The 71,716-nt window shown below is 46.3% G+C and overlaps 1 protein-coding gene across 1 annotated transcript; it reads right to left on the bottom strand.

Moving 5' to 3' along the window:
* Positions 1 to 21,712: 21,712 nt before the first annotated feature.
* LOC125084320 (zinc finger protein 709-like) lies at positions 21,713 to 43,983 on the bottom strand. The gene is made up of 4 exons (XM_047701500.1): positions 43,837 to 43,983; positions 25,083 to 26,731; positions 24,818 to 24,878; positions 21,713 to 23,888 (listed from the first exon to the last, which is right to left on the bottom strand). The coding sequence occupies exons 2-4, from the start codon at positions 25,216 to 25,218 to the stop codon at positions 22,151 to 22,153; spliced, it is 1,935 nt and encodes a 644-aa protein (XP_047557456.1). The 5' UTR covers positions 25,219 to 26,731; positions 43,837 to 43,983; the 3' UTR covers positions 21,713 to 22,150.
* Between the last annotated feature and the right edge of the window lie 27,733 nt (positions 43,984 to 71,716).

The raw sequence follows: 71,716 nt of genomic DNA, 5'->3' as shown, positions 1-71,716 counted from the left end.
TCCCATTGGTAGGTACTGTCCCCCAGTAATCCGGAGGCTCAGGATCTTTGCTGCAAGAGAGACAACAGTCACAGAGGGACTTAGGATCCTGGTGAGCCCTCCAGTATTAGGACTATGGACTCAGCCCACCACTTACTGGCTGCCTTTCCCTATCTCTTCTTTCTCTTTCTTTAAAATACCTACTCTTGGGGCATCTGGTTGGTTCAGTTGGTTAAGCATGTGACTCTGGCTCAGGTCAGGGTCTCAGGTCAGGGTCCTGGGATGGAGCCCTGTGTCAGGCTCTGTACTCAGTGTGGAGTCTGCTTGAGAGTCTCTCTTCTGCCACTCTAGCGTCTGCTCTCACACTCTCAAATGAATAAACAAATACATCTTAAAAAAAAAAAAAAAACAGGGATGCCTGGGTGGCTCAGTTGGTTAAGCAGCTGCCTTCGGCTCAGGTCATGATCCCAGCGTCCTAGGATCGAGTCCCACATCGGGCTCCCTGCTAAGCAGGGAGCCTGCTTCTCCCTCTGCCTCTGCCTGCCACTCTGTCTGCCTGTGCTCACTCTCTCTGACAAATAAATAAATAAAATTAAAAAAAAAAACAAACCCAAAACCCTGCTCTTTAGGAAGACACTGTCCAATGCAGTCACCTCATTCACAAAGTATAATTATCCTCTTGTACCTCAACAGCCCATCTAATGTTGGGGCAACCCAGCCTCATTCATAACTTCACTCTGAATACAGGTAGGTTTCTGCCAAGACACCAACCCAGGAACCCATGGAGAAGGCCCGATTCCCATACTCCTGCTCCAACAGGTCAAGGAATTATTGAAAATGCCAACCCAGCTGGAAACCTACTCATGGTTTCCACTCAGGTCTTGAGCTCAGGGTCCTGGGATCCAGCTGAGGGTTGGGCTACCTGCTCAGCAGGGAGTCTGCTTGAGATTCTCTCTCTCTCAATCTCTCTCTCCCCCTCCCCCTGATCTCTCTCTCTCTAAATAAATAAAATCTTTAAAAAAAACAAACAAACAAAAAAAAGGAGGGGCACCTGGGTGGCTCAGTGGGTTGGGTCTCTGCCTTTGGCTCAGATCATGATCTCAGAGTCCCAGGATCGAGCCCCGCGTCGGGCTCTTTGCTCGGTGCCTGCCTCTCTGCCTACTTGTGATCTCTGTCTGTCAAATAAATAAATAATCTTTTTTAAAAAGCCATTCTAATATTTAATTCCTTATAACACTAACAGATACAAATGTGTAAGCCATACAAAATGAAAATTTTCAAGTCTCTTTCTTTTTTTCTTCCCCCTTCAAGTTTCTTTCTAACACAACATGGGGCATTGTTGTTTGGCCTTCCCCTCTATCACCACTTGGGATATTTTCTATTTTCAGGAATAAGTAGCATATTCTAATGTTTCAGGGGTTTGAGCTTAGCTCCTTAAATGCATTGGATTTTCAAAGACTTACATAAGCTTTGGTAATTTTCCTCACATCAATAAATACAGGAATTCCGGGGCACCTGAGGGGCTCAGTCAGTTGAGCATCAAACTTTGTCTCAGGTCATGATCTCAGGATCCTGGGATCAAGCCCCTGGAGGGGCTCCTTATTCAGCGGGGAGTCTGCTTTACCTTCTCCGTCTGTCCCTGCCCCTGCTTGTGTGTGTGTGTGTGTGTGTGTGTGTGTGTGCGCGTGCGAGCGCGTGCACGCACATACTTTCTCAAGCAAAATTAAAAAAAAAAAGGGGGGGGAACTGAATTGCTGTAGCCTGTTGAATGTCAGTGTTCTCCAGGGACACCTACAAACAAAAACTGATCCAAAAATGAAAAATGACCTGAGAACTTAAACGAATGCATCTCTTATCTCACACAAATTTTTCTTGGTTTCCCTAATGTTCTAGCTTTCTACCCTGTGTCTCAGTTAACTTACAGCCAAGGAGCCCAAGTGCTGAGGGAAACCAGAGCCAGTGGGCTGCACTGTTGGATCAGGAAAGGAATCCAGGAAACAAACATGGGACTCAGCACAGCGGGGCAGCCCGCTTCCCCCGGACAGAAGGGAAGGCACGTTCAGAAGGTTCCACGTTCTAGACTCATCTGGAGGGGACAGAAGCCCCAGAGTGGGTCAGTCCCTGGTGAGGGAGGGCAGGGGCACCTGAGCTGCCACAGGCATGAACCCTGGGAGCCCTGCACACCCTCCCCTCCCCTCCCCAGGGTGAAATGGAACTGCTCCCTCCCTCCCTGTGGCTTCCATTCTCCCAAATGAGGAAACTCTCACCAGGATTCAGTTCAAGGTGCTCTGGCAAACAACTTCCCCATTCACTGAACCCAATCCAGAACACAGAACTTGAATTTCACAATGGAAACAATTTACCCTCTGAGGTGCACCGACATTATGGATGCAAAACTCCAATTTATGTCTAGAAAAGGCCCAAGGGAACAACAGCCACCGCCTCATGAAGGTTCCCTTTGCCCCTTCACAAGAACACACCCGCCTCCCACATGTGTCTCTGTAACTTCTCAAAGCATAAAGCGCTCCTTCCATGCTGGGTGTGAGCAGGAAGGACTCCGGCAGGGGGAGGCTCCCCAAGACCAGGTAGGCCTCCAACTACTTCCCTTTTCATGCTCAAGGCAGGGCCTTATCTTAGAAATACCTCAGGCCTCTGCTTCCCCCTGGGGGTGCTTTGGACCACCATGGATATTTTAAGTGACACAAACTCATTGAAGAATCCAGCAAAATTACTCAACCCTGATATTTATAAGGAGAGAAGAAAATTGCAAGGTACTCTGACAGCTCAATATGAAATCCCACAAGTAATCTGGGGGATTCAAAGGTCAATTAAGGGCCCTGGTGGCTCAGTCTGTTAAGTGTCTGACTTAGGCTCAGGTCAGGATCTCAGGGTCCTGGGACTGAGTCCCATGTAGGGCTCCCCACTCACCAGGAAGTCCATTTGTCCCTCCTCCTCGGCTCCTTCCCCTGCTTCTGCTCTGTCTCCCTCTCAAATAAATTAATAAAATATTTTTTAAAAAACAAACAAAAAATTACATGAAAAAATGTTAATTCTTATTTCCAGGCCAAGAAACAGTTTTATAAATTCTTTTTTTATATAGAAATTTATTTGAAAAAAAAAAAATGGGGCGCCTGGGTGGCTCAGTGGGTTGAGCAGCTGCCTTCGGCTCAGGTCATGATCCCAGGTCCTGGGTTCGAGCCCCACATCAGGCTTTCTGCTCGGCGGGGAGCCTGCTTCCTCCTCTCTCTCTGCCTGCCTCTCTGCTTACTTGTGATTTCTCTCTGTCAAATAAATAAATAAAATCTTTAAAAAAAAAAAAAAGAAATTTATTTGACAGAGAGAGAGAGAGCACCAGTAGGCAGAGCGGGAGATAGCAGGAGGGGGAGAAGCAGGCTCCCTGTGGAGCACAGAGCCCTATGCGGGGCTCCAACTCAGGACCCCGGTATCACAACCTGAGACGAAGATAGACACATAATGAACTGACCCACTCAGGGGCCTCCAGTTTTATAAATTCTTAAATTATACTTGAATACTTCCGGTCTACATGCTTAATCCCTGGAAATCCTTTTGAACAAACTAAAATAAAAGAACAGATTTAAGAATGTTACTACCCATGCTGTGAGGTAAAAAGGAGAACAAGAATTTTTAATACGAGGGGCGCCTGGGTGGCTAATTGTTGGGCATCTGCCTTCAGCTCAGGTCATAATCCCAGGGTCCTGGGATGGAGCCCCACATCCGGCTCCCTTCTCTACCGGAAGCCTGTTTCTCCCTCTCCCACTTGCCCTGCTTGTGTTCCCTCTCTTGCTGTCTCTCTGTCAAATAGATAAAATCTTTAAAAAAAAAAAAAGAATTATTTTTAAAAGATTTTATTTATTTATTTGACAGACAGAGATCACAAGTAGGCAGAGAGGCAGACAGAGAGAGAGGAGGAAGCAGGCTCCCTGCTGAGCAGAGAGCCCGATGTGGGGCTCGATCCCAAGACCCTGGGATCATGACCTGAGCCGAAGGCAGAGGCTTTAACCCACTGAGCCACCCAGGTGCCCCAGAAGAAGAATTTTTGATAGGAACATGGGCACCTGGCTGACTCAGACTGGAGAGCATACAACTCTTCATCTTAGGGTTCTGAGTTCAAGCCCCACATTGGGTGTAGAACTTACAAAAAATAAATAAATGAGGCCTATTTTTTAAAAAGACTTTATTTATTTATTTGACAGATAGTAAGAGAGAGCTCAAGCAGGGGGAGCAGCAGGCAAAGGGAGAGGGAGAAACAGGCTCTGACCAGGAACGAGCCCAATGCAGGGCTCCATCGTAGGACCCTGGGATCGTGACCTGAGCCCAAGCAGCCACTTAACCCACTGAGCCACCCAGGCGCCCCAAAAAGGTCTATTTTAAATAAATAAATAAATAAATAAATATTAAAAATTATATTTAGGGGAATTTACTTTTATTTTGTTAAAATTTTTATTTTGGAGGATGCCTGTAAGCATCGGCCTTCGGTTAACGTCATGACCCAGCCTCGCACTGGGCTCCTTGGTTAGCGGGGAGCCTGCTTCTCCCTCAGCCTGCTGCTCCCCTTGCTCGTGCTCGCTCCCTCTCTCTCCCTCTGACAAGGAAATAATAAATCTTTAGCTATTCTTTGCTTTCTTCGGATGTAAATATCCACAAACAAAAAAATAAGCCATTTAAAATGAGCTATGCATTCACTGTGGGAAAATGGTGAACAATTACGCCGGGACTGTTAGAACCGCACCTTGGAGAACAAATAGTTGGTAGCGAGGCTGTGAATGGAAGATGGGAATCTGGAAAATTCGGCAGGCTAAGATAATAAGTTCAGGCACTTAACTCCCAGTGGTAAGGAGGGCTCGGCCAGCAAAACAGCGTTGTGGATTTCAGACCCTGCTTCGCAAACATCTGGAACACTCAGGGGGAAACGGGCCCCGGGCGGGGACAAAGGCAGGCCTGGGGACCCCACAGACCACAGCGCCTCCCACGCACAGATGAAAACGAGTGACGACAGTTCCCTGACGACCCTCCCCGCGGTCACCGCACAAACCGAGGAGACGCAGCTGCGGACACAGAGCGGCCCTGACGATCCGGGGCTGAAGTCGGGGTGCGCAGGAACGGGGTCCCCGCTGCCGGCCCAGCAGGCACGCCGCGCGACGGAGCGGATCCAGGTCCGAGCGGCGCCACCGAGGACCCCGCAGACTCCGGAGATGGCCGCGGGGAGATCACTCCGGCCAGCGCGGGACCGCTCCAGCGGCTAGTGACACGCTCTACCCCGTTCCCCAGACAAGGGCGCACTCTCCCTTTGTACGTTTCCTGCCTTACCCAATGATCTCCCTCCGAGGCCCGAGGCCCGCGGACGTACGAATCACTGCCAACAGAAACAAGGCCAAGGCAATGTGACCCCCTTGGAGCAGGTGACCGGGGATACCGAGAGAGGCTGAGAAGAGCAGCAACGCCCCACCCCCGCCGACCAGCCCACGCCCCTGATTGGACAGTTCACAAGGCCTCGCCCCCACACGCCTGAGTGACAGCCGGGCCGGGGGTTCCGTGTCTGAGCGTAAAGCCGGCAGAAGACGTACTTTCTAGAAACACGTGCGTAGTAACAGACGGTTGCCACTCCACTCCTAGAAGTCTGACCCTTCTTTGCAAACACGGACACTTAAAGTCACTTCTCTAGGCGCAATAATTGGGCTACCTCTGAAACCCTGCACCATAGCGTTCATGGGGTTGAAATTAGCAGGAAATTTAAAGCTTGTCTTTGGGAGACTTTTAGACCTTATCAGCCACTGTCTCTTCAGACCTCGGGAAAATCCACCAGCTATCTCTGCAGAAGCCTGGGCTCAAGGTAAACCAACACAGTTCCAGCCTATGAATAGGCCAAGCCCTACATTCCTTGCCCACTAACTATGCACAAGACCCCATCCAGTTTATACCGGCTCTCAGATCGTGGCCAAACCGCCGCCTCCTCGTCCTAAGAGCTAGACCTCAGGAGCGGAATTTGGCCTCTTCCGGGTGTTGTCTCCACCTTTACGTCAGTGCGCATGCTCCGTCTTTCCTCATGCATAATCTTGTATTTCTTCTCCCTTTTCATTGAAATGTATGTTATCACACCTCTTCAGGGAGGTGAATTAGAGGTTTTTCTTCATGTCTCTCCGTTTGGCTGTGAATCAATTAATTTTTCCTTGCCGAAAACCTGTTGTCTCAGCAATTAGCTTTGGTGTGCACCTTGCAGACACACTTGGGTTTGGTTACAGCTCCATTTGATCTTTGATTCTTGACAACTGGACTCTGTCATGATTTTCCCCAAAAAGCACACATCCGTACCAGGGATGCAAGAGGCGGACATCCTTCCAGAACTTCAGAGTCAGAAAAACAACGCTGGAACCAAAAGCAACCAGCATTTCAGAAGAAAAGTCACTTCTGGGCATTTAGAAAGTGTTTCTGACATGAAAATGCAGATACCATGTGGGGACTCTATCTCACCGGTGATCCAATTACTCCCCATGGTCGGGATTCCTCCCTTTCTTGTGACTACATGAGTTAATCCCATCTATAAGGAAACCTACCAGAAAACTGCATTTCATCAAAGTAACAATCCCGCTGATGGGTGAGTCTAGGATACTAGAGAGTAGCCTTCATTCTGACAATGATGGAATCACTCTGGGACAGATCGCTGCCTCTCAATTCTCCGAGGACATGGTCACTTTTTTGTTTGTTTGTTTGTTTAAAGATTTTATTTATTTGTCAGAGACAGAGGGAGAGAGAGCGAGCGAGCACAGGCAGACAGAGAGGCAGGCAGAGGCAGAGGGAGAAGCAGGCTCCCTGCTGAGCAAGGAGACCGATGTGGGACTCGATCCCAGGACCCTGGGATCATGACCTGAGCCAAAGGCAGCCGCTCAACCAACTGAGCCACCCAGGCATCCCAACATGGTCACTGTTAAGGTCATCTGAGTCAAACCAGGCCACCTACATCCCCCTAGACTGCGGCAGTGTCCCCGCCCTGCACAGGGACTGAGAAGCCTCCCTGGACCCACCTAGCAGGTGGCAACTGTGGGGCAGAGCTAAGGAACCGTAACTGATCTCAGTGAAAAGGGGCAAGAAAGGCCGGTTTTCAACCAGAGATTCTCACATAAAGGGGACCCTGCAGGCAGTCACATCCTCAGTCACCCACACAACAGAAGAGCTCTGTGGAAATGCAGCTTCAAGAATCAGGAGGCGGGGGGTGGGATGGGAAGGGGTCAAGGGTGCCTGGGTGGCTCAGCCATTAAGCATCTGTTTTTTGCTCAGGTCATGATCCCAGAGACTTGGGATTGAGCCCCACTTTGGGCTCCCCCTTGCTTGTGTTCCCTCTCTGAGTCTGTCAACTAAATAAATCTTTAAAAAAAAAAAAATCAGGAGATGGAGAAGATACTTCCATTTCAGTATCTGTTTTTCATCGTCCCTTTCAGAATTATCTGGAAAACAATAGTTTGGGAGCAGGTTCCCCAGAAATCACTGATTTCCTAAAGTGAGAAACACCTCGGGTTTATTTCCTAACTCCTCATCTCCAGCTCATATAAAACATACAAAGAATGTGCATCCACCAGAGAAGATAAGTAAGTCTGACTCCCCTCTCTCACACCATTGAGCTTCAGGAAGATGGTGCTGAAAAAGCTGCATTTCATTTCTGCATTTCCCTGTCCTACTTTCATTTGTACCCGTGGGAACTGTGCAGTTCCAGTAGCGGCCCCATCTGGACAGAAAATGCTTATGTGCTTCCTGCACAAATAGTCATGAGTTATTGTTCTTGGAGTGCCTGTGTGGCTCAGTTGGTTAAGCATCCGACTCTTGAATTCGGCTCAGCCCCGTGCTGGGCTCCTTGCTTGGTGTGGAGCCTACTTAAAAACAAAAAATATATATAATGAATTATTCTACTCAGGTAACGAGAGAGGCAGTCCGGTCCTGTCCTGAGGTCACACCACGGTGCTCTCAAAGGCTCTTTTATCTAGTATGATTGGCATACTAGGCACGTTATTATCTTGAGGTTGTGTTTGGTAAGAGCACATGGTGGTGGTTGACCTCTAATCATGGCAACATAAGGGCCAGAATGTACTCAAGAGTGTTGGCACATCCATCTGCACATCCATCCATCTGAGGAAAGCCTGTGAAAACTCGAGACCCATTCTAGTTCTTTATACACATGGTCTTTTTCCCATGACGTTGAACTATGCCCCTAATGGAATGAGTTACCCACGGTTCAAGAAGTTGCTCTCAGGTCTGAACGAAAGACAAGGTAGCAAATGATCCTCTTGTCGTGGAAAGGCTGAACTATCTTTAAATGGAAGATCAAGATACAGGTTTGTGTTTTGGGGTGTGTGGCTCAGTTGGTTGCTTAGCTGAAATGTAGCCCACTTGATTTCACGTCAGGTCATGATCTCAGGGTCCTGGGATCAAGCCCTGGGTGGAGGCTCTGAGCTCAAAGGGGAGTTGGCTTGAGGATTCTCTCTCCCTCCCACCTGCCCCTCCACCTCCCACCTTTCTCTTTTTTAAAAAAATATTTTATTTTTTGGTCAGAGAGACAAACAGAGAGAAAGAAAACATAAGCAGGGGTGAATAGCAGAGGGAGAGGGAGGAAACAGACTCCCCACTGAGCAGGAAGCAGGGACCCTGATGCAGGGCTCCATCCAGGACCCTGGGATCATGACCTGAGCCAAAGTCAGCCACTTAACCAGCAGGCGCCCCTCTCTAAAATAAATAAATAAATCCTTAAAAAAAAAATAGGCATTTGAATTTTTTAAAAAGATTTTATTTATTTAACAGAGAGAGACACAGCAAGAGAGGGAACACAAGCAGCGGGGAGTGGGAGAGGGAGAAGAAGCAGGCTTCCAGTTGAGCAGGCAGCCCAATGCGGGGCTCGATCCCTGGATCCTGGGATCATGACTTGAGCCAAAGGCAGACGCTTAACAAGTGAGCCACCCAGGTGCGCCTGAATTTTTTTTTAGTAAGTAGGCTCCCTACCCAACATGGGACTTGAGCTCACGACTTCGGGATCCAGAGTTGCATGCTCTAGTCAACCAGATGCCCCTAGGTTTGCATTTTTAAAAAACGTTTCTTCATGGTCTGATTGAAATACTGACATGGTGTTTGAGGTGGTAGTAGGAGGAAGAACCAACCAAATTATTCTATCTTACAGGGAAGGCACAAATTACCAAAAGTGAGCAATCACAGCAGGTACGTGTGAATGTTTCAAAGTATGGGAAGGTACCGCCCAAACAGGAAATCAAAATAGTCATCGCAGAATGTCATTAAAGGCATCACCTCCCAGGAGTTTCACAGGCCAAGTGCATGCTTACCTGTCCAGGGACACTGACTCATCCGCAGTGTAAAATGTCCCAGACACCACTGAGAGACGTTTTGCTTCCTAATCTTAAGTCTATAGAGACAACGAGGACAATGATAATGAGAGTGGTAACAGGAACGCTCACACTAGTGACAGATACACTAGGGAGGCTTACTAAGTGTAAGACACGCCACTCACAGGTGGATCGGCTCATTACTCTTCATCTTCCCAGATTTCTTAGCAAGGAAGTACTACTAAGATCCCATTTGATGAGGGAAGAAAGGGAGACATAGAAGGGCAAGTGGCCAGTCTCACATCACAAAGGCCCTCAGTAGGGCTGCCCAGATTCAGCCCCAGACCAAGCTTTGCCACTGAACACACTTCACTCTGATGGGGAAATTGGGACAAATGCATTTAAAATTGTTCTTATTCTCTTGAAAAATGAGTTTCATCTTCAAGGAGGTTCATAAAAAGGACTTTAGGGGTGCCTGGGTGGCTCAGCAGATTAAAGCCTCTGCCTTTGGCTCAGGTCACGATCCCAGGGCCCTGGGATTGAGCCCTGAATCGGGCTCTCTGCTCAGCAGGGAGACTGCTTTCCCCCCTCTCTCTGCCTGCCTCTCTGCCTACTTGTGATCTCTGTCAAATAAATAAATAAAATCTTAAAAAAAAAAAAAAAAGGACTTTAGGACAAATACTGGTTTTGAGATCCTTAAGATCAAAACTGAAATGGCTAAGAATTTCCAGAACGAGGGGTGCCTGGGTGGCTCAGTGGGTTAAGCTGCTGCCTTCGGCTCGGGTCATGATCTCAGGGTCCTGGGATCAAGCCCCGCATCGGGCTCTCTGCTCAGCGGGGAGCCTGCTTCCTCCTCTCTCTGCCTGCTTGTGATCTCTCTCTGTCAGATAAATAAATAAAATCTTTAAAAAAAATTTAAAAAATTAAAAAATAATAAAAAAATAAAAAATAAAATAAATAAATAAATAAAAAAGAATTTCCAGAACGAACTAAAAGGCCGCATTCAAATTAAACAAGAATTAACAACATGGGACTAAATAAACTAAAAAGATGATTATAGTTTTGTGACTCCTGTTGAAAACATTGCTGATTCTCTAATGTTTCCTCTCCCCGTTAAGGAAACTTAATCTCTTAAGATATGACATACAGAAATGTGATAAGATATTCATTTGTAAACATATGGCAGCATTTTACTTTTCTCTCTACCTGAACCCCCTGAAATTCAAAAGATGTCAGTTAAGTATTCTTTCTTCCATGGCAATCATAGTCATTTGCATAAGTTCGATAAGAATCTGTTCTCCTTGTAACAGGACCCCATTGAAAACATCGTTATGTTACCAAGGCTTTGACTGGAATGTCATATTTGAGAGAGACATGCATAGACTCAGATATGACCAAACGGCTTTAAGGAACCAAGACTGACTTTATGAAATGTGAAGCCATTAAGGCCCTTGGAAATGTTGGCCTGATCCCTTGCTTACAGAGTGCTCAGCAGCCCCACCACGTGAGTAAAGAACGTCACCTTCTGGCAGGTGCAGGAAACTCAGGATAAATTGGGGACCTCAGAAAAGGAATTCGCCCAAATCTACAGGCATTGCAGGCCTGTCTGATGGCCAGGGCATGGCTTGGCTTCTGGCTTAGAGAGGCCACTAAAAGTTCAACCTAGAGATTCCTTATAATAAAAGTTCCAGCAAAGCAGAAGCTAAAAGATCTGTATGATCACTCATTATTCTCGCCGAGCTTATGTAAATCATTACACTGTTAAAACAGGACTTGTTTTTCTTTTTTTTTTTTAAGATTTTATTTATTTATTTGACAGAGAGAAATCACAAGTAGGCAGAGAGGCAGGCAGAGAGAGAGGAGGAAGCAGGCTCCCCGCTGAGCAGAAAGCCCGATGTGGGGCTTGAACCCAGGACCTGGGATCATGACCTGAGCCGAAGGCAGAGGCTCAACCCACTGAGCCACCCAGGCGCCTCAGGACTTGTTTTTCAAACTAATTAGTCTTATTTGGCTATATCTGGAAATGAGGGTCATTAGAAATTATGTTCCTTTTTTTAAAGATTTTATTTATTTATTTGACAGACAGAGATCACAAGTAGGCAGAGAGGCAGGCAGAGAGAGGGAGGGAAGCAAGCTTCCTGCTAAGCAGAGAGCCCGATGCAGGGCTTGATCCCAGGACTCTGAGATCATGACCTGAGCTGAAGGCAGAGGCTTAACCCACTGAGCCACCTAGGTGCCCTGAGAAATTATGTTTCAATAACACCTTTGTGGATGCTAAATTTTAGTTCCGATTGTGAGTATTTCCCCAAGTTAGACAACTTGAGGTAAACTTCAGAGAAATTACCACACTAGATCATGGATAGATGATCTCCTTGCTTGTCATTCTGTGGGAGTAACAGGACCCTATGGGCATATGATTACTTTTTTTTTTTTTTACTTAAGACTTTGTCAGAAACAGAGAGAGCACAAGCAGGGGGAGCGGCAGGCAGAGGTAGAATCAGGTTCCCCACAAGGAGAGCAGGCAAGGAACCTGACGCAGGACTTGATCCCAGGATCCTGGGTTTTGAGCATCTGAGCCAAAGGCAGACACTGAACTGACTGAGCCACCTAGATGTCCCAGGCATATGATTGATTACCTGAACAACTGGGAAATGGGGTAGATTCCCCAAAACTGTATAACTCAGCCTAACCTTGACCAATTCTATGTGGCTGGGATGACTAAATTGCTCTTTGAAAGCTGGAGTGTACCGCATGGAGATAACAGATAGCCCCACTTTCCTTATGATTAGATTGGATGATGCACTTGGGCATGCCCCTATCTCCTGAGATAAGTTTTCTCCCATTTCCCAATGATTCCTTGTAATTAGGATACTGTGAAGGCTGGCCCTCAAACAAAAAGGGCTTCTTGATGGTTTCATCCCTCATAGTCTTTTATCCTAAAAGCACTTTCGCTGACCTACAATACAATAGCAAGCAAAGGCTTTAACCAAGCACACAACAGCCCTCCTCCTGGAGGGCTATCACATTTTCTTTTTTTTTTTTTAAAGACTTTATTTATTTATTTAGTCAGAGAGAGAGAGGGAGAGAGAGCGAGCGAGCACAGGCAGACAGAGTGGCAGGCAGAGGCAGAGGGAGAAGCAGGCTCCCTGCTGAGCAAGGAGCCCGACGTGGGACTCGATCCCAGGACGCTGGGATCATGACCTGAGCCGAAGGCAGCTGCTTAACCAACTGAGCCACCCAGGCGTCCCTCTATCACATTTTCTAACCAGTCATACAATCAGCAATTTCTCCCAAGTAGACAGACATAAACACAGACATACGTGCCAAGAAGAACCACGTCTGTACCTTAATCTTCCTGGGGAACCACTGCTGATAATCCCAGGGGGGCAGGACTTCCAGTGCTGCCACCCACTGCTGACCTCCACAGACAGTTCACCATTGAGTGTTTAACTCGTATTAGTGGGAAGAAAATGATCAAGGACGTTCTCACTCACTGAAGCCATTACCCTCTACAGACAAGATACACATCGCACCCCCAGCTTCCCTACCTTACTTAGCATTTCTTTTCCTTCCATGCCTTTAATCTTCTACCTAGGAAGCAAAGCTTTCTCATTTAACCAACTCACTTATCCCACGAAAACAGAAGCACTAATATTACAAAGACCTTCTTGGGCGCCTGGGTGGCTCAGCTGACTGAAGGTCTTGACTCCTGGTTTCCGCTCACATCATGACCACAGGGTCATGAGACCGAGCCCCATGCTGGGCTCCCCACAGTGGGGAGTCTGCTTCTCTCCCTCTGCCCCTCCCCTGGCTCACTCGCGCTCTCTCTCCCGAAAATAAATAAATAAAATCTTTAAAAAGAAAAAAATCTTTATCTAATCTAATCTAAATAAAATCTATCTAATCTAAATAAAATATTTAAAGAGAAAAAAACCAAAAATTTCTTTCTTTCATGCCTATATATCCACATCCTAGAGTGCTTTGAATGTTTGTGCTCAGTTGGCTGTTTTTCAGTACACACTGTCCGGCATATGACGTACCTTGAAAATCAGTTCCAGGACCACAGTACCTAAGCAAGAAAGGCTTTATTGGGAAAGCGATCCTGACTTTGTCTCTTGCTTGGCTCATGTTCTTTGGCAATTTACCTAAACTTATACCTCAACTGGACTCATAAAAGAGGTAACAAAAGTCACACAGTTTGCTAAGAAATGCGTGATTAGAAATACATGTTTAGGGGCGCCTGGGTGGCTCAGTGGGTTAAGCCCCTGCCTTCGGCTCGGGTCATGATCCCAGGTCCTGGGTTCGAGCCCCACATCGGGCTTTCTGCTCAGCAGGGAGCCTGCTTCCTCCTCTCTCTCTGCCTGCCTCTCTGCCTACTTGTGATTTCTCTCTGTCAAATAAATAAATAAAATCTTAAAAAAAAAAAAAAAAAAAGAAATACATGTTTATTTTATGTGAGGTACTTTATGGAAAGCATCCAAGACACTGCATGAAATTATTTCAGTATCTAGAAAGCTAGAAAAATGAAATTGTTCCAGAGGGCTAGGAACTGACCTTTGCACTGCCTACAAGGCCCAGAAATACACTGAAGAGTATCACACATGTCCTTCATCAGACAAAGCTACTCTTTACCACCATTCATTAAGACAAATGCTATCTGTAACATGTCTCTATACACGATAAAAGAGAACATTCTAAAGACTAAAAATGACCAAAATTCCCCTCTTCTAATATAAATGGTGCTTCTTACAAATTAGGTTTAGCATCAACCCATTCCTTCTGTCTTCTAGATAAAAACTACTGTCATTTTCCAAGACGGAATTAATCTCACTTCCTGAGGGCATCCAATATTTTTAAAAAAGGAAAAAAATTTGCTTCTTTGAACAGCATTCATGTAACACAAACAAAATCCAGTTAAGTCTTTTTGAGTGCTGTCACTGTTACACCCCACAGTCTTTTATACTCTGTTGTCATTTTTTTTTAAAGACTTTCTTTATTTGACAGGCAAAGGGAGAGAGGGAACACAAGCAGGGGGAGTAGGAGAGGGAGAAGCAGGCTTCCCATTGAACAAGGAGCCAGATGTGGGGCTGGATCCCAGATCATGACCTGAGCCACGCAGGGGCACCTGGGTGGCCCAGTGGGTTAAGACTCTGCCTTTGGCTCAGGTCATGATCTCAGGATCCTGGGATTGAGCCCAGCCTAGGGCTCTCTGCTCAGCGGGGAGCCTGCTTCCCCCTCCCCCTCTGCCTGCCTCTCAGCCTACTTGTGATCTCTCTTGCTCTGTCAAATAAATAAATAAAATCTTTAAAATAAAAAACAAAAAACTGAGCCACCCAGCACCCCCTCTGTTGTCACTCTTAAAGCTATAAATCACTGTATCACTCTCTTTGTATAGATGTGATCCTGGTGGACTTTGGGAAGAGGGCACTGGAAAAAAATGAATTAAGTTTTGCTATTATGAATGAATGAGAAACCAGTCTCATGACAAAAATTAGCATAAAGAATAAAAACCAGGGTTTTTTAAATAAATAAAACAAATATTTAATTTATAAATATTTAATTAAAATAAATAAATGTTTAAATAAATATTTATTTAAATAAAATAAAATAAATAAATAAAAATTGGGTGGCTCAGTCGGTTAAGAGTCTATTTTCAGCTCAGGTCATGATCCTGGGGTCCTGGGATGGAGCCCCACATCAGGCTCCCTGCTTGGCAGGGAGTCTGCTTCTCCCTCTCTCCCTTCCCCCTTCTTGTGATCTCTTTCTCTCAAATAAATAATCTTTAAAACAAAAAATAATTTAGAATCTCAGTGGGCATTATGGGGAACTTCTGTTCTCCCCAAAAATGTTTCTCTTGAAATTAAACATGGCTACAAAAAAATAAAGTAAGAAGCCTATTTCATTAGTACCTTTGGGCTTCCGGAAGGTATCAAGATTCTAAATTTTCCTCTTAGCAAAATACTTCTAAATGAACTTGAGGCAAACAATTGCAAAAAGTCAAAATGGCTTCTGAGATCTCTTTCTACACTTTGCATATTCTCAGTGTGCTCAGGCTCCCGCTCTGGCACCATTTTCCTCCATTTAATCTGCGGAACATCCTTTTCTTCTAACTCCCGACTCCCACTTCTCCTGAAGCTATTAAAACCCACAACTTTAAAGTTAAGCCTTGTGAAAATCCAAGTTTCTTATGTTCCCCAGACTAAAAATGAACTGCAAACCATAGCTAAAATGTTTCCTAAAATGACTGAAGTCCCTGAGAAGTTTCCTGCAGAGTTTAACACAGTCATTCAACCTTACCAACCTGGTTTCCCAGATTGACATCAATCAGTCCACATGCTTCATGAGGGCCCGGCCAGACAATGGATGAAACAAGCCAGAAGAGAACCTCCTGAGAAGAATCTAGAGAAACAAACCCCCATCTTTTAGGAAAATGCTAGAATTCTCACTGGAAATCTCTGCTAGGCAAATACAGCAGCTTTTCCTAATCCTGTTGATTGAAACAACACTGAGGTTTGCACACAAAAATCAGATGAGCCTGGTCATGACCATCAGTCAATTCTAAATTCTCTTTTTTTTTTTTTTTTAAAGATTTTATTTATTTATTTGACAGAGAGAGATCACAAGTAGGCAGAGAGGCAGGCAGAGAGAGAGAGAGGGAAGCAGGCTCCCTGCCGAGCAGAGAGCCCGATGCGGGACTCGATCCCAGGACCCTGAGGTCATGACCTGAGCCGAAGGCAGCGGCTTAACCCACTGAGCCACCCAGGCGCCCCCTAAATTCTCTTTTTATAAAAAAAAAATTCCTGGTTGTGGGGCACCTGGGTGACTCAGTTGGTTGAGCATCTGACTTTTTCTTTAAGAGTTATTTATTAGAGAGAGAGAATGAGTTGGGGGGAGGGGCAGAGGGAAAGGAAGAAGTAGACTCCCCTACGGAGCCGGAAGCCTGCTGCAGGGCTCGATCCCAGGACCCTAGGATCCCAACCGGAGCCAAAGGCAGCCACTTAACCAACTGAGCCACCCAGGTGCCCTAGCATCTGGTTCCTAATTTACACTAAAGATTATCTCCTTCTGCCCCTCCCCCACAGAGACGCACAAACTTTCTAAAGGAAAGTGCTGATCTTTCTGTTGAATCCACCAGGGTAGCACTTAACTCTGTGTTTATCAACCAGGATCTTTCTCCTTTAGTTAAAAGGACCAAGATGGAATGGGAAACTATGTCCACTCCATATCTGACACATCCGCACCCTTGCTACCTAGTCACCCACACGGAAGCCCATAAAATTCTCAATGGTCAACTCCAGCAAATGAAGGCCCCTAAACAAAACCAAAAACCTTCCAGTTTCTGCAACTATTGTGAAGAGCCCAGTCACTGGAAAAAAAAACTGTTACAACACTAAGTGCTCCGAGTGCCCCCAGCCCACTAGTCCGTCTTTCCATGTGTTTCAAATTTCCAGAGACGGGGCTCTGAGAAGTTATCAAGGCTCTTCCCCATCATTTCTCCTAAGGGACTCTCCAGATCCTGGGACAACAGAGCTACGCTCTCAGTACTCAAGCCTGCCGCTACAGCAGCCCCTGCCTCGGGGTCCTGGATGGTCCTAACAGTGTATCTAATAAACCTTAACAGGTTCGTCTCTGAGCATTTGCTTTTCTCCAGCCCTTTGAGAGATGCACACCCTTTCCTCCTGAGTTCCTTGCTCCCATTTGTATACTGAGCTGACTTCTTAGAAAAGTATCACCTGGAATTTCTTTCTCGCACCTGGGGAAATAATTCTAGAACTTGACTACAGTAATCAAAAATGACTGAACTGTCCAATTAAATGGCCTTTAAACCCTTTTTATTTGCTCCCTCTCTGAAGACACCAGCTGGGTCTGGAGACGCTGATCACTTGGCCCTATAGGAAGGGCCACGGTTGTTTTTACGGGCACTGCTTCAAATGATAACCGGTAGAACCCACAGTCCACCTACCACCAAGATCCAGACAGATCCCTCGAAATCTCTCCCCAGTATTAATCAATACCCTATAAATAAAGAAGCCCTTCAAGGTATCAAGCCAAAACAATCACAGGGCCAGGGCCTCATGAAACCCTGCACTAGTTCCTGTAATAGTCCTAATTTACCTGTGCATAAAGCCAATGGGTGAAGATGAGGGTTTGTATAGGACCTCCAAGCAATAACCCATACCTCTCAGCCCCCCACTGCTCTAACTCCCTCATAGCCCTACCCACTGGAAGCTAATTTTTTTTAAAGATTTTATTTATTTATTTGATAGAGATCAAAGCAGGCAGAGAGGCAGGTGGAGAGAGAGAGGGGGAAGCTGGCTCCCTGCTGAGCAGATGCAGGGTTCGATCCCAGGACCCTGAGATCACGACCTGAGCTGAAGGCAGAGGCTTAACCAACTGAGCCACCCAGCTGCCCCTTAATTGTGATCTCTGTCAAATAAATAAATAAAATCTTAAAAAAATAAAAAGCAAAATTAAAACTGTCTCATAGGCCCAAAATTTATTCGCTGTCACCCATTAGCCAGCTGCTCTGGCTATCATTCATGTTTCCCAGCATTCCAGATTCAGTTCCCTGCAGGCCAAAGGAAACCACCTGGCTGACAGTTCCACCAAAAAAAAAAAAAAAGACACTCGACGAAATCAATAGCTAAACCTCTGTCATGTTCTGAAGGGATGGTCTCCCAAATGATAATCAGAAAAGAGAGACGCCCAACATGGAAATAAAAGGAAATAAAAGATATTAGATACCTAATAATTGTGGGTTTGATTAAAAGAACTCTGGTTTGAGCCAAATAACAACTCAGTCCTCCCAGAACTTCTATGATCTCCACTACTGGGGCACCTGGGTGGCTCAGTCCGCTAAGCATCTGAGGATTCCAGGAAGAAGCCCTGCATTGGGGGGGGGGGGGTTTCCTGCTCAGCGGGGAGCCCACTTCTCCCCCTCCCTGCCGCCCTGCCTACTTGTGCTGTCAAAAAAGATCTTAAAATAAATCTCCACTGCTTACCACTACACATGCATTAAATTATTGGTCTACTAATGAAATGGTAACAATCATGGATGAATTTTGGTGGAGAAATATTAATAAGGCCACAGAAAGTGCCTACCTCGCTTATCCATACCATTCCATGTATAATGCAGGGAAACCGATCTCAACACTTTCCTGTAACAGGTATGAATCTGCTTTGGGTATGGCTTGTATATGTTCTCACTGGTCTGAAGTTTTCCCCCGTAGAAAGGCCAATCCTTTCACTGTCACTACAATTCTGTTAGAGATGATTATCCCTACCTCGGGAACCCCTCTTGGAACTTTACAGCAATCAGGGAACGAATTGTCCCAGTCAGGTGCTTCCACAAGTCTGTGTGGGTTGTCTGGTTTTACAAAGGTCATGATGCTTATGGTCCTCAAACCTGAGGGAGAGTCGACCACACTCTTAACTATTAAGACTAAATAGGCAAAATCTGCAGAGACAAATCTGTAGAGACCTTCCAAAACACCTTGTGCTAACACTGCTGTTAGTCCTTCTAAATCTTAGATCCACCCTTTGGAACTCAGATTCTCACCCTTCGACACAGTCACAGGCCAGCCAATGCACTAGCCCCTGCCTCCTGTGACCCACGGTTAATAAAAAGAAATATACTTCAATTGTGCAAAAGCTAATTGCTTCTATTACAAATAACCATGCTTTGGTAGAACAATCTTTTTATGGTGCGCTTCTGAGACTACCACCTTAAGCTTTACACCTTACAACGTGGAGATTTTGTGTGTTGGAAAAGACAACTCCAGACTCTTCAACCTCATTGAGAAGGCCCTTTTCAGGAACTGTGAACCAACCCTTGGGTTGCCAAAACTTCACGGAACAGACTCTTGAATACTCATTATACATCTCAAAGGACCAAACCCTGACTGGACCCACACACCCTCTGGTGAATGGAAGGTACAGAATTTCCCAGAATTGAAGGGGCCAACATCGGCCCAGAGAGCTTTTGCAAATGGTCCAGACTGAGCCATTATACCTTTTTCTATTGCTCACGGTCTCTGAATTAGCAACCTTACTGGATAAAACTAACAACAGTTTGAGGTAAGAACAATCTTTCAGGGGTGCCTGGGTGGTACATTTGATTGGGCGTCTGCCTTAGGCTCAGGTCATGATCCCAGAGTCCTGGGATCAAGCCCCGCATTGGACTCCCTGCTCAGAGGGGAGCCTGGTTCTCCCTCTCCTTCCCACTCTCTTCCCACCTCTGTCTCTTTCTCTCCCCCGCAACAACAACAACAAAAAATCTTAAAAAAAAAAAAAAGTCTCTTAGAAGTCTTTGAAGCTTTGTTGTTCTACAAAAATTTCATCAGCTATTGCCTCATGTTTCTACCTGTACTATACTCTATCCTCCCAAATGCAGGTGGTTAGTTACTTCCATGTGTTTCTGCAATATCCACTATTCTGCATTCATGGCTGCTTTAAGCGACTTCCAAGAGAGATACAGGACTCCAGGTGTGTAGTCACAGAGGGCACCTTCTTCCTCTAAGTTGGATCAGGTGTCAATCCTAGTTACTTTCAGATCTAGAGTCCTGGTTCGGAATCATCACACAATCCGGAACTGTCATGTTACTTCTGTTATATTTAGTTGCCTGTCGAGATGCCTAACAACGTAACCAGGAGCGTCTGGGTGGTTCCGTCGGTTAAGCGTCTGCCTTCAGCTCAGGTCATAATCCCAGGGTCCTGGAATCGAGCCCCATGTTGGGCTCCCTGCTTAGCAGGGAGTCTGCTTGTCCTTCCTCTCCCTCTGCCCCTCCCGCTGCTCGGGGTCTCTCTCTCTCAAAAAAATAAATAAATAAAATCTTTAAAAACAAAACAATGTACCCAATAAGGGGATGCTGGCTCAACACTCCTGAGATGATCTCCACCACTTCTGACCTTGAAAAGATACAGACTTTAGAGGGGAAATGCCTGAAAGTTCTCCCTCTGACAAATAAAATCTTTAAAAAAAAAAAAAAGATTTTATTTATCAGAGAGAGAATGCACACACAAGCAGAGGGAGCAGCAGACCCCCTGCTGAGCAAAGAGCCCAATAGAGACTTGATCCCGGGCCCCTGGGATCATGACCTGAGCCGAAGGCAGACACTTAACCAATGGAGCCACCCAGATGTCCCTGGGAAACCTGATTCTTAATCAGCAATGCTTTCAAAGAAAAACCTTGATCAAAAGAAGAAATGTAAAAAATAACATCAGGAAACCTGCTGGAAATGGGAATCAGGAGCTCAGCAGTGGAAGTTCCCAGCCCTACCTCTCCTCCTCAACGGCACCCTCAACAGAAGAGACGTACCTTGAAATACCATGTTAGCAACTACTTTGTGTCCCAGCAGGAGGAAGAAAGGGTCCCTCCTCTCCCTGCCACAGCCCAGCCAATGACAGTCTCGACTCAGCCAACGAGAAGCCATATTATTCTGAATGTCCCAGTTTATTCCAACCAATATTTTGTTCGTAACAGCCCCTTCCAAGTCCCCTTTCTTTTATAGATGAGCATTCCTCTTCGTTTTCCAGAATTGCCTATGGGATTGTGTAGCCTTCCTTGTCCTGAACTGCAATTCTCTGCTATTAAACCCTTTTTTGCTGGTAAAATAACTGGCAATTTATTTTTAAGGGTAACATGACAGTACTCAACAATCCTATTCGTACAGGGGGGAAAAAAAAAAGAAAAATTTATGTAAAAATTAAACCTACTTGCATGTTAAGAAATAGACTTCAGTTCATCCATGGATGAAACAGTCTTCAAAATGAAAAACACTAGCATTGTACTAAAGGGAAAAAACTACCCATTAAACTTAGAAACCACTGCTTAGTGAGAACCCACAGTATTTTCCCACCTCAATGTTTACTTGCAAAACTAAGTAGAAATCCACAAAACAGAATCACTTGAAGAATGAGCCACTGTAGCTTTTTCACAATACATGTAAATCAGACCATCAGGCTACATGTCTTAAGCTTATGCAGTAATGGGTGAACTTCTCTCAATAAAACTGGTGAATAGGGGCGCCTGGGTGGCTCAGTGGGTTAAGCCGCTGCCTTCGGCTCAGGTCATGATCTCAGGGTCCTGGGATCGAATCCCGTATCAGGCTCTCTGCTCAACAGGGAGCCTGCTTCCCTCTCTCTCTCTCTCTCTGCCTGCCTCTCCGTCTACTTGTGATCTCTGTCAAATAAATAAATTTTAAAAAAATCTTTAAAAAAAAAACCTGGTGAATAAAGAAAAAGTCACAGAAGACAACTTATGTATAATGTTAGTAACATTTCTTTCATGTTGTGAGTCTGGGGGAGCATTTATTGTACAGTAATTTGCATCAGCCTTACCCGTATTACTTACACTGTTTCTTTACAATGCAGGTTTTCAAATGACTTTGAACATCTTTTTTAATTAAAAAGCTTCCTTTATTTTTCATTTATAAGGTATTTATCCCTTGTATATTCTCGTGTGGTTTTTTTAGGAAGATGGGGCAAATGAATTTTCCTACAATGTTTACATTCAACAGAATTCTCCAATGAGTTCTTCCATGGCCTCCCATGGAAATGCATGGATGGCTTTCCCTGATTCTTTACGTTTATATGGTTTTTCCCCCGTGTGCACTCTTGTGTCCTCCATAAGACTGTGTGATCAATGAAAGCTTGCACAACTTTCCCTACATTGAGAGTTTCTCTCTGGTATGAATTCCATGTACATGAACATCATAGGGAGTAGAGTCTACCATATTGTTTCTCTTTGTAAGGTTCCTCTCCAGTGTGGGTTCTTTTGTGTATTCAGAAAGAACTAGAACGAAGAATTTTCCACATTCCTTACATTCACATTGCTACTCTCCATTATGAGTTCTTTCATGGTTTCGTAAAGAACTAGAGCGAGTGAAGGCTTTACTACAATGTTTACACTGATAGGGCTTCTCCCCGGTGTGAGTACGTTCATGGGTTCGCAATGAACTAGGACAATCGAAGGCCTTGCCACACTCCTTACACTTACAGGGTCCATCTCCTGTGTGCTTGATCATGTGCCTCTGAACGTTGGACAGAGTGATGAAGGCTTTCCCACACTGCTCACATTCATAGGGTTTCTCTCCACTGTGAGTTCTCTCATGCTTTTGCATAGAACTGAGATAAATGAAGGCTTTCCCACACTGCTTACATTCATAGGGTTTCTCCCCGCTATGAGTCCTTTCGTGCTTTTGCATAGAACTGAGGTAAGTGAAGGCTTTCCCACACTGCTTACATTCATAGGGTTTCTCCCCAGTATGACTTCTCTCATGTTTTTGAAGGGAACAGGGAAAGCTGAAGGCTTTACCACATTCCTTACATTCATGAGGTTTTTTCCTACTGTGACTTCTTTCATGGTTTTGAAGGGACATGGAGGAACTGAAGGCTTTGCCACATTCCTTACATTCATATGGCTTTTCTCCACTGTGTATCTTCTCATGACATCGAAAGTTAGTGGGACAATCAAAGACTTTTCCACACTCTTTACACTTGTAAGGTCCATCTCCGCTGTGCTTTATCACGTGTCTTTGAAATACAGGGAGAGGAGTCAAGCTATTCTCACAATCATTACATTCACAGGGCTCCTCTCCCGTGTGACTTCTTTCATGTTTTCGAAAATACTTCGGACAACTGAAGGACTTACCGCATATTTTACATTCATAGGATTTTTCCCCGCTGTGTCTCCTTTCATGATTTCGAAAGTAGATGGGACAACTGTAGGTCTTCCCGCATATCTTACATTCATAGGGCTTCTCGCCCCTGTGTCTCTTTTCATGACTTCGAAAGGATCTGGGACAGCTGAAGCCTTTGCCACACTGCTTACATTCGTAGGGTTTCTCTCCAGTGTGAGTCTTTTCGTGTTTTCGGAAATAATTTGGACAACTGAAGGCTTTCCCACACTTCTTGCATTCATAGGGCTTTTCTCCCGTGTGAGTTCTCTCGTGGATCCGAATGTAACTGGCGTAACTGAAGGCTTTCCCACACTGCTTACATTCATACGGTTTCTCTCCGGTGTGAGTTCTTTCATGAATTCGACAGTAACTGAGACAACTGAGGGCTTTCCCACAATGCTTACATCTATAGGGCTGCTCTCCAGTGTGAGTTCGCTCGTGCTTTTGAAAGTTGTGGCGATACCGGAAAGCTTCTCCACACTGTTTGCATTCATAGGGTTTCTCTCCAGTGTGGATCCTTTCGTGCTTTCGGATGGATTGGCAATGCTTAAAGGCCTTCCCACAGTGCTTGCATTTGTACGGTTTCTCTCCAGTGTGTGTCCTTACATGCACTCGAATGGACTGGCGATGCTTGAAGGCCTTCCCGCATTCCTTACATTTATAAGGCTTCTCTTCATATTCTTGATATTCATACAGTTTGTGGCCAGTGTGAGAGATCATGTGCCTGCTAAAGGATGAATGATGCCTGAAGACTTGTCCACAGAAACTGCATTTACGTAGCTTTATTCCAGCAGGACTTTTACTTATCTGCTTATGATTTGGATTCTGGCTGAAGGATTCTTCACATGGACTACCTTCTTTATTTTTACAGGGTCTCTCTACCACAGGCCTGCTGTAAAAATGAGAAGCATGTTATTAATGGCTTCTTCATAATTTCATATTTATTAAGTTATTTCAACATTTTTACCATTTTCCCCCCAAAAGTGTATTTTTTTGTGCTTTCTGATTGTCTGAAAGTTGAGTACATGCGGACCATTCTGCAAGGAACTGATCACAGCTATGATCAAAAATGATAACCATAAGTGGGGTTTCTGAATTCTTTCTCCATGTTATTATTTTTCAAACATTGAACATCTGTCATATTAGAGAAAAAACATTTGATGAAAATATCCTAAAAATAAAAACTTGAAAATGATCTGATTTGCTTTGCTTCTTTTTTTTTTTAATATTATGACAAAGATTTTTCTCATGGGATAACTATTTTTTGTTCTTTTTCTTTTTTTTCTTTCTTTCTTTTTCTTTTTTTTTTTTTTAAGATTTTATTTAGTTATTTGACAGACAGAGATCACAAGTAGGCAGAGAGGCAGGCAGAGAGAGAGAGCCCATTGTGGGGCTCGATCCCAGGACCCTGAGACCATGACCTGAGCCAAAGGCAGAGGCTTAACCCACTGAGCCACCCAGGCGCCCCCCAACCTTTTTTTTTTACTTTAAGTAGGCTCCACACCCTACTTGGGGCTTGAAACTCACCACCCTGAGATTAAGAGTTGCACGCTCTAGGGACTAAGCCAGCCAGGCACCCCCAGAGACACTGTTCTTTTTTTTTTTCTTTTTTAAAGATTTTATTTATTTATCCATGAGATCCATGAGAGACACAGAGAGAGAATGGCAGAGGGAGAAGCAGGCTCCCCAAGGAGCAGGGAGCCCAATGCGGGACTCCATCCCAGGACCCTGGGATCATGACCTGAGCCACAGGCAGCCGCTTAACCAACTGAGCCACCCAGGTGCCCCCAGAGACAATGTTCTTATGTAAGTGGGACTCACCTTAGATTTGTCTGATGATGTTCGTACAGACTTTTACTGTTACGGTATTCCCATTTTTCTCCTAAAATGCACACCAGGAAAAAAATCACAAATTATAAAAGAATATTAAAGTTTTTAAGATTCTAGATCCATGATGAACAGTCACCATGGCTGATTTATTTACCAACATATTCCCCTTTCCACATTTCACCTCTTGAAACAGCCCGATGAACAACTCATACTGGTTCACTAATGGACTCGTAAGTAAGAATGTCGTCATGCTTACCTACTAAGGCCAGGTTCCTGAGGGTTTCTTGCATCACGTCTCTGTAGAGTTTCTTCTGGGATGGATTCAGAAGAGCCCACTCCTCCAGGCTGAAGTGCACAGTCACATCCTCAAAGGCCACTGAGTCCTGAAACATCCCACATATGTGTACAGGAGGGTGGGGGAGACGGACAGCACTGGCGATCTCTACTCAGTTGGTAAGAAACTCACATGGGACTTTTGATTTCTCAACGTTTACTCTATGCCTGGGTCATCAGACCCGTCCTCTCTGGCCACACTCACTCCCTCATGAATGTAAGAGCATCACGAACACAGGACTTTATTGCTACATTTTTACTGTGATCACTTCCAGTCCCCATGTCTCTCTACCCTCAGGGAACAGAACCCCTTGGAGAAATGCTATGCAGATAAAAGAAACAGTTCCATCTTAAGACTATCAATTCTTTGTGAGAAAAACTTCCCATCTCCTCCTTAAATACCCACCACAGCACACAGCACTCCATGAAGCACAGGGTCACAAGTGCGTGATGTTTTATCAACAGAAACGGGGAAAAATGGAAGCCTTTTCTTCTAGTCCCATCCCCAAACATGAGAAGCCAGGAGGATCCAAAATGTTACAAGATCCAGCTGGCCACAATATCCTAAAGTCCTCCAGGCCACTACAAACAGTCACATCCAGCTGCATGAGCATTTTCATAGAAGAGTATAATTATAATTTGTTTGTATATCTTTAACACAGAATCAGTTTTAGTTTCTGTGCTCCGTCTCACTTCATGGACCAGGAAGATATTCAGAACATACAACTGAGACATGAGGAAAAGGTGAGAACACAGACATCCCCTAAATCTATATACTCGTGAGCCCCAGAGTTGCCTCCCACCAATTTTTAGCACACAAAGGCACACATACTGAGATGATAAGATACCAGAAGAGACTTTCTGACAGAACCGTGTCACTGTAAACAGGGCCTTGGTAACCTCGAGGAACATGTCAAGGCATGCAATTTGCAAGGGGTTTTACTGAATTCCACGATGCTACTGAGAGTGAATTTGCACATAATGTGAAACAGACAGAGTTCAACAGTGCTTTCCTCCAAAAACCCTACCAAATCCCCTTTTTTCTGATTCCTGGTCCAAGTGATCCCCAACCAGCCACTCTGGAGGCTCTCCTCCCTACTTCACTCATTTCTAGCTCCTCTGCTGGGAAGGCAGCAGGATAGACCAGCCCAAGCCCGGGAATCCCTCAGTGGATTCGTTCCCCTAAATGCTGGTCCCTGAAAGAGATCAGTCATCCGAGGGTGTCCCTGCCTAGGAAGCAGAGAAAAGCTCCCAACCCAGCAATTCTAATTCTAGAACTGACTTAGTGGAGTGACAACAGACGAGGAACCCCTCTCCTGTTGTGGGTCCAGGGAGTAATGAGGTGCCTGGGTCAGTCCTAATAACTCTTTCCACAATGGAACTGTAGACCAGGTTCATAGAAAGTCCTATTAGCCAGTGTGCAGATGAGAGTGAACATTAGCAGGCCTGAGATTGCTTACCCTTAGAAATCCTGGATGACAAAGTTCTTCCTTTGCTGGTATCTGGGAACTGGGATTTGGGGAGTGACCCCACCAACCCTACAGGAAAGTGTGCCTCACTCTGCCTAAAGCACTAATGCAAACATTATGGGACATGAAACTCCTATCTTCCTTTTGAGTGTCTGTAATTTGTTATAGGTTTGGCAAACACAGCTCCCAACAAACACTCCAGACACTGAGTCTCTACAAAGACAGACAATAATTTGCATGTGTACTCACACCCTGTTGAAGAACTGAGCCCATCCTTTGGGATTACACTGAGATGACATTTGAAAGCTTGTTCCTAATTTATCCACGCCAATTTCAGTACCAAAGCAGACTAAAGTGTGTTTAATGATCCTCATAGTAAAATGTTAGAGGCGCCTGGGTGGCTCAGTGGGTTGAAGCCTCTGCCTTTGGCTCAGGTCATGATCCCAGGGTCCTGGGAGCCAGCCCCACATCAGGCTCTCCGCTCAGCAGGGAGCCTGCCTCCCCCGCCACCCCCCACCCCCCCGCCCCCGTCTGCCTCTCTGCCTACTTGTGATTTCTGTCAAATAAATAAATAAAAATCTTTAAAAAAGAAAAGAAAAATGTTAAAATTGTTGCTTAATGTCAAAGTAGAAGTAAGTGAACTGATGCCAATTGTTCTTAACAAGAATTCAGTGTCATCCAGATGTCACCACTCCCAAATAGTATTTTTAAAAAGATTTTATTTATTTATCTGACACAGAGAGAGACAGCAAGAGAGAGGGAGAAACAGGCTTCCTGCTGAGCAACAGAGCCTGATGTGGGGCTCGATCCCAGGACCTTGAGATCATGACATGAGCCGAAGGCAAATGCTTATCTGAATGAGCCACCCAAGTTCTCCCAAGTAGTATTTTTATAGAATTCCATAATCCCCCAGATTCTTTACTAGTCAACAAAAGTACTCCTCCAAGCCCAACAGACAGAACAAATGTCAAGAAAAGGACAGTCTTCTGAAGAACAAGGTGGTGGTCTACCTAACACCCATCAAGAATTTTTAAGTTATACTATTCCAGACAATACAGCACTAACCAGCAGAGCGATAAGCAGACAGACAAGGGTAGGAAGTGCCTTCAACAGGCTGGTATTTAATATGAAAAGTCAGTCAAGGGACAGCAGTCCTTGAGGCACAGGGGAAAATATTACGAACACTTTACACACAGGCTCACACTGTTAATCACTTGGAAAAATGCACTGTATTCCCCAATATTCCATGGAAAATAGCCAATTCATTCTAGATTTAAATGTGCGAGATTCGCAGAGAGATTTTATTGACGCAGGAATAGGGAGAATTTTCCCAGAAGAAAAAGAGTAAGTAAGTAAGAGTAATCAGAAACAGCCGGGGTGCCTGGGTGGCTCAGTCGTTAAGCGTCTGCCTTCAGCTCAGGTCATCATCCTGGGGTCCTGGGTCTGAGTCCTGCATTGGGCTCCTTGCTCAACGGGTAGCCTGCTTCTCCCTTTCCCTTTCTTGCTGTCTCTCTCTCTCTCTCTCTCTCTGTCAAATAAATAAATAAAATCTTAAAAGAAAAAACTAGAAACAGGCAAATTCTACTATATTAAAATGAAGATAATTAAGGAAACAAACAAGGAAAAGTATCAGCAACGCCTGCAATATAAAAGGTCAGCTGGCGGAGTGAAGATGAACCGACGCACATACAAAAGGCAAAGAAGTCAAACACATTGAACAGAAGATAAAATACTGCATATTAGAAATGTCCATCACCTCAGTAATGAGGTAACAGGGAAATAAAATGTACAGTAGAGGGGCGCCTGGTGGCTCAGTTGGTTAAAGGGCTGCCTTCGGCTCAAGTCATAATCTCAGGGTCCCGGGATCGAGCCCCATAATGGCTCGGTGGGGAGTCTGCTTCTCCCTCTGCTCCCTCTGCTCATGCTCTCTTACTCACACTCTCTCTCAAATAAATGAGTAAAATCTTTAAAAAAAAAAAAGAAAATCTCAGGACACCTGGGTAGCTCAGTGGATTAAGCCTCTGCCTTTGGCTCAGGTCATGATCCCAGGGTCCTGGGATGGAGCCCCGCATCGGGCTCTCTGCTCAGCGGGGAGCCTGCTTCCCTCTCTCTCTCTCTCTGCCTGCCTCTCTGCCTCCTTGTGATCTCTCTGTCTGTCAGATAAATAAATAAAATCTTTAAAAAAGATCTCCAGGTGTTTCCTTAAAAAGAAAAAAATCCAGTAGATCCCATTTCAGTGATCAGAACAAAAATTTGTGAACAAAAAGAAACTAATCAATTTAATAATGCCAACTGTTGAAGACCATCATGAATTCTAAATTGTTACTTTAATACTTGATGATGCAAGAATGCAGGAGGATCAAGTGATTCAATCCACCGCTATTTCCCATAAGTCTGATCTGATCACTGTCTACAGCCCAAGAATTTTTCAACAATGTCCACAGAATTTTTCACGCATTTGCACTCAGACTTATACAAGGATGACATGCACTAATATCAAAGATCTGGAAGATTTATCAATAGAAAAAGAAAGCAAAGAGGATTGCCAAATACGCAGCAGGTAACCTACTGTGTGACTGTTAGGGTCGACCACACGGGCAGGTGGGCCCCTGCCTGAGATTTGGTTCAGACTGTCGACACTGACACATGCCTACAGGGTATGAGAGTGTTTCTTCCGGGGCACCTGGGTGGCTCAGTGGGTTAAAACCTCTGCCTTCAGCTCAGGTCATGATCCCAGGGTCCTGGGATCGAGCCCATCGGGCTCTCTGCTCAGCGGGGACCCTGCTTCCCTCCACCCCACTCTGCCTGCCTCTCTGCCTACTTGTGATCTCTGTCAAATAAATAAATAAATCTTAAAAAAAAGAAAGAAAGAAAGAAAGAAAGTGTTTCTTCCTTCCATAATGCAAATGTCCAGGGAGGGCATCACAGGACAGGCCTCTTAAGCAGGTAGGAAATGTGGGGAGAGAGCAAGGAAAGCAGCCTGGCCTGGGTTGGGGTGGGCTAGGGTTGGAGCTGGGGGACAGGGGCACGGCGTGGATTGAATCGTTTGCCAAAACCAAAGGAAGGAGCACCCAGGCTGTTTGGTCCCTTGTACAGATGTGGGGCACAAAGCGGGGGAAGGAGAAATGAGGGTCGAAAGCTGTCAGCGGTCAAATATCAGAAGAGGAGTCACAGCCTTCTGGTCTCTGGCTGGACATGTCTTAGAAGCTGGCTTCTAGTCCTCAGAAGACAAAAGCCAAAAAACCTGAAATCGACAACTCTTTCATCACAGAACTGAGGAACCATGGTAAAGCACTGTCTCCAAAACTAGAGACAAAAAGTAGACATTTAAAAATATGTCAGGAAGGGGCATCTGGGTGGCTCAGTGGGTTAAGCTTCGGCCTTCGGCTCAGGTCATGATCTCAGGGTCCTGGGATCAAGCCCCACATATGGCTCTATGCTCAGCAGGGAGTCTGCTTCTCCCTCTCTGCCTGCCTGCCTCTCTGCCTACTTTTAAAAATATTTTTTAAAATAAATAAATAGGGCGCCTGGGTGGCTCAGTGGGTTAAGCCACTGCCTTCGGCTCAGGTCATGATCTCAGGGTCCTGGGATCGAGTCCCGCATCGGGCTCTCTGCTCAGCAGGGAGCCTGCTTCCCTCTCTCTCTCTCTGCCTGACTCTCTGTCTACTTGTGATCTCTCTCTGTGAAATCAATAAATAAAATCTTTAAAAAAAAAAATAAAATAAAATAAAATAAAATAAATAAATAAAAATAAAAATATGTCGGGAATATTCTAGGCTTCTTAACAAGGCCTGACTTCTGGGCGCCTCGGTGGCTCAGTTGTTGAGTGTCTGCCTTCGGCTCAGATCATGATCCCAAGGTTCTGGGATACAGCCCCAAATGAGGATCCCTGATCTGCAGGGAAGCCTGCTTCTCCCTCTCCCTCTACTGCTACCCCTGTTTGTGCTGTCAAATAAATGAATAAAAACATCTTAACAAAACAAAATGAAAAAAAAAAAAAAAAAAAAAAAAAAAGGCCTGACTTCAAAACAATCTATTTCATCAGAGCGTCACTGACTGGGATTCTCCCATAGCCTTTCTGACCTGGGAGGAAGGAAATAGCCAACCCGAGGCTCTTCCAGCCTTTCCCACGAGGTATAATACTTGTGAGGACGATAGGGTTTTTAATCCTCTGCCTGATACCCAACATGCAGTGACACATCGGACTCTCTGCTCCACAGGAGCTTGCTTCCCCCTCTCCCTCTGCCTGCCTCTCTGCCTACTTGTGATCTCTCTCTCTCTGTCAAATAAATAAATAATATTAAATAAATAAATAAATAAATAATCTTACTAAAAAAAAAAAAAAAAGGAAGACTGGGTGGCTCAGTGGGTTAAAGCCTCTGCCTTTGGCTCAGGTCAGGATCCCAGCATCCCTGGATGGAGCCCCGTATAGGGCTCTCTGCTCAGCGGGGAGCCTGCTTCCTCCTCTCTCTGTCTGCCTCTCTGCTTACTTGTGATTTCTTTCTCTGTCCAATAAATAAATAAAATCTTAAAAAAAAAGAAGAAGAAGAATGCAAGGATGTCCCCTCTCACCAATCCTAGACAACCTTGTACTAGAATTCTTAACTAATGCAATTAGACCCAAAAAGGAAAAAAACAAGAAACAAACAAACAAAATGACGGTATGCAGACTGGGAAGCAAGAAATAAAGCTTTTTAAAAGTAAATCAAAATAAAAATGGTTTTGTGGGGTGCCAGGGTAGCTCAGATGGTTAAGCGTGTCTGCCTGTGCCTTGGTTGTGAGCTCCAGGTCCTGGGATCAAGCCCAGCATCCGGCTCCCAACTCAACAAGCAGTCTGCTTCTTCCTTTCCCTCTTCTACCTGCTCAGGCTCTATCAAATGAATAAATAAAATCTTTTAAAAATCAATCAACCAATCAATCAGTTTTTGTGGCAAAAGACAAGCCAGTGTACAGAGAAAATCTCCAAGAGTCCCAAGTGACAAGAAAATCCCTTTTCTTTTCCTTTTTTTTTTTTTTTTTTTTAAAGATCTTATTTATTTGTCAGAGAGAGAAACAGAGAGAACTCGAGTGCACAGGCAGGGGAAGCAGCAGGCAGAGAGAGAAGCAGGCCCCCTGTTGAGCAAGGAGCCCTTTGTGGGACTCGAGCCCAGGACCCTGGGATCATGACCTGAGCTGAATACAGACACTCAACTGACTGAGCCACCCAGGCATCCCAAGAAAAACCCTTTAAACTACAGCTGACCCTTGAACAACTCAGGAGTTAGGGGCACTGACACTTAGGCAGTCAAATATCTGGGTTTAACTTCTGATTGCCCAAAAATGTAACTAACAACCTACTGTTGACCAGAAGCCTTACTGACAACATGAAATCAATTAACATATAATTTTTATGTCATAGGTACTATATAATATAATCTTCCACTAAAGTAAGCTGGAGTAAACATGAATAAAATCATAAAGAAAAACTTACTGAAAAAAAAATCTGCCAAGATGTAGGCCCGATTGGGCCAGATCAAGCCCCAACCCCGGGTGGGGGTGGGGGGTTGGATAAGTGGCTGTGAGCCTGGCCCCAGGATGACTGTGTTTCACAGCCTGGTAGCCATAGGTCAGGCCTGAGGCTGGCGACAGCAACCAGGAGGCACAGAACAGTGGCCACGCCACAGGGAGCTGCACCACAGGCCCAGGCCTGCCGGGTGTGTTGGAGGGAAGGTTTCCAGGTGGGTCTGGGAGGGGTCCAAGGACTCAAGCTGTCCGATGGCAACCCCAGAGGCCAACTTGCTTGTCTAGGACTCAGCGGGTGGGGCACTGGGGTGGGCCTTTGGGTGCAGGGCTGACCCAGCTTCTGGGCAAGCTCCCCCACTTCAGTCCAGCCTCCTGACACCCAGCACCAAGAACTCCACCTGACCACCGGGTCAGTACACAGGTGACCTGCAGCTCTGCCCAGTCCCAGGGTCCCCAGGGACTTCTGAGAGCCTGACAGCCCTCCACTGGTACTCAGAAGGCAACAAGCACTACCTCTGTGCCTATCACTTGGTTCAGTCCAGGGGAGACTGGTGTGGACAGCTGTAAATAAACGCCTGTGGCCTTTGCTATCACCTCTTTAAAAAAATTTTTTAAATCCGCATACCCACAGAGCTCAAACCCATGTTCAAGGGTCAACTGTACCAAGACAGCAAGGAAAGGCTCAAGGACAAAATATTCATATATACAAAATGTCCATGTATAGGGGCATCTGGGTGGCTCAGTGGGTTAAGCCTCTGCCTTCAGCTCAGGTCATGATCTCAGGGTCCTGGGATGGGGCCCCACATGGGGCTCTCTGCTCAGCAGGGAGTCTGCTTCCCCCTCTCTCTCTGCCTGCCTCTCTGCCTACTTATGATCCCCCTCTCTCTGTCAAATAAATAAAATCTTTTTTTTTTTAAATGTTCATATGTAAGGGGTGCCTGGGTGGCTCAGTGGGTTAAAGCCTCTGCCTTCAGCTCAGGTCATGATCTCAGGGTCCTGGGATAGAGTCCCGAATCGGGCTCTCTGCTCAGTGGGGAGCCTGCTTCCCTTCTTCTCTCTCTGCCTGCCTCTCTGCCTACTTGTGATCTCTTGTCTGTCAAATAAATAAATAAAATCTTTAAAAAAAAAAAAAAAGAAAGATCCAAGAAAGAAAAAAATTAAGTTTGTTTTCATTAAAATGAAAACTCCTGCTCAGAGAAAGACCATTAAGATGAAAACAAGCCACGGACTGGCGGAAAACTTCGTAAATCACTTACCTAATAAAGGGCTGGTATCTAAAACATCCAAAGAACTCTTAAAATTCAACAGAAGACAACAGCCTGATTAAAAATGGTAACTGGGGGTACCTGGGTGGCTGCGTGGGTTAAAGCCTCTGCCTTCAGCTCAGGTCATGATCCCAGGGTCCTGGGATAGAGCCCCACATCAGGCTCTCTGCTCAGCAGGGAGCCTGTTTCCTCCTCTCTGCCTGCTTCTCTGCCTACCTGTGATCTCTGTGTGTCAAATAAATAAATAAAATCTTTTTTAAAAATTTATAAAAAATGGACTGAATCTGACCATGCATTTCTGCGATGATACAGAAATGGCCGTGAAGCACAGGAAAACAATGTGAAAATCCCCTGTCATCGGGAAATTGCACAGAAAAGAATTAGGACCAGGCTCTTGGTGTAAACCCCCACAGCTGTTTTTTTGGCTTGTCTGTTTGTTGTAATGCAAGCGCCTGAATTAAGCACTGACTGCTAAGGCATTCACTTCAAAGATGGCCATTTCAAACACACTGCCAGCCCCCGCTTCAGGAGATAGAGAACAGGCAGCCCAGCACTAAAGGATCCTTTGTTGTAAACATCTTGATTGATTTCACTAACTATTTAGGCCACTTGTTTCTTCTCTTCCTGCACTTTAAATTCCCATGTTTGAAAATCACCAACCAAAAGAAAGCATGTGAAACTCTAGGTGCCCATTTTTATCCCCAATAAAGGCAGACCCCAGTCCCTTGTGTGCCCCTGGCTCCCCACCCCCCAGCTAACTCCAACTCCCCGTGTGACCCCAGGTGTGCTGTGTATTTAACAGGTTCCCTAAGTAACAAATCCGTTTTTCTCAAGTCCCCTGATGGTTAGCGCTGCAAGGTGTCTTGCAGTCCAAAGAACCACAAAGGCCAGTCCAACCACAACACTGGGGACTGAAAGGCTGGGACAGGCACAGAACAGCCGGCGTAGCTGGCCGGATTGCCCTCGCGATTCACGAAAAGAAATGCCCTTCACCCGAAGCTTGCTTACTAAGCACCTAACTCAGGGAGCTTCCGCCATCTGGGAGGGGAGCACGGCTGGCTGGGAGTCTGTCACACCGCTAGTGCTCTTACACACCACACCGCCTCTGTTGTGCACAGCGCGGCTAGTAGCCAACCCAAAAGGTCACAGCTGCCACACTCATCAACCATCTTCCCCGGAGCAGCGTGAGTGAGGCCTTCTGTGCTAATGAGACAATCAGACCAGTAATCTAAAGGCCTTAATTGACTATTAATATGCATTAGGGTCCTCCACGCCTCAAGCCCAGGAGAGGTAAGACGGGGGAACTGAATCACAAGACTACTGTCACATCCCAAGGAGAGGCTCTAGGCTAAAGGCAGGAGGAAAATACTCGCAGGTGTGAGCAGTTCGGGGGAACTCCACCTGTGACCACAGAGTCTGGGGGGGTCACACCCAGACTACGGGGCCTAAACCCGGCAGGGGGGAAACAGTCCTGCAGGTAGAAACCAATGGCACCACCAGAGGAAAAATACAACAGGGGCCTACGGTGTCTGTGTCGCAACTTCATCACGTCGCAACTTCATCACTGCCGTGGCTCTGCATCCCCTGACCGGATGGGATACAGGCCCCACTCGTGGCATAATGTTGCTAAAATATTAATGGACAATAGAAATGTCATCAACATCTGGTAGGAGCACCTAAGAGCTCCCAGATAAATGCAAAAGCCCATGGACATTTCCTGGGTGTTACTCAAGGCCATGCAAACCAACAGGCCAACAGTCTGGCCTCTTAAGCCTCAGCATGGCTTTTCTCAAAGCTCCTGTGCATATCACACCGGTGGAGGCCTACCTCAAGCCAAGAGAAACCCCTTGGGACACCCTGGAGAGGAAAACTGCTAACTGTGAGGGCTCACAGTGACTTCATCCCGAAGTGCTGGCAACCACACACCAGATGAAAGTAACAGGAGAAAAATCAAGAAGTAGAAACTGAGATCAAAAACTACACTTTAGGGGTGCCTGGGTGGCTCAGTGGGTTAAAGCCTCTGCCTTAGGCTCAGGTCATGATCCCAGGGTCCTGGGATCAAGCCCCACATCGGGCTCTCTGCTCAGCAGGGAGCCTGCTTCCCCCTCCCTCTCTGCCTGCCTCTCTGACTACTTGTGATCTCTGTCAAATAAATAAATAAAATCTTTAAAAAAAAACTACACTTTAAAAAAAAACAACTACACTTTAACTAAAATTCAAACCTTTCTTGAAGATTTTGTGCAGTAGGAAGGAGACAGGGGAATTAATTGGCTAAGGCGGGTTTTTGATTATCTGGAACAGGCGCTGAATTCTTTTACCCACAGCTGCCAAAATACATCAACGGGCTGGTATCTCCAAAGCCCCCAAAATCCATTAAGTTTCTTCAAGATCCATCCGGAGTCTATGCTGCTTTCCACTGAGATACCACAGATCCTAAGCTCCCTCAGCTTCCGTCCCAACACCAAGAACCAAGCCTCACAAGACATCCCCTGCCATCAACAGAATCCCGAGAGGATTATCAAGGCTGCTGCTGAGGAGGAAAGAGGAAATGGGGAAGGCAAAGGCTCCCAGCGTCACCAACATTCATACCACAGACCTTCTCCCGACTTGGGATTGTGTTGCCTCGCTCCAGGTCCATCCTGACACCACAGTGATCACACTAAGAGTCACAGTGAACGGAAAACATTAAAGGAGCCCACTTCCTGCTGTGCAAAACTGGTCTGGTTCTCAGGGTTTACTAATTCCTCAACCTAACTCTTCATTTCCAATCCCAAACAGTCCCCCTTTGACCCTGAGTCCAGAGAATTATTCCTTGCAGGGCGCTCCCCCTAATTATAGGATGGCACTACCACATTTTAATTGGAACTGTCAAAACCACCCACAAGGCACTAAACTCCTAGGAGAAAGCTCTTATTTTCTTTCTCTGTCCCTTGAAGATGTAAATCTTACCAGGCCTTTGAAATGTAAACACCCCAGGAGGTAACTAAAACTGCCCAGCATCTTTTGCAGAAAGAACAGAGAGAAAGACAAAGAGAGAGAGATGACATAGGCTTATCCAGTATGTTAAATTACATGCAAAGCACCTTCAAGTCAGTGATGACAAACTTTCTCAGGTCACAAGGTATAGGTGAATGTTAGTAAAATAAGTGTTCTAGAAATTACATGAAATTCCTAAAAATCTGCCGTGCCCTGGTATCATGTAATCACCTGTAATTCTAGTTGTTACCCTGTTATGTTGTGTGCCACAGAAATAAATTTTCTGGGCAACAACAATACAATGAACTCTCATCGGATCTTTAACCATGGCCATTCCTTTTTTTTTTTTTTTAAGATTTTATTTATTTGACAGACAGAGATCACAAATAGGCAGAGAGGCAGGCAGAGAGAAAGAGAGCAGGAAGCAGGCTCCCCACAGAGCAGAAAGCCCAATGTGGGGCTCGATCCCAGGACCGTGGGATCATGACCTGAGCCTAAGGCAGAGGCTTTAACCCACTGAGCCATCCAAGCGCCCCAACCACGGCCATTCTTAAGTCTCTTATCACTTACAGGCAGCTGTTTTATTCTGATGCGTTCGCAAAAGTATTTCATCCTCAGAGGTATTCAATGGAAAGGGCTCTGACAAGTACTCTGGAATACAGGTTTCTGGTAACTTTCAGATCACTGCATTGAACTGGATAAGAATTTACAGTGTTCTCTAAAGAAAAAACAGGATCCGGAAATCTACTAACCAAAGACGAAGAGCAAGAATTACATCTGGCTGAGTGAACTGATAAAGATGATTATAATTTTTATGACTTTTGTTTAAAACACTGGGATTTTTTGGGCGCTCGGGTGGCTCAGTTGGTTAAGCAACTGCACTCAGCTCAGATCATGATCCTGGAGTCCTGGGATCGAGTCCTGCATTGGGCTCCCAGCTCAGTGGGGAGTCTGCTTCTTCCTCTGACCTGCTCCTCTCTCGTGCTCTCTCTCTCACTCTCTCTCTCTCTTCAAATAAATAAATAAAATCTTTTTTAAAAAAATAAAATACTGGGATTTTTTAATCTTTTGTTTTCCGGGTATAAGGAAAGGTCACTTCCTGGCAGGTGCAGGAACTTTGGGGTATTTTGAGGACCTCGAGAAGAGAGGAAGTAACACAAGTCAATACATGTTGCAGGCAAAGTCCCATAGTTAAGTCCTAGACTTGGATTCCTAGCCACAAGAGATTTTTTAAAGTCCAACCTGAGATTCTTTATGAAAAGTTCCAACAGAGCAGACATTCTAGGGGCCTGGGGACTCAGGTCATGATCACAGGGTCCCCTGCTCAGCCGGCAGTCTGCTAGTCCCTCTGCCCCTCCCCACCCCGCTCATGTGCTGGCTCCTGCTCCCTCTCTCAAATAAATAAAATCTTTTAAGAAAGACATTCTAGGGGTGCCTGGATAGCTCAGTGGGTTAAAGCCTCTGCCTTAGGCTCAGGTCATGATCCCACGGTCCTGGGATCAAGCCCCACATCAGGCTCTCTGCTCCGTGGGGAGCCTGCTTCCTCCACTCTCTCTCTCTGCCTGCCTCTCTGCCTATTTGTGATCTCTGTCTGTCAAATAAATAAATAAAATCTTAAAAAAAAAAAAAAAAGAATGGCCATAGTTAAAGATCTGATGAGATTTCATTGTAATGCAGTTGCCCAGAAAATTTATTTCTGTGGCACACAACATCTGCTCAGCAGGGAGCCTGCTTCCCCTCCCCCCGCCCCCCCACCTGCCTCTCTGTCTACTTGAGATCTCTGTCAAATAAATAAATAAAATCTTTAAAAAAAAAAAAGATATTCTATATGATCAATCACTATTCCTACAGCACTTATGTAAATATCAGGCCAAATTTATTAAAACTAGACTTAATCTGCAAACAAATTAGTTTCACTATGGTTACCTTTGATAGCAATGGGGGGTGACTACACAGAGAAAAATTAAGTCATTAATAAATCTTTATAGATATTATAGATTCTAGTTATGCTCATGGTCTCTGAGGTTTTGTTTTCTACCTATGAACTGAACTGGATGCTAAATTCTTCTTGTTTCCTCCAATATCTGGCTACAACTCTCCAAACTAACGTTTCCCATTTTTTTCCCACTCGGCTGGAATTTTTTTGCCTACTTGGCTTGGAATCACTGAGAACTAAAACTGCCCTTTCCCCAAATGCACGCAAGTTAACGTGGGACAATTCGATATAAACTTGATGGAAGCCACTCCAACAGCTCATATGTGCATGGTCAATATCCACACCAGTGCTGAGGGCCGGGCCACTCTGAAAGATCACAGAACACTCAAACTACAAAGCCAGACAATCCATCAGCCTGCCCCTGCCTGCCCTCACTCTCCATCTATAAAGACGCTTCAATCCCAACACCTACAGGCATCTTGACTGGCTACCTCCAGAACTCAGAAACTGGAATTCGAATCTGCTCCAATATTAACCAGTTTTTCTTGTTTCCACAGAAATACCTCTTAATAAAACCTGCTGCAAATACTTGTACACCATGCAGGCCAAACTGCCAAACTTTGGGAGCCCACCTGCATCGCTGCCTCCTGAAATGTGACACAGGCCACCTTTAACAGAACTGATCCATTCTCAGGAGTAAGAAACTAGATCAACGGGGGCGCCTGGGTGGCTCAGTGGGTTGGGCCGCTGCCTTCGGCTCAGGTCATGATCTCAGGGTCCTGGGATCGAGTCCCGCATTGGGCTCTCTGCTCAGCAGGGAGCCTGCTCCCTCCTCTGTCTCCGCTTGCCTCTCTCTCTACTTGTGATCTCCCTCTGTCAAATAAATAAATAAATAAATAAATCTTTAAAAAAAAAAAAAAAGAAACTAGATCAACGAGCTAAGTAAGGAGCCATCTACCAACTCGGGCCGAGTTCAAACCTACTTACACCAGATGGCCCATGATGTTAAATAAAATATTCCACAATATTACCCAATTCGTACAGATTTCCAGGGCCCGTGAGATCACTGACATAGTTTTACTGTGGGACTCTTCAAGTTTGGGACGATGGTTATCTGGACTTCAGACTATCATTGCCTGTTCAATTAGTACAGAATTTGCTACTATAATCCTACACAGAGCTGTATTTTCTGGGTTTGGAGAAACCCAACCTAACCAGGCAGTCAGTTAAGGTCCCCCCCAGTGAGTGCTGCGAGTGCATCACAAGACGGAATTGTAATGTAAGGCAGGCCAGTCTGGGGTTTTTGTCTTTTTTGTAATGCAAGTGCCTGACCTAAGCTTTGACTGCAGAGGCATTCACTTCAAAGGGGCACCCACTCCAAAGACTGTATCTAGAATAAACACATTGCCAGCCACATGACTAGATAAAGAGCCAAACCACCTCCTTTGTTTTAAAGATCTCGGTTGATTATGATAACTGGCCATTCAGGCTACTTGTTTTTTCTCTTGTGATTTAAATTCCTGTTAAGTTTTTAAATTCAACAATAATGAGGAGCCAGTCAAACCACAGACCCCATCACCGCCTCCACCCCTACTCCGATAAAATAAGAATACAAGCCTGTGTGCTGTCTCTATCTACCGGAGACAAGGATGTGTGGCCCTGGGTGTGCTGTATAGTTTCTAGATCCTCTAGGTTCTACAGAGAAATTTTTTTTCAAAGTTTACTGGTGGTTATTGTTAAAGGGAGTCTCGCAAGCATAATAGGACCAGTCCAAATACAACAATTGGTACAAACAAGCTGAGACCAGCACAAATTATAGGTAAATGGGGAGGCCTGGCTGGCCTGGACGGTAGAGCATGTAACTCCTGATCTTGAGGTTTTGAGTTCAAGTCCAATGTTGGGGGTAGAGTTTACTTTAAAAAACTACAACAACAACAACAACAAAAAAACCAAAAACAAAACCACACAGGCAAATGGACATACAATCACTGGTAAATCCATAGGATGATATATTCTTCAGTTATAAAAAGAAATGAGATTACAAAGCCAACAACACAGGGAGAAAACTTGAAATCGTATTCCTAAGCGAAAGATGCCAATGTGACAAGTATCTGGGAAAGATCAAAGTAAAAGACACGAAAAGATCTTAGTTGCCATGAATCAGGGAGCCCATGAGATTTTTAGGACAATGAAAATATTCTATATATTACAGAAGTGATGAAAATATGTTTTTTCATATTACCTGAAGACCCAAGATTGTATGAGTCAACCCTAATGTAAACCACATCCATGTTGGCGCATCAAATTTAACAAATGCACGAAAGTAATACAAGGCATAAAATAAACAAGAGGGGGGCCTGGCTGGCTCAGGTGAAAGAGCACGTGACTCTTGATCCCAGAGTCATGAGTTCAACCCCCATGTTGGGTTTAGAGATTACTAAAAAAATTAACGTTTTTTTAAAATGCTCTTAAAAAAAAAAAAAGTGTGTGTGTGTGTGTGTGAGAGAGAGAGACAGAGACAGAGACAGAGACAGAGAGACAGTGTCCAGGCAGAAGAGTTATATGGGAAATCTCTACACTTTTTTTTTCTCTTTTTTTTTTCTCTGCACTTTCTGATCAAGTTTTCTGTAAACATAATTGCTCTTTAAAAAGAAGTCAAGCCTACAAGGCAGCAAAAAAAAAAAAAAAAAAAAAAAAGATGAAGACAGATGCTTTAACATTCATCCCTGATGACAGAAACAGAACATCTTTCATTTAATTAATCTGAACTCATTTCAATAACCCACTACGATGCTCTTTGAGGCCTGCATCCTGAGACTTGAAAGAGAGGAGGAACTTCCACTCAAAGCCTTGTTCTACAGCCCAGCTCCACAAACGCTGAGAAGGCATGAAAAGCTGAGCCCCAACACGTACAAGCGCAGTGCTGTGGTCCCTAAACTAGATGAACTCCCACTGATTTTCACTCAGGTACGCCCAAGGAGCAACCCAGGGAGCCTGATGGCCAGGGAAAGGAGGGGGACCCTCCAGCACGGCGGTATCTCATCTTTTTTCAGAATGTAGCCTGAGGCTACATAGCAATACACAAACTAAAAATGAAAAATAACACATTAAGATGAACAGAAACAGGCACGTTCTCCCATCTTGATGTTCATTGACTAAACAAATCACAAATTCTACTTGGTTTCCCTAATTTTCTAGCTTTCCTCATACCAAAATGGAGTATGTCTCTGAGAACTTAAATACATTCACCTCCAATCTTGAGGTTCTCTTGCTTAAACGGAACACAAATTCTACTTGGTTTCCCTAGCGTTTTAGCTTTCTAACTTATCTCTCAATCAATTGACAGCCAAGGAGCCCAAGTGCTGAGGGAAACCAGAGCCAGCGGGCTGCACTGTTGGATCAGGAAAGGAATCCAGGAAACAAACATGGGACTTAGCACAGCGGGGCAGCCCGCTTCCCCCAGGACAGAAGGGAAGGCATGTTCAGAAGCTTCCACATTCTAGACTCCTCTGGAGGGGACAGAAGCCCCAGAGTGGGTCAGTCCCTGGTGAGGGAGGGCGGGGGCACCTGAGCAGCCACAGGCATGAACCCTGGGAGCCCTGCACATGGAACCGCTCCCTCCTCCACACCCCCCCCCCACTCCGCTTCCATTCTCCCAAATGAGGAAACTCTCATCAGGATTCAGTTCAAGGTTCTCAGGCAAACAACTTCCCCATTCACTGATCCTTACCCAGAACACAGAACTCCAGACTCCCAGACTTTTTGGATATACCTAATTTATACTCAGAGCACACCTACATAGCTACAACTTCCGAAAGGCATCACAGCCTCATCACCCCACCTACCCACTGATCCCCAACTCCTGATGGGTGTGAGCAAACACAACACCTGCAGGGAGAAGCAGGGAGAAGCAGGAAGGGGGGTGGGGGACAACTGGGCCTTCAAGCACTTGCCTTCGTGAGCTTAAGGGGGTCTTCATTTAAGGGGCACCTGACTGGCTCAGTCTGTAGAGCATGCAACCCTTGATCTTGGGGGTCGTAAGTTCAAGCCCCAGGGTGGGCACAGAGATTACCTCAACAAAACAAAACAAAACAAAACAGAATCTAATAAGGGGGTCTTAGCTTAGAGACACCAACCTCAATTTCTGCTTCCCCCTGAAAGTGGCTTGTAATCCACTGATATTTTAAATCACATGAACCTACAATTTAAAGAGTCCAGCAAAATCACTCAAACCCAGTGTTTATGCAAGAAAGAGAGAAGAAAATTGAAAGGCCCTCTGCTAGTTCAACAGGAACCCTCACAAGTAATTCTTGCATTCCTGGGGTGGGGGGGGGGGTGTTAATTATTATTTCCGTGGCAAGTAACTGCTCCAGGAACTTAATCATACTTGAACACTTCTGGTCTGCAAATCTAAGCCCTGAAAATCCATTTCAACTCACCCAAAATAAGAGATCTCAGAATATTACTAGCCACGCTAGGAGGGGGGAAGAAAAGGGGAAACAGAATTTTTAACACATGCAATGCAGTACAGGCGTTATTATTCTGAAATTACTCCTCTCTTGCCTCTTTGGAAATACTTCATACCCTGTTTGAAGCTCTACTGAGTACACGAAGTTTTATACATTGAAAAACTAAGACTAAAATCAAGTGAATAAATCTTTTAAAAGCGACTTACTCAGAGAGGGGCAGCGCTGACCTGGAACTGGGCTGACAGGACAGAACACCCGGGAAAGTCTCAAGGAGGTACACCGCCACCCAAAGTACTTCCCACAGGATGTCTGTGCCCAGGAAAAGATCCTGGGGGGAGAGGCGCGGAGATTTCATACAAAAGCAGTTCCAGGTAATTATTCTCGGCGTTTCTCTCAAGTAAAGTATCCACACAGGAAAAATAAAATTTAAAAAAAAAAACAGCTAAATAATGAACAAGTAAAATAGTGGGTCTGTTTGAAATACACCCATGGGATCGACGGTTGACAACGACACTGTGAAGTGGGAAAGGGAAGCTGGCGTTAGAGAAGGCGGGAAGGAATTGGGAAAGTAGGTTTTATTGCCTGCCCAAGGGACAGCGGGGCTGGGGGGACAGGGTCAGAGGGTTCAGACCCTTGCTTCCCAAACATCTGGAAGTTCAGGAGGAAACGGGCCCCCCGTGGGGGAAAAGAAGGGCCTGGGGACCCCGGAGACCACAGCGCCTCCCACACACGAACGAGAACGAGTCACGACCGGTCCCCTGACGAGCCTCCCCGCGGTCACCGCACAACTGGAGGAGACGCGGCTACGGGCGCAGAGCTGCCCTGACGATCCAGGGCCGAAGGCAAGGCGCACAGGACGGGGCAGCCCGGACGCCAGGGTCCCCGCTGCCGGGCCGGCGCGCAAGTTGCGCGCCGCAGCGGACCGAGGTCCCAGGGGCGCCACCAACGACTCGGGTCCGCAGACTCCGGAGATGACCGCGGGGGTCCCGCCACAGCCGGTTCCGGCCGGTTCCAACCGGCCCCTCAGCGCCCGTCTCCTCACCCCACCAGGCACGCTCACCATCTCTCGGTTTCCTGGGTCCCCCGGCGGCACCCCTGAAAAAACGGCGCACGGTAATGCGTCCAGCACGAAAGAAGCAGCAGCAGACCAACGTGGCACCTTTAAATACAGGCGACCCGCGATCCCCCAGGGAGGCTGAAAGGAGCAGCGACGTCCGGGGTGGTTGCGGCGCGTCGCCCCACCCACCGCCTCGCCGCCGCCGCCTCTGATTGGACAGTTCTCAAGGCCTCGCCCCCTCACGCCTGAGTGACAGCGGGGCCGGAGGTTAGATGTCTGAGCCTAACGCCGGCCAGAAGGCGCTTGGTCGGCGAACACGCGCCGGGAAACGTAGCGCTGCCAGTCGGTTTCTAAAACTCTCACCCTTCTCTGCAAACACAGACAGACGTGACTCTCCAGACGCAATGAGTCTGGCTCCACTTTGGTCTTTGAGTGTTGAACAGCCAGAGTCTGACATGGCACTTTTGGCATAAAGATGCCCAGGCAGATACCTGGGACGGACATCCTTCCAGAACTTCGGTCAGATTCAGAAGAACATCATTGGAACTAAAACCAAAGCATCACTTCTGGTGAAAAGCGACTTCTGGGTTTAGAATGGGTTAAGTTAAGAAAATGCTTCTGACGTGGAAAATAGAAGGCAGGGACTCTCTCAGCAGTGATCCAGTCACTCCCGGTGGTCATGATCCAACCCTTTCTGGTAATTACACGAGTTAATCCCATCAATAACCAGACCTACCAGAAAACTGCGTTTCATCAAAGTAACAATCCCCCTGATGGGTGAGTCTATGGGATACTAGACGGAAGTCTTCATTCTGACAATGATGGGATCAGAATCACTCTGCGACAGATCGCTGCCTCTCAATTCTCCGAGGACGTGGTCACTGTTAAGATCGTCTGAGTCAAACCAGGCCACCTACATCCCCCTAGACTGTGGTAGTGTCCCCACCCTGCGCAGGGACCGAGAAGCCTTCCTGGAGCCACCTAGCAGGTGGCAACTGTGGGGCAGAGCTAAGGAACCGTAACTGATCTCAGTGAAAAGGGACAAGGAGGGCCAGTTTTCAACCAGAGCTTCTCACACAAAGGGGACCCTGCAGGCACTCGCATCCTCAGTCACCCATACAACAGAAGAAAAGTTATTCAGCTTCAAGAAGTGAGAGGTGGAGGGGGACCTGGGTGGCTCAGTGGGTTAAAGCCTCTGCCTTGGGCTCAGGTTGTGTTCCCAGGGTTCTGGGATTGAGCCCCGCATGGGGCTCTCTGCTCAGCAGGGAGCCTGCTTCCTCCTCTCTCTCTCTCTCTGCCTGCCTCTCTGCCTACTTGTGATCTCTGTCTGTCAAATAAATAAATAAAATCTTAAAAAAAAAAATTGAGGGATGGAGAAGATACTTCCATTTCTTTTTCTTTTTTCTCCAGTGTAGTTAACATACAGTGTTGTATTAGTTTCAGGTGTACAACATAGTGTTCAACAACTCTATATATTACTGACTGTTCATCAAGGTAAGTGTACTTTTTTAAAAGATTTTATTTACTTGGGGGGCGCCTGGGTGGCTCAGTGGGTTAAGCCTCTGCCTTCGGCTCAGGTCATGATCCCAGGATCCTGGGATGGAGCCCCACATCGGGCTCTCTGCTCAGCAGGGAGCCTGCTTCCTCCTCTCTCTCTGCCTGCCTCTCTGCCGACTTGTGATCTCTGTCTGTCAAATAAATAAATATATCTTAAAAAAAAGATTTTATTTATTTGACAGAGAGAGTGAGTACAAGCAGGGGGAATGGCAAGAAGAGGGAGAGGGAGAAGCAGGCTCCCCACTGAGCAAGGAGCTCCATCCCAGGACCCTGGGATCATGACCTGAGCAGAAGGCGGAGGCTTAACCGACTGAGGCACCCAGACACTGTTAATCCGAATCACCTATTTCACCCATATCCACCCCCTGCCCCGCCCCTTTGGTACCCACCTGTTTTTTCTCTGTAGCTAGGAGTTTGATTTTGGTCTGTCTCCTTCTTCTTGTTTGTTCATTTGTTTTGTTTCTTAAATTCCACACAGGAGTAAAATCCTATGGTATTTGTCTTTCTCTACTGCTTTATTTCGCCTAGCATCATTCTCTCTAGCTCCATCCATATTGTTCCAAATGGCAGGATTTTTTTTTTCTTTATGGCTGAATACTGTTCCATTGTACATATATACCACATCTTTTTAAAAAAGATTTTATATAAATAAATAAACAAGATTTTATATATTTATTTGATGGAGGGAGAGAGAGTTTTTGCACACATATGCACAAGCTAGGGGAGGGGCAGAGGGAGAGGGACATGCAGACTCCCCACTGAGCAGGGAGCCTGATCCCAGACCGAGGGCTCATCCCAGGACCCTGATATTATGACCTGAGCTGAAGCCAGATGCTTACCCAACTGAACCCCCCAGGAACCCCCCCACATCTTTATCCCGTCACCTATCACCGACACCTGGGCTGCTTCCATAACTTGGCTATCTAATGCTGCTATAAACATCAGGGGTCATATATCTTTTCGAATTAGTGTTTTTGTACTCTTTGGGTAAATGCCCAGTAGGATCTATTTTTAATTTTTCAGGAAACCTCCATACCGTCTTCCACCATGGCTACACCAGTTTGCATTCCCACCAACAGCGCGTGAAGATTCCTTTCTCTCCCTATCGTTACCAACGTTTGTGTTTTCCCGTGTTTCTGAGTCTCACCATTCTGACAGATGTGAGGTGACATCTCGTTGCAGTTTTGATTTGCATTTCCCTGATGACAAATGATATTTAGCATCTTTTCATGTATCTGTTGTCCATCTGTATGTCTTCCTTGGAGAAATGTCTATTCCTGTATTCTGCCCATTGTTAATTGGATTATTTGGTTGTTTGGTGTTGAGTTCTGTAAATTCTTTTTTTTTAAGATTTTTTTAAAGATTTCATTTATTTATTTGACAGAGATCACAAGTAGGTAGAGAAGCAGGCAGAGAGAGAGGGAGAGGCAGGCTCCCTGCCAAGCAGAGAGCCCAATGCGGGGCTCGATCCCAGGACCCCGGGACCATGACCTGAGCCGAAGGCAGAGGCTTCAACCCACTGAGCCACCGAGGCACCCTATTTTTTTTTTAGGATTTTATTTATTTTGGGGGTACCTGGATGGCCCGGTTGTTGGGTGTCTGCTTTCGGCTCAGGTCATGGTCCCGGGATCCTGGGATTGAGCCCCACATCGGGCTCCCTGCTCAGCCGGGAAGCCTGATTCTCCCTCTCCCTCTCCCCTGGCTTATGTTCCCTCTCTTGCTGTCTCTCCCTCTGTCAAATAAATAAATAAAATCTTTTTTAGAAGACATCTATTTATTTATTTGACACAGAGAGAGAGAGAGAGAGATCACAAGTAGGCAGAGAGGCAGGCAGAGAGAGATAGGAAGAAGCAGGCTCCCCGCGGAGCAGACAGTCCAATGCGGGGCTCCATCCCAGGACTCTGAGACCATGACCTGAGCCGAAGGCAGAGGCTTTAACCCACTGAGCCACCCAGGTGCCCCAATAAAATCTTTTTTTTTTTAAAGATTTTTTATTTGACAGAGAGAGAGCACAAGTAGGCAGATAGGCAGGCGGGGCAGGGGGAAGCAGGCTCCCTGCTGAGCAAAGAGCCTGAAGCGGGGCTCTATCCCAAGACCCTAAGATCATGACCTGAGCCAAAGGCAGAGGCCCAACCCACTGAGCCACCCAGGCACTCCAATAAATAAAATCTTTACAGACAAAACAAAAACAAAAACATTCCTTTAAAAAAAATAAAGATTTTTACTTATTTATTTAAGAAAGGAAAAAGAGAGAGCATGAGGGTCAGGGGGGTTGTAGGGAAGGGAGAGGGAGAGGGAGAAGCGGACTCCCCACTGAGCAGAGAGCCTAATGTGGGACTTGTCCCAGGATCCTGGGATCATGACATGAGCTGAACACAGATGCTTAACCAACCGAGCCTTAGTGCCCTAAATTCTGTTTTTAAGATTTTATTTATTTGAGAGAGAGCATGAGCCAGGGGAGTGGGGGTGGTTAGAGGAGGAGGAAGGGGGACAAGCCAACTCCAAGCTGAGTACAGAGCCCAACCTCACGACCCTGAGATCATATCCTGAGCCAAAACCAGGAGTCAGATGCTCAGCTGACTGAGCCACTCAGGTGCCCTGAGTCCTATAAATTCTTTATACCTTTTGGACACTAACCATTTATCAGATATGTATCATTTGCAGATATCTTCTCCCATTCAGTGGGTTATCTTTTGTTGCTGTGCACAAGCTTTTTATTTTGATGTAGTCCCAATTGTTTATTTTTGCTTTTATTTCCTTTGCCTCAGGAGACCTACGTAGGAAAATGTTGTTATGGCCAATGTCAGAGAAATTATTGCCTGAGCTTTCTTCTAGGCCTTTTATGGTTTCAGAAGATATTTGCATTTCAGGATCTGTTTTTCATCTCCCCTTTCAGAACTATCTGGAAAACAATCATGTAGGAGCAGGTTTCTTGAAAGTCACGATTTCCTAATGTCAGAAACACCTCTGGGTTTTTTTGTTTGTTTTCTCTCCTAACTTCTCATCGCTGCCTCATAAAACACCCACCATGCTAAGAAGGTGCATTCACCAGAAAAGATGCATAAGTCTGGCTCCCCTCTCTCACACTGCTGAGCTTCAGAAGATGGTGCTGAGAAAGCTACATTTCATTTCTGTGCTCCCCTGCCCTACTTTCATTTGCAGGAATTGTACAGTTCCCGTAGTGGCCCCATCTGGACAGAAAGCGCTGATGTGCTTCCCACAGATAGCCATGAATTGTTCTGCTTTTCACAGGTAGCAACGGGGACAGTCGGGTCCTGTCCTGAGGTCACAACATGGTGCTTTCAAAGGCCCTTTAATCAGTGTGGTTGGCATACGGGACATGTTATCTTGAGGTTGTGCTTGGGAAGAGCGGGTGACTGTGTTGATCTCTAGTTATGACAACATTTACTGCCAAAATGTACTAGAGTGCCGTTGCGCCTACCTGCGCTGAGGAAAGTCCGTGAAAACTCAAGACCCATCTATAAGACGATGTCCTAACCCAGAATAAAGAGCTCCCCTTATGGAACTCAAGGAGTTCTTTGATCATACGGAGATATTTTCTCTATGACCTTGAACTAGGCCCCTAATGGAATGGGTCACCCAAGGTTCAAAAAGCTGCTCTTGGCTCTGAACGAAAAACAAGGGAGCAGTTGATCCTTCTTGCAGTGGAAACCATGAACTATCTTTAAGTGGCAGAATATAGATGTGCATTTTCCAAAAAACTGGTCCTTCATGGGGCTGTTAGAAATATTGACATGGTGTTTGAGGTAGTAGTGGGAGGGAGAAACAACAAGATTGTTCTTTCTTTTTTTAAGATTTTATTTACTTATTTGAGAGATTGAGAGAATGGGGGAGGGGCAGAGGGAGAAGCAGACTCCTTGCAGGGAGCAGGGAGCAGGGAGCCTTATGAGGGATTTGATCCCAGGATTCTGGGATCATGACCCGAGCCAAAGGCAGATGCCTAACCGACTGAGCCACCCAGGCACCCCCTCAACCAAATTGTTCTATCTTACAGGGAAGGCACAAATAACCAAAAGCGAGCAATCACAGCAGGTACTTAGTGAAGGTTTCAAAGTATGGGAAGGTACCACCCAAACAAGAAATCAAAATAGTCATCACAGAATGTCATTAAGGCATCACCTCCCAGGAGTTTCACAGGCCAACTGCACGCTCACATGTCCAGGGACACTGACTCATCTGCAGTGTAAAAGGTCAAAGACACCACTGAGAGACGTTTTGCTTCCTAATCTTAAGTCTATAGAGACAACGAGGACAATGATAATGAGAGTGGTAACAGGAACGCTCACACTAGTGACAGACACACTAGGGAGGCTTACTAAGTGTAAGACACGCCACTCACAGGTGGATCGGCTCATAACTCTTCATCTTCCCAGACTTCTTAGCAAGGAAGTACTACTAAGATCCCATTTGATGAGGGAGGAAAGGGAGACACAGCAGGGCAAGTGGCCAGTCTCACATCACAAAGGCCCTCAGTAGGGCTGCCCAGATTCAGCACCAGACCAAGCTTTGCCACTCTGATTGGGAAATTGGGACAAATGATTCATTGCCTAGGGGGCCTCCCTTGTGTGACCCAGAAACATCTTTATTCTTCCCTTCTAACCTTATTTAAAAATCCCCACTATGGGGGCGCCTGGGTGGCTCAGTGGGTTAAAGCCTCTGCCTTCAGCTCAGGCCATGGTCTCAGGGTCCTGGGATCGAGCCCCACATCGGGCTCTCTGCTCAGCAGGGAGGCTGCTTCCTCCTCTCTCTCTCTGCCTGCCTCTCTGCCTACTTGTAATCGCTATCAAATAAATAAATAAAATCTTAAAAAAAAAAATCCCCACTATGGAATTGATTTTGCTTGCCCCTGGCCGAAATCTGAGGACAGTGCCACGGTAGTGTCAGTCACTTTTTGGTGCTCGGCTCTTGCGGTCACTTTGACACACTGTGTGCCAGGCAGCTGAGGACTCATCCAAGACGTCCGGGAGCACAGCATGACGAGGAAGCCGTGTGGGGACAGCCTCCCACTGAAAGGAGGAACCAAACCAAATCCCAGACGTATTTACCCACACTCCAATGACTTATCAGAGCGTTCATCTCAAACTTCATGTCAGAAAACACAATGACCAGCATGAAGAATAGCATGGAAGAAGCAATTATCATTGTAGGTGATGGTATTCTTTATTTAACAAACTAAAGAGGAAATAACCAGAAATCTACTGCCACTGACGGAGTTGGTCGGCTGAACATCGTGTAAATGCATATCGTACGGGGTGCCTGGGTGGCTCAGTGGCTTAAAGCCTCTGCCGTGGGCTCAGGTCATGATCCCAGGGTCCTGGGATCGAGCCCCGCATCGGGCTCTCTGCTCAGCATGGAGCCTGCTTCCTTCTCTCTTTGCCTGCCTCTCTGCCTACTTGTGATCTCTGTCAAATAAATAAATAAAATCTTAAAAAAATACATATCATATGCATACCATAGATTATTAGACTAAAAATCACGCCTTGCAAAATATATATAAAATTTGGAGGTCATGGTCTACAGCATGTGCAGGATCTACGTGGAGAAAAGCGTAGTGGTTCCTGATGAAGCCACAGAAGCATCACGTCCAAGTCGACTTTGGTGCGTGGAAGAGCCCTGAACTCAGCGATGCCGATCTCCCTACCACAGCCACAAAACTTGAAGAATTTATTTCCAGTCGAATTTGCCTCAGGATCTTCTTTTCTGCCTCATAAGCAAATATTTCTAAATGATATGTCTACAAGTAAGTCCAAAGGATAGTAAGGAAATTAGTGCAAATAAAGAAGTTCAAGTTTCATCAGATGCGTCAAGTACCAAAATAAGGAGAAATGATCATTGAACGGTATGTTGCCACCCCAGGAACTGAGCGGTTGTCTGTCATGGCACAGGGATGGGATTCTGCCCCTCGGGGGTATCTGGCAATAGCTGGAGACACCTTTGGGGTTCATGACTTGGGAAGGGGTTGTGCTGCTGCAGACATCAAGGGATCCTCGAGCACACAACACATGCTCCCTTTGACGAAGAACATTCTCTGATTTTTTTTTTCAAGATTTTATTTTTTGACAGACAGAGATCACAAGTAGGCAGAGAGGCAGGCAGAGAGAGAGGGAGAAGCAGGTTCCCTGCTGAGCAGAGAGCCCGATGCAGAGCTCGATCCCGGGACCCTGGGATCATGACCTAAGCCGAAGGCAGAGGCTTTAACCCACTGAGCCACCCAGGCACCCCGAACATTCTCTGATTAAAAAAAAGGTCAGTTGTGGGGCTCCTGGGTGGAGCAGGGTAAAGCCTCTGCCTTTGGCTCAGGTCATGGTCCTGGAGTCCCAGGATCCAGCCTGCATCTGGCTTCCGGCTCAGCGGGGAGCCTGCCTCATCCTCCACCCCTCACCCTGCCCCTGTGCTCTCTCTCTCTCTCTCTCTCCTTCTTTCAAATAAATAAAATGTTTAAAATAATTTTTTAAAGTATTTTTGTATGGTTTGGCAGGGAAAGTCATGGCATACAAAGGAAAAAAATGTAGATAAAAGATAAATACAGGGGCACCTTAGTGGCTCATTGGTTAAGTATCTGCCTTCTGCTCAGGTCATGATCTCAGGGTCCTGGGATGGAGCCCCGTGTTGGGCTCCCTGCTCAGTAGGGAGCCTGCTTCTCCCTCTCCTCCCCACTCATGCTGTCGCAATCTCTGTCTTTCTCTCTCTCAAATATAATCACAGTGCTGAACTAAAACTTTACAATGGGGTCATACCTTCTCCTGAAAACTTTTCTCCATTTGTAAAACAGCCTTGACCTCCCTCTGAGTCCTGGTAGGAACAGTTCGTGACCACCATCGATCATATTAAAAACAAACAAAAAAAAACCAAAAAAACCAACATTTTAATGCCCATCACTGACTGGGTGTCATCTAGGCCACCGGACTATAAAACTGCATAAGAATGGCAGCATGGGGGCACTTGGGTGGCTCAGTCCTTAAGGGTCTGCCTTCTGCTCAGGTCAAGATCCCAGGGTCAAGGGATCAACCCCTGCCACTGGCTCCCTGCTGGGAGGGGGGAGGCCTGCTTCTCTCTCTCCCACTACCCTTGCTTGTGTTCTGTCTCTCACTTTCTCTGTCAAATAAATAAACAAAATCTTAAAAAGAATAGCAGCATGATATTTAAAATGGGCGAAAACAGACTGGGCCTGAGCATTTTGGGGAAAACAAGCACTTTTTTAAAAGAATTTTTTAATTGAGGTATAATTGATGTAGAACATTATATTAGTGTAGAGGAAAAATGTCCTTTTATCTTTCAAAGTTCTTTGAGCTGGTCTAAGAATGAAATTGATATGAAACCAATTAAGAGGAAAAAAAAAGTCTTATGTTTGGAATAAAATAGAGACCTAAAGAAATGACCAACGCAGGAAGTTTTTACACGTTTTAGACAACTAAGTCCATGAGGAATTGACAAGACAAAGAACACTTGCGTTGGGGAGCTTCAGTTAGTAAGGAATTCTAAACAGAATCTGGGGTAGTAAATTGGTAAGAAGTAACAGGGTTTGTTTATATAGTCTTCTTAGCTCCAAATTCCCCATCTCTGGGGACTGAAACATAAGAATGTCCCTTTACCTCCTAGTGCAGGGAGGGTACCTTTCACATGGAGGACTTACTTCCCCAAAGCTGGGGTCAGGCCATCCCTCCTCTGCAGCAACTTCCTGCCCTAAGTCTCAACACTAGTTTCAGGTGTACAACACAATTATTCATTATTGGTATATATCGTGGAATGATCACCACAGTTAGTGTAGTTAACAGCCCTCACCACACAGTTATTTTTTCTTGTGATGAGTACTTTGAAGATTTACTTCTGGCAACTTTAAAATATGCAGGACAGGGGAACCTGCCTGGCTCAGTTGGGTAAAGCATGTAACTCTTGATTCCGGGGTCGTGAGTTCCAGCCCCATATTGGGTGTAGAGATTACTTATAAATAAAATCTTAAAATAAATGAATAAAATATGCAGCACAGTATTATTTACTATAGTCATTATGTTGTACATCACATCCCCATAACTTATTTATTTTATTTAAAAATTTTTTTTTATTTGAGAAAGCGAGAACGAGAATGAAAGCATGAGCCTGGAGAGGAAGAGGGAGTAGCAGACTCCTCGCCTAGCCAGGAGCCCAATCTGAGAACTCCATGTGGGGCTTGATCCCAGGACTCTGGGATCATGACCTGAGCTGAAGGCAGATGCTTAACAGACTGAGCCACCCAGGTGCCCGACTTACTTATTTTATAACTAGAAGTTTGTACCTTTTCACCCCCTTCACCCATTTCTCCTCCCCCAAATCTCCCTGGCCACCACCAGCGTTTCTTCTGTAGCTATGAGATCAATTTTTTTTTAAGATTTTATTTATTTACGAGAGAGAGAGGGCATGTGTGCATGTGCACACACAAGTAGGGGGAGGGCAGGAGGGCAGAGGGAGAGGGAGAAGCCAACTTAATCCCACAACCCTGAGATCATGACCTGAGCCGAAGACAGATGCTTACCTGACTGAGCCATCCAGGTACCCCTATGACCTCAATTTTTTTTGAAGATTTTATTTATTTATTTGACACAGAGATCACAAGTAGGCAGAGATGCAGGCAGAGGAGGAAGCAGACTTCCTGCTGAGCAGAGAGCCCGATGCGGGGGCTTGATCCCAGGACCCTGAGATCATGACCTGAGCTGAAGGCAGAGGCCCAACCCACTGAAACACCCAGGTGCCCCTGACCTCAATTTTTGTTGCATTACTTTCGGTTTTTTTTTTTGGGGGGGGGGTTCCATATATAAGTGAAATCCTACTGTATTTTACTTCCTCTGTCTTCTTTCACTAATAGTTGTGCCAGTCTCCCCTTACTGATAGTAATGCTATTGATTATAAATGCCTGGGCCTCTCACCTGATCTCAGGTGCACTTCCCACAGACATTCCCCTTTCCAAACCGAGGACTGGACTGAATCTTGCGGTTCTTACTATAATTAGTTGCAAGATACCCTTCATCAACGCTGATTTGGAAACTTGGAAGAAATAAAGGTTTATTATTTGCAAGGCCTGGAAATGACACAGCATACCTGGGGCCACACAGCAAGGTCACCAGGAGAACGAAAGAGAGAACGCAAACCAGGGAGTCTGCTTTTATGAGTTTGGGTGGGGGCCTAGGGTTTCTCTGGCTCACTCCTTACAGAAGAATTGAAAATAAAAGAGCAGGAATTTAAAGCTCAGGAAGACAAAAGGCAAGTGCCCCCAAAGAATTGGTTGCTGAAATCAACCAGGATCTCTAAAACAAAGGAGCCACGGCTGGGGGGAGGCGTCCTGGTTCTTTACCTGCTTGCATGGCCGGCACTGTGTTTTCTTGGAAATACCGTCTTTGAAGTGGATGGCTTGGCAATCCGAACCTGAATCAGGCACTTGCATTACAAAAAAGAAAAACAAAAACCAAAAACCTGTCCTTGCTTATACTACAACCCACTCTGTGACCCGTGAGGGTATCCGAGTCAATGGTGAGGGTATTACCGGTTGATGGAGCTGATATGCTAAGAATCAGGGTTGGGACATCTTGTAACCCAGAAAGCATACGTCTCAATAGGATATGGGGTCACCTGGCTGGCTCAGTTGGTGGAGCAAGTGACTCTTGATCTCGGAGTTGTGAGTTCAAGCCTCGTGCTGGGTATAGAGATTACTTAAAAATAAAAAAATAAAAAAAGAAAGAGAACAAGAAAAAGGATTATCGTAGTAAATCCTATGATATTGAAGGCAACAATAGTCTGAAGTCTGGTTCCAGTCCTTGTGCCAAACTTGAAAGGTCCCACAACAAAACTAAGTCAGAAAACTTGGGGGCCCCAGGAATCTGTTCAAAGATTTCAGTGATATTGTGGACTATTTTAACATCTTGGGCCACCTGGAGAATGTAGGTTTGAACCTGTCCTGGGCTGGTAGATTGCTCCAGAACTCATTGATCAGTCTCTTGGTCCAGAGAATGGTTCAGATCTGTTCAAAGTTGTGTCTCATTTCCGGAGGCGGTGATACAGGGGGGCCCCCAAGGTTAGTCCTATACGGTGGGAGTAGTGGCATCGGGTTGGTAAGAGATGTTTCTATGGAAACAAACAAACAAAAGGTTAATGATTAATTTGCTAATGTGGCTCACAGGACTCTGAGAAACACTGCCCTAAGACTTATTGTAAGAAGCTAGAACTCAGGACTAGCCAGATGAAAGAGATGAAAAGGGCAAGGTATGGGGAAAGGGACATGAAGCTTATGGGCCCTACAGTCTCCTCAAATCTCCACGTGTTCACCAACCCAGAAGCTCTCCAAGCCCTGTCCTTTTGGGTTTTTATGAAGTCTTCACGACACAGGCCCAATTGATTAAATCATTGGCCTTTGGCTATAGATTCAACCCCCAGGCCCTCCCCCGCTTCCCCCGAGGTCAGGGGCTGGGACAGAAAATTACAGCCCTTTGCTCACGTGATTGTTTCCCCCGGCAACCAGCCGCCAAGCTTAGGTAACTTAAGGGCTTTTCAAAAGTCATTCATTAACGTAACAAGAGATACCTTTATTGCCTTAGCACAGGAAATTCCAAGGGATTTTAGGAGCCCCTTGCAAGGAACCAAAGACCAAATATGTATTTCTACTTATAAATCACAATATCCCAAGTGTGAATTCTCAACATTACTCATCAGAGCTTATGATGACCCTTAACGCGGGGCCAAGGTCATGTTTCTCGAGTTTCGCCATTATAAGGTTCACTCTTGTTCCCGTGCCACACTGTATTCTTTGCAAGGTATTCAACGCAGAGGATACCACGCACTCCAGGAAAGGGGGTTACGCCTTACATCCTTCAGGAGGAATAGCTCCCTACAATATTGGGAATGTTTCTGTGAGGTTTATTCACTCATACGTACTTCTGTTTCTAGCCCCTCATTGAATAAAGTGGATAGATCAAAGATACTTGTTTTATCCTTTGGATTGGAATGCAATATGATGGGGCGCCTGGGTGGCTCAGTTGGTTAAGCGTCTGCCTTCTGCTCAGGTCATGATCCCAGGATCCTGGGATTGAGCCTGAGTCGGGCTCCCTGCTCAGCAGGGAGCCGGCTTCTCCCTCTCCCTCTGCCTGCCGCTCCCCCTGCTTGTACCCCCCCAAATAAATAAGTAAAACTAAAACTTTAAAAAAGAACCCAATATAACATTCTTTTCTTGCTCAAATTGTTCCAGCTCTGGCCTTTGGGGGCTCTCTCAGTTGGCTTCCAGTTTTATTTTTATTTACTTATTTTTAAGGATTTTATTTATTTATTTGACAGACAGAGATCACAAGTAGGCAGAGAGGCGGGCAGAGAGAGGAAGGAAAGCAGGCTCCCCGCTGAGCAGAGAGCCCACTGTGGGGCTCGATCCCAGGACCCTGGGATCATGACCTGAGCTGAAGGCAGCAGCTTAACCCACTGAGCCACCCAGGTACCCCTGGCTTCCAATTTTATAAGCTGTTCCAAGCTCATCTGCTATATTTCCTTCCTACACTCAGCAATTTCTCTAAAAAGCCATGCTTCGGATGTAGGAAAAGACATTAGGGTTCGAAGCTGACAGCCAAGAAAGAATTCTCAAGACATCTTTGGTGCAAAAAGGTGATTTTATTAAAGCACAGGGACAGGACCCTTGGGCAGAAAAAGCTGCACGGGGTGACGAGGAGTGGCCCATTACATACTTTCAAGTTGGGAAAGGCTTCCAGATCTGTCTCTAAGGAATTTTGGGAGCAAGGTTTCCAGGACCTTGAGGGGGCTAGCTCTTGTTGGAAAAAGGTCCTTTATTACCGTCTAATCAAACCTTAGTCATGAGACCCTTCAGATGTTTATCAGTGGGCCACATGCTGGGGAGTGATTGCCAACACATGTCTTGGGGGGTTTAGAGATAAAGGAAATTTTTAAAGGAATTTTTATATGTTAAAGTAGACTTACAGGATCCTAGGGGTTGGGTTAAGATTGCCTTTTGCCCTTAGCCAAGCATTAACATTGAGGCAGTTGAGTCCCTAGAGGAATGTCATTCTGCCTGTTTCAAGGACTTGTCAATGGGTTGTAGGTAGTACAGCAATTTAATAATTTCTCTTCTGCCTTTGTTTCCCTCCTCAGTTCCGTTTTTGTTCCTTTTTTTTTTTTTTTTTACTGTGTTCAAATACACATAACATTTACCATCTTAGCCATTCTTAGCAGCAGGATCAGGGATACTAGACCCATCCCCATTGCTGTGTGGCCACCAACACCGTCTGTCCCCATAACCATTGTCATCTTGTCACTCTAAAACTCCATACTTATTAAACTCTAACTCCCCTTTCTTCCCCACCCCCCAGCCAGGGCACCCACTATTTTACTTTTTGTTTCTGTGATTTTGATTAATATAAATACCTCCTATAAGTAGAATTAGACGGGGATGCCTGGGTGGCTCAGTTGGTTAAGCGTCTGCCTTAGGCTCATGTCATGATCCCAGCGTCCTGGGACGGAGCCCCACATCGGGCTCCTGCTCAGTGGGAAGCCTGCTTCTCTCTCCCACTCCCCCTGCTTGTGTTCTCTCTCACTGTGTGTGTGCCTCTCTCTGTGTGTCAAATAAATGAATAAATTCTTTAAAAAAATATTTTAAGATTTTATTTATTTATTTAGAGAGGGCCCATGCAAGCAGGGGGAGAGGCGGGCGTAAAGGGAGAGAGAGAATGTCAAGGGAACTATACACTGAGCGTCCAGCCTGCCTCTGGGCTCAAGGCCACCACCTGGCGGAGATCATGACCTTAACCAAAATTAAGAGTCAGGTGTTTAACCAGCTGAGCCACCCAGGCACCCCCTCAATAAGATCTTTTTAAAAAATAGTAAAAGTACAGTAATAGTAGTGGGTACCAAAGTGTGGGTACTAGGTGTGGTTTTGTGCCTCTGGTGTCATTTTCTCTAGATATCGTAAGGCTTGTAATTACCTAAATTTTGTTTTTCCCTCTATGAGGTATTTTCTGTGCTGTTTTTGCAATTTGAGAATGTAGAGGACACTTTTATTTATTTATTTTTAAAAGATTTTATTTAGTTGATAGAGAATGGGAGAGAGCACAAGCAGGGGGAGCGGCAGACAGAGGGAGAGGGAGAACCGGACTCCCCGCTGAGCAAGGAGTCTGAAGTTCATGATGGGAACAGAAGTCAGATGGAAAGGGAGAGGGAGAATGTCAAGGGGACTGGGCGCTGAGTCTGGAGCCTCACTGGGCTCAATCCTACCACCCAGGGATCATGACCTGAGTTGAAATCCAGCATCAGACGCTTAACGGACAGAGCCATCCAGGTGCTCTAGAGACCGCTTTTAGACAACAGGCTTGATCAATGGAAACTTGACCAAGGCACAGGGGCCCAGAGTGACCCCTGGCTGGAGACACACAGGCTCTTCAGTTGGGTCATCTCAAAATATCCACAGGCCCAAACTCACCAATGGGCTGCTTACAACCAGGCACAGTTCCCTAAAGAGGGAGAATTCCATGTCCCCATACCATCTCCCCTTCCGCCTTTAGAAACGACCCCCACCCACTGCCTCCTGGCAGACAGCCTCTCCTCCCTGTTCTGTTGTGTATTCCATAAGCTTCTATCTCCTTTGTTCTGCCTCAGGTGAATTCTTGTCACAGCCCACGCCACCCGCTTCTACCCGATTATCACCCCACATTTGGAGGTCCGCATCCCATCAAGAGACACCACAAAGAAAGTTCCCATTTTTGTTCTAGTGGCTTTCTTTGTATTTACCCCTGGAACCCTTTTTGTTTCCTTATCTAACTGGTCGGCATCTGGTTAGCTGGTTTGATTTTAGGTCCTTTAAATTCCCTGGGATTACCTCCACATCAAAACCCCATTCCCCTATGTCCCCTTTCCTCTCCCAGTTACATTATTTCTACCTTGTCAGAATGTGTAACGTTTGTGCATTCGTCTTCTGTCCCCACACTGGCAGGGGCCCAGGGCAGCCTGTCCCCAAATGTACCATGATTACATACTGCTTGTTTTGAATTGGAACTATTTGGGAAAGCAACAGTACAAGGTCACCCAGCCTCTCCTTTGTCCCCCCGCAAACAGGAAATAAATCTCCCATAGGAAAAAAAATCTCCCTGTATTCATAAGATATCCTTATCACCAAAAATGCAAACTTAAAGGGTAAGAAAGCCATAGAAACAAACCTTGTTTCTTTTTTCCTAATCTACCACCTGAGTCCAAATTCCACTTAGAATTCCTTTTTTTTTTTTTTTTTAAGATTTTATTTATTGGGGCACCTGAGTGGCTCAGTGGGTTAAAGCCTCTGGCTTTGGCTCAGGTCATGATCTCAGGGTCCTGGGATGGAGCCCCACATCAGGCTCTCTACTCAGCGGGGAGCCTGCTCCCCCCCCCCCCCTGCCTGCCTCTCTACAACCAATGCGGGACTCAAACTCAACTCAAACCCAACCTGGAGATCAAGAGCCACGTGTTCTATAGACCGAGCCAGCCAGGAGCCCCTAGAATTCTTTACTAATCAACACTTCCAAATATCTGTTTTCCTTATCCTGTCAATTCCTCACAAATGTATTGTGTTTTTGTCTGAAATGTATAAAACTGCCTGCATTTGTGTTTTCTTCGGGTCTCAATTTGATCTGGGCTTGTACACACAATAAAACTGTTTTTTTTTTTTCCTCCCATGAATGTGCTCGTGGCCATTTAATTCCTAAACCAGATGAAAGAAGCTTGGAGGAAAGAAGGACATTTCTTCTTCCCCTACGTACCCATGTTTGTTTTCATCTTAAATGTTTATTTATGTATTTTAAGTGCCTACCACCCCTCCTTTGCTGTGGCTTCTGTGTTGTCACTTATTAGAGGAGGAAAGACCTGATGGACCCTGACTCCTCTACTTTATGGTTTGAAAGTCATTTTCCAGCAAGCTTGGTAGCTGAAGGAGGGCTGGGCTAGAGACAGAACCCTTTGTTCACAGAAGCGGATCAGTGTTTTCAGAGTTTTGTAATGCAAAAGTGTCTAGCAACCCAATCTTTCGTGCATATTAATATTTCCCAGGGACATCTCACATTTACATAATCTTTTTCTTTCTTCTTATCAGTACAAAAGAACCCATTAGAAATGATCTAATGAAGTTCCTTCCAATGGAAAACATCCACCTAAGAATGTAACCAGCGCCATCTCCTACCTCGTAGTTAGAGGGTGACATCCCCGCCCTTCAGTTCCTGGGTCCAGGTTAGGGTGGTGAGTTTCCCACTTCCCAGCAGAGCCCAGGGCTTGGGAGGCCACAGGATTTTTCCAAGTACGAAATGAGTGCGGGTAGAGAAGTCATGGGTGGAGGTCTCAACTCTGTCAACGAAGATCGAACTGGAGCTAGACTAATGATGGCATCTCCCCAGGTGACACTGAGGTGTCTGTTTGTAAACAAGCATCCGGCGTCCATGACCAGCGTGGAACATTACGTTTCGGTGCAAACCTCCCTGCGGAGGACCACTGCCGGCTCCCACTGTGCTCTGACAGGTAACCCCCGACCATCTGCACACGCGGGGGTGGCGGGGTGGGGCAAGGTCGCAAACGGTGGGACCAGGAGCCCCGGCGCTGCAGGTGGGTGGAGCGACGCTCGGCAACCGCCCCTTGGCTGCGCCCCTACCTCCCGCCTCCCAGCGAATCTCGAATCGCCTGCCCTTACAGACCCCAAGTTGCTCTGCCGTCGCCCGTAGTGCTGGGATGTGCACTGGTCGTCGGAGACCTGGGAGGGATGCCGGGGGACCCAGGAAACCTAGAAATGGTGAACGCAGAACATGCTTCCTGGGGTGCCCAGAAGACAGGGGAGGGGTTGATGGGCGGGTTTGAAACGGCCCGACCTGGCGGTGGCAGGACCACAGTCTCCCGCGGGAGCCCCCGAGTCTGCAGAGCCGAGTCCGCGGTGGCGCCGCTCGGACCTCAGTCCCCTCGGGCGCGCGGCGTGTGGGCCAGGCGGGCAGCGGGGACCTCGGCGTCCTGTCCCGTCCCTGCGTGCGGCCGCGTCTCCCCCAAAAGTGTGGTGACCATGGGGAGGGTCGTCAGGGGACAGTCGTGACTCGGTCTCCGGGGTTCGTGTGCGGGAGGTGCTGTGGTCTGTGGGGTCCCCAGTCTCTCCCCAAGGCGCACCCATTTTCTCTTGAGTGTTCCCGATGTTTGGGAAGCAGAGGGTCAAATCCACGACCCTGTCTCCCAGACTATCCTTTCCTCGGACTGGCAATGAATCCCTAAATTACCAGATGTCCCCCATCTTCCCAGGAGCCAGATCCCCCTCTCGGATTAGTAGCATCAATTACTTCTCCTTCGTGGTGCATTTCAAACCGTCCCAATCTTTTGTTGATCATTTCCCCACAGTCACTGGATGGCTTTCTTTAACAGGTTTGGGGCTTTTGTTTTTTGTTTTTTGTTTTTTGTTTTTTTTTTTTGGTCTGTGGATATTTTACTTGAGAGAAATGCGGAGAATAATCACCAAGAGCTACATTGTATGAAATTCTTGTGCTTCTCCCCACAGGATCTTTCCAGAGCACAGACATCCTACCAGAAATCTCTACGTGGAAGTTTGTCTTTGTAACTTTCCCAGGCAATTTGTGTTGTGGGTGCTGCCCCAACCTGAATTATAAGATTTATTTCCTTTTTAAAAAAAGATTATTTATTTATTTGAGAAAGAGAGAGAGAGGAGAGAGACACTGAACGGGAACATAAGTAGGGAGGAGAGGCAGAGGAAGAGGGAGAAGCAGGCTTCCAGCTGAGCAGGGAGCCCGATGCGGGGCTGGATCCCAGGACCCCGAGATCATGACCTGAACTGAAGGCAGACTGAGCCACCCAGGCACCCCTGAGTTATAAGATTTATTAACTTTAGTCTCAGCTCTTCAATAAATAAAAATTTAATCACAATTCAAAACAGTGTAAAATACTTCCAAAGAGGCAAATAGGTGAATTTCAGAAAAAAAATCTCAAGATTACATTGCATATATTAAATATTATTTATTTCCCTTTATTCTTCCTTTGATCCTGTTGGTAACTATTCTGAGGTCAGAAGAGCTGGGTGTGTTCAAGCGGACTTAGAGGGTTTGGATAAACGTTCACATATGATGACCTGTGTATAAAAATTTCTCCCAAAGTAATAATACTGTGACTTATTTTTCCCTTTATTTTTTTTAAAGATTTTATTTATTTATTTGACAGAGAGAGATCACAAGTAGGCAGAGAGGCAGGCAGAGAGAGAGAGGGAAGCAGACTCCCTGCTGAGCAGAGAGCCCAATTCGGGGCTCGATCCCAGGACCCTGAAATCATGACCTGAGCCCAAGGCAGCGGCTTAACCCACTGAGCCACCCAGGCGCCCCTTATTTTTCCCTTTAGAATGCAATAGATACTTGATAGATACTTGGGAGTTTTCTTGTTGAGCTAGCAAAGTGCCTTACAATTTTCTTCCCTCTTTCCACATAAATTGTGCTGGATTGTTCAAACACTGGCTCAGTGTCATTTAAAATGACACTCATCAGGGCACCTGAGTGGCTGAGTCCTTAAGCAGCTGCCTTCAGCTCAGGGCTCAGGTCATGATCCCAGGGTCCTGGGATCAAATCCCTTGCGGGGCTCTGCCTGGAGACTGCTTGTCCTTCTCGCCCTCCCTATGTCCTTCCTGGCTATCTTAAATATACAAACAAATAAATAAAATTTTAAAAATGACGCTCGTCATATGACTCTTGATCTTGGGGCTCTGAGTTTCATCTCCATGTTGGATGTAGAGATTATTTAAAATTAAAATCTCACAAAATAAAATAACATTCATGGTCCGAAGCAATTGCGAGGGTGGGAGGAGCCAAAGCCTCGGGCTCTAAGCTGAGCCCCTGCTCTCGAGCCTAGAGAGGGAAGTACTTGAAGGCCCAGTTGTTCTTCCTGGGGAGCCTCCCCCTGCAGGTGTCCTATGGGCTCACACCCACCTGAGAAGGAGCCCTTTATACGGAGAAGCTACTGAGTCCTGGGGGTGCACCTGTAGGGGTGGGGGTGGGAGGACACCTAAGCCTTTTCTGAAATTGCCTCTGAGGTTCCCTTAAGCCTCCTAACTCCCGTGGGTTAGAACAGGGGGGCTCAGAGCGTAAACAGCTCACATTGAAAAGTCCGAGAGAGAAGGGGCGCCTGGGTGGCTCAGTAGGTTAAAGCCTCTGCTTTCGGCTCAGGTCATGATCCCAGGGTCCTGGGATGGAGCCCCACGTCAGGCTTTCTGCTCAGCAGGGAGCCTGCTTCCCCCTCTCTCTCTCTGCCTGCCTCTCTGCCTGCCTCTCTGCCTACTTGTGATCTCTCTCTGTCAAATAAATAAATAAAATCTTTAAAAAAAAAAAAAAAGGAAAAAAAGGAAAAGTCCGAGAGTCACTTCTGTGTTCCTGATGAGGGTCAGTGACTGAGGTTATTTGGGTCAGGAGCTTGAACTGAATGCTTTTTTTTTTTTTTAAGATATTTATTTATCTTTCTATCTACCTGTCACACGACAAGTAGAACACAAGGAGAGTGAGCAGCAGGCAGAGACAGAGGGAAGGAGGGAGCCGGATGCAGGGCTCCATCCCAAGACCTTGAGATCATGACCTGAGCCAAAGGCAGGCGCTTAACCCACTGAGCCACCCAGGCGTCCTTTGGCTGAATCCTGATGAGTTTCCTCACCTGGGAGAATGGAAGCCTGAGGGAGTGAGGGAGGGGTTCTGTTATGCCCTGGGGAGGGGAGAGTGTGCAGGGCTCCCAGGGTTCATGCCTGTGGCTGTTCAGGTGCTCCTGCCCTGCCTCACCAGGGACTGACCCACTGTGGGGCTTCTGTCCCCACAGGATGAGTCTAGAATGTGGAACCTTCTGATTGTGCCTTCCCTTCTGTCCTGGGGGAAGCGGGCTGCCCTCTGTGCTGAGTCCCATGTTTGTTTCCTGGATTCCTTTTCTCTCTCCCTCTCTCTCTAAGATTTTGTTTATTTATCTGAGAGAGAGAGAGAAAGAGAGAGAAAGAGTACAAGCAGAGGAAGCGGCAGGCAGAGGGGGAAGCAGACTTCCCTTTGAGCAAGGAGCCCGATTCGGGACTCGATCCCAAGACCCTGAAGGCAGACGCTTAACTGACTGAGCTGCCCAGGCATCCCTCCTGGATTCCTTTCCTGATCAAACAATGCAGTCCTTTGGCTCTGATTTCTCTCAGCACTTGGGCTCCTAAACTATAAGTTGATTGAGGGATGGGGTGTGGGGAAAGCTAGAACATTAGGGAAACCAAACAGAATTTGTGTTCCATTTAAGCAAGAGAACCTCAAGACGGGAGACGAACGTGTTTAAGTTCTCAGGGACATACTGCACGTTGCAATCAGTTTTTGTCTGTGTCTCTAGAGAACACTCACACTGGCTCCTGTTTGGGTTTCTTTTAATAAAATCAACCAATTGTGAATGCATGTTTTTCTTACCAATGTAATCCTGGTACTGTGCAGTCAGACTTTGCATTTTTGGGCGTTTGGGTGCTGACACCTTAAGCCTCACCCTGCCCTCTACACCATACCCCACCCCTTTCCTGCCCCCCTGTGCTCCTAGCTAAAGGAGCTGATGAGAAAGCCTGGGTGGTCTCCTCTCCCACCTGACCCCTCACATCCCCCCACAGCCAGCTCTCCTTCTTTGCTTTTTTTTTTTTTTTTAAGATTTTATTTATTTATTTGAGAGAAGAATACAGAGATAGAGCACAAGTGGGGAGGAGAGAGAGAAGCAGACTCCCTGCTGAGCAGAGAGCGGATATGGGACTCGATCCCAGGACCCTGGGATCATGACCTGAGCTGAAGGCAGACATTTATTTTGGGGCCACCCAGGCACCCCTCTTTCCTTGCTTTCTGAAGCCGTGTCAGAGCTTCCAGAGAGGCCTTCCTTCCTTCCCATGATACTCCTGTTCTTAGGGTCCTAAGCTTCTTTCTACCCTCTGTGTATGTGTGATGGGGTGGGGAGTTCACGATCATCCATCTCAACACTTGAACCACTCCTGTGCAGTGACCATAATCACTGGCACCACTGGCCACATCCAGGCAGGACTGCTACGCTGTGGGTCCGCTTCTCTTGTTTGTTCAAAGTTGACATAAGCCCATGGTCCGTAAATGCAGTAAAGCCACTGGTTGTCGTAAGGCAGGCTCCTAACCCTGCTGGAGGGGTCTGAGACTCTCAGGGGAAAGATGTATAAATACCGGGGTAGAGAGGTCACCTGCTCCCCTGAAGTATATCCAGTGACAAAGAAATCAAAACAAGGATGGGCAAGGGTAAGGAACTCATAGATAAAATATGGAAACAAGGGGTGCCTGTGGCTCAGTTGTTAAGCGTCTGCCTTCTACTCAGGTCATGATCCCAGGGTTCTGGGATGAGCCCCACATCGAGCTCCCTGTTCATAAGGAAGCCTACTTCTCCCTCTCCCACTCCCCCTACTTGTGTTCCCTCTCTCACTGTGTCTCTGTCAAAAGAATAAAACCTTAAAAAAAAATACGGAAACAAAAGACCACAATTTGACCAAATTGTAAATCCAGCAGATAAAGGTACACAGCTTGGTTTTTCATCTCTACCACATAAGTTCTAGATTAAGCTTGCTATCTGGCATAATGCACTAATTCAGAAACCTTCAGTTAATCAACACTAGGTCTCGGGGTGCCTGAGTGGCTCAGTCAGTTAAGCATCCAACTCTTGGTTTCAGCTCAGGGTCATGAGATCGAGCCTGTGTCTGGCTCTGTGCAGGACGTGAGGCTATGTAAGGTTTTCTGTTTCTACCTCTCCAAATAAAATTTAAAAAAAATACTAGGTATTAACTTACAGGTAAACCTGGGAGCCCACTCCATTTAAGCAGGGTTCCCTGGATGATCTCAGGGCTGTTACTGACTAGTATATACGGGAGAGATAGACCAGCTGTTTGTCCTTGACCATCAGAAACATGGTCCTGTCTAGGGTCGCCTGGGTGGCTCAGTGGGTTAAAGCCTCTGCCTTCGGCTCGGGTCATGATCCCAGGGTCCTGGGATCGAGCCCCACATGGCGGGGAGGGGGGTGTCTCTGCTCAGCAGGGAGCCTGCATCTTCCTCTCTCTCTCCCTGCCTCTCTGCCTACTTGTGATCTCTCTCTCTGTCAAATAAATAAAATCTTAAAAAAAAAAAGAAAGAAAGAAAGAAAGAAATATGGTCGTATCTAAACCTGCATGGTCATAGCACCCATTGTCCTAAAATATCCCATCGTGAGCTGAGAAGCTCTGAACAAATGATTTGTAAACTAAAATTAAGGTGAGTCATTGCCACTTACAAATGGTCTTGAAAAAGATGGGACCCCATGAACCTTATCCATCAAATAAAGCAGCTAATATGGCCCCATGGAAATTGCACAGGCTTTGAAGGATTGAAACCCTACACCAAGCTTACTGAGTTGGTTGATTATTCCCCGTACCGCTCCTTTGAACAGCTGAATTGGCCTGTTAAATTGGGAATGAACTGAGCCTGCGTGGCTCAGTTGGTTAAGCGTCTACCTTTGGCTCAGGTCGTGATCCCAGGGTCCCGAGATCGAGCCCCACATCGGGCTCCCTGCTCAAGAGGGAGCCTGCTTCTCCCTCTCCCTCTGCCTGCTGCCTCCTCCTGCTTGTGCTCTCGCTCTGTTAAATAAACAAAATCTTTTTTTAAAAAGATTTATTATTTTAGAGAGGGGGGAGGGACAGAGAGAAAATCTCAAGGAAGCTCCACCCCTAGCCCAGAGCCCAGTGTGGGGCTCGATCTTGCAACCCTGAGATCATGACCTGAGCAGAAATCAAAACTCTGACTCTTAACCGAATGAACCACCCAGGCGCCCCTCAAAGATTTCTTTCAATGTTACACCATCATAGCTTTGCTATGGTTAATGTCACCTGACTCTGATAACCACCACCTCCCGGGGTATGATAGCAATCATCTTTCAACATGTGGCCCACTGACACACGTGTGAAGCATCTCATGACTAACGCTTTACTAAAAAGAACCCCCTTATCTTAACGACAACTGCCCTCCAAGGTGCTAGAGACCCTGTTTTCAGCATACACAAATTCCTCAGACCTTACATTATCCCTCACCCCTGCTCACTAAAATTTAGTGTATCATCAGCAACTCCTCACAATCCCACAGCAGCTCCTTCTGCCCACGGGTTCTGTCCCTGTGCTTTAATAAAATTACCCTTTTGCACCAAAAACATCTCGAGAATTCTTTCTTGACCATTTGCTCGGCAGTCCCACATCCATGGTCACAGAATTTTTTTGTGCATTTGCACTCAGAGACTCATACAAGGATGGCATGCACTAATATGAAAGATCTGGAGGATTTATCAGTAGAACAAGAAAGCAAAGAGGATTGCCAAATACGCAGCAGGTTACCCACTGGGGGACTGTTAGGGTTGACTGCATGGGCAGGTGGACCCCCGCCTGAGATTTGGTTCAGACTGTTGACACTGGCATCACACACATGCCCTGCAGGGTATGAAAGCATCCTTTTGTTTTGGGTTTTTTAAGGGTTGTATTTATTTATTTGAGAGAGAGACAATGAGAGAGAGCATAAGAGAGGAGAAGGTCAGAGCTAGAAGCAGACACCCCATGGAGCTGGGAGTCTGATGCGGGGCTCGATTCTGGGACCCTGGGATCATGACCTGAGCCAAAGGCAAACGCTTAACCAACTGAGCCACCCAGGTGCCCTTGAAAGCGTTTCTGCCTTCCATAATGCAAGCGTCCAGGGAGGGCATCACAGGACAGGCCTCTTAAGCAGGTGGGAAATGCCTGGAGAGAGCAAGTAAAGGAGCCTGGCCTGGGTTTAGGGGTGAGCCATGGTGAGAGTTGGGGGACAGGGGCAGGGTCTCCTGTGGATTGGATCATTTGCCAAAACCAAAGGTTGTCTGGTCCCCTTGTACAGATGTGGGCACAGGGGGAGGAAGAAGAGATAAGCGTTGAAAGCTGTCAGCAAACATCAAAAAAAGGAGTCAGAGACTTCTCGCCTCTGGCTGGACATGTAAGGAGCTCAGAATGTGGCTTCCAGTCCTTGGAGGACAAAAGCAAGAAACCTGAAAATCAACAACACTTCTGTCACAGAACTGAGGGGGAGCAGGGTAAAGCACCGTCTCCAAAAATTAGAGAGGCCAAAGAGTAGCCATTTTGAAATATGTCCAAAATATTTTGGCCTCAACACAATCTATTTCACCAGAGAGGCACTGACTGGGATTTTCCCAGAGCCTCTCTGACCTGGGAGGAAGGAAATAGCCAACCCGAGGCTCTTCCAGCCTTTTCCACAAGGTAGAATACTTGTGAAGACGACAGGGTTTTTATCCCCTGCCTGATACCCAATATGTGGTGACTGTTCGATGTCATTTCTCCAACTCTGCGTCACCAAATGGGTTGCACGGTTCAATTCAAGTCCAACACTAACACCCAGGGTTCACATCTGACTCCGCAGGTGAAAAGCTCAGCCCCACACACTGGTGGCCCCACTCCAGATGCCAGCCACAGATGGGGAGCCCGGGCTGCCGGCATCTGTGCCCAGCCGCCTACACACTCAGGTTCCCTCCGCATGCCATCACGTCTGGTAAGTTCCCGGATCAACGGTTAAGAACTCCCCTGAACTGTACTGATGTGCTCTGAGGGATACAGTGCAGGAAGAGACAAAGGTAGGGACACATAGGTCAAAGTAAGGGGGGCACACTGGTGAGGGGGATGGAGGGGGAGAAGGGGGTTACAGAGAATGCCCCCCTGCCAGCCCCTGCCTGTGCTTGCCAACCCAGAAACTCTCTGAATCCTGGATTCAGGGTTTTCAAGGGAAGTCACTGGCCATTGGTGATTAACTCAATCTCTAGTCCCTCTCCTCTCTCCGGAGAATGGGAGCTGGGCCTGAGCATTCCACGCCCATAGTCAAGGCTTGGTTTTCCCAGTGCCCAGCCCCATCCTGAAGCTATCTAAAGGCTGGCTAATAGTTTCCTCTTTATTTATTTTTTTTTTAAAAACACTTTTTTTTTTTAAATTTATTTGACAGAGAGAGATTACAAGTAGACGGAGAGGCAGGCAGAGAGAGAGAGAGAGAGGGAAGCAGGCTCCCTACTGAGCAGAGAGCCCGATGTGGGACTCGATCCCAGGACCCTGAGATCATGACCTGAGCCGAAGGCAGCGGCTTAACCCACTGAGCCACCCAGGCGCCCCAATAGTTTCCTCTTTAAAACACAAAATTTTCTGTTACCATTATCACTCAAGTGAATTCTGAGGGCTTCAAGAGGCTTTTGCTAGGAATCAGGGACAAAGACCAAATGTCTTTCTTTTTTCCTTTTTAAAAGATTTTATTTATTTATTAGAGGGAGAGAGAGAGAGAAAGAGCACACAAGCAGGTGGAGAAGGAGTAGCAGGCTCCCCACAAGCAGAGAGCTGGATGCAGGGCTCGATCCTAGGACGCCAGGATCATGACCTGAGCTGAAGGCAGATGCTTAACCGACTGAGCCACCCAGGCGCCCTCCAAATATCTCTTATTATATCTGAGGATGTCAAGCCTGGGGACACAGGCTCACTAAAAGACTGAGAGCAAACCCCTGGAGCAGAGGACCCTTCCCCTCTTCCCCCACCTGCTTCTATATCAACTGGGCTCTTGGTTAACACAAACGCACTACTCGGACAGAATTAGATGCTTTCCCGGAGCACTGAAATAATGCAAGAATGTCCTCTCTCACCAATCCTCGTCAGTCCTGTCCTGGATTCTGAGCTAATGCATTAAGACAAGAGTGTGTTAGCCAAGAAATGTGAGTTCGCTCCTTGGTGGGTTCTAGACAGAGACCACAACAGGTGGAGTTGTTACACAGAGGGACATCTATCTGCAGCAAATAAGGAGATCTTGGGGGATAATTTCCAAAGCCATGGCTCCCTGAGCAGGGTTCTTTTTATTTCAGGTTTAGGACGAATATTCAGAAAGGGGAGCTTAGTCATTGCAAGTAAAGGTGGGCATGTCTCAAATTCTCTGATGGCCAACTATGGCCAGCCACATCTAGAGTGGGGACTCGGTAGGGTCACCACTGTGACATAAGGTGCCACAGGTCACAAAGCATGAGCTCCCCCGCACCCACCAGTGCTTGCTACCACCAGGCAGCAGAGTGGGTGTGCAATACAGAGCAAAACCAGACAGATCCATGGGATGGTGGTCACGTGTGGACATGCTGCTCACAGCGTCCATCATCACGGTCATGTGCATGGGAGTGGTTCAGAAGTTGAGGGGCAGCGGTGCCTGGGGGGCCCAGTAGGCTGAGCCCGACTCTTGACTTTGGCTCAGGTCGTGATCTCAGGGCCCTTAGATAGAGCCATGGAGCAGCACAATCTCATTTGAGATTCTCTGTCCCTCTGCCCCTCCCCCTCAGCCCCCATTCTCTCTCTCAAATAAAAATCTTAAAAAAAAAAAAAAAAAGAGGGCACCTGGGTGGCTCAGTTGTTAAGGGACTGCCTTCAGCTCAGGTCGTGGTCCTGGAATCCCAGGATCCAGTCCCACATCGGGCTCCCAGCTCAGCAGGGAGACTGCTTCTCCTTCTGACGTTCCCCCCTCTCATGCTCTCTCTCTCTCCCTCTCTCAAATAAATAAATAAATAAAATCTTTTAAAAATGAAGAAGAATAAGTTGAAGGATATAGTTATGTAGCCGCCCCCCCACCCCTGCCCCAACACAACACAGACATCCAGACAGTAGGGGAAAAACTTAGGACTCACATAACAGAGGTCTCAGAGCAGGGCAGACCTCTCAGGCCAAAGAACAGAAAGGAGCCTGGCTGGGTATGGAGTTCACTGGGGTTGGGGTGTGGGGCAGAGGCAAGAGATCTGCACACAGGCGGGGCTTTTCCAGCTGAAATCCCACCCCCCATCCCCCCTGCGCAGCCACTGATGCTCTAGAGAAGAGACCACCCAGGCGTTCTCATCAGTTCAGCTGGTGGGAGCACAAGGGCAGGGGTGGGGAGGGGGAGCAGAGAGCTGGATGAGGCTTAAGCTGTCAGCACTCAAACACGCAAAAATGCAAAGTCTGACTGCGCACTGCAAGGACAAAGGTTGGTAAGAAGCCCCTGGTTGCTCTCTCTCTCTCTCTCTCTCTCTCTCTCACACACACACAAATAAGTGAATCTTTAAAAATAAATAAATAAAATAGGGGTGCCTGGGTGGCTCCGTCATTGTCTGCCTTCAGCTCGGGTCAGGATCTCAGGGTCCTAGGATCGAGCCACGCCTCCGGCTCCCTGCTCAGTTGAAAGCCTGCTTCTCCCCCTCCCACTCCCCCTGCTTGTGTTCCCTCTCTCGCTGTGTCTCTCTGTGTCAAATAAATAAA

The sequence above is a fragment of the Lutra lutra genome, chromosome 1 (genome assembly GCF_902655055.1).
Source record: "Lutra lutra chromosome 1, mLutLut1.2, whole genome shotgun sequence".
Lineage (NCBI taxonomy): Eukaryota > Metazoa > Chordata > Mammalia > Carnivora > Mustelidae > Lutra > Lutra lutra.
Note: the sequence above shows the minus strand (reverse complement) of the source record. Positions and strands in the feature narration are given on the sequence as shown.

Coding starts and splice junctions, on each gene's coding strand:
- LOC125084320 (XM_047701500.1), bottom strand. CDS start 25,218: ATGTTTCAGGACTCAGTGGCCTTTGAGGATGTGACTGTGCACTTCAGC. Junction 24,879..25,082: donor CAGGAACCTGGCCTTAGTAG/GTAAGCATGACG, acceptor TGTGCATTTTAG/GAGAAAAATGGGAATACCGT. Junction 23,889..24,817: donor CATCATCAGACAAATCTAAG/GTGAGTCCCACT, acceptor TCATTTTTACAG/CAGGCCTGTGGTAGAGAGAC.